General features: G+C 47.2%; 1 protein-coding gene across 2 annotated transcripts; it reads left to right on the top strand.

Moving 5' to 3' along the window:
- The first annotated feature begins 18,707 nt into the window (after positions 1 to 18,707).
- Positions 18,708 to 61,505, top strand: IMPA2 (inositol monophosphatase 2). Of its 2 annotated transcripts, none has more exons than XM_021683037.1 (8): positions 18,708 to 19,027; positions 33,140 to 33,273; positions 41,739 to 41,843; positions 44,124 to 44,169; positions 46,375 to 46,483; positions 58,816 to 58,924; positions 59,664 to 59,815; positions 60,964 to 61,505. In XM_021683037.1, the coding sequence occupies exons 1-8, from the start codon at positions 18,932 to 18,934 to the stop codon at positions 61,002 to 61,004; spliced, it is 792 nt and encodes a 263-aa protein (XP_021538712.1). In that variant the 5' UTR covers positions 18,708 to 18,931; the 3' UTR covers positions 61,005 to 61,505. The 2 variants fall into 2 exon arrangements, with proteins under 2 accessions (XP_021538712.1, XP_021538711.1); XM_021683036.1 differs by having other exon boundaries at positions 60,936 to 61,505.
- The last annotated feature ends 9,648 nt before the right edge of the window (positions 61,506 to 71,153 follow it).

Genomic DNA, 71,153 nt, shown 5'->3' with positions numbered 1-71,153 from the left:
TGCCTGGGATGTGGGATCTGATGCCTTGGCTGATGAGTACATTTTTAACTCTGGGATGAAGAAGGAAATCAAGCCCATATTATATGGGACTTATTTAAATTGTGTTTATATAGTTGTGGTAGTAAGTTTTAGAATCATTACACTATTTTATGTATGCTTTGACTGCTGTTAGGATGTTGGGGAACCTGATTTGTTGGGTTCTGATTATTAGATGGATAAGCACACTTAAGTGTGCAAGGCAATTTTGCCCCTGAGAATTACAAAAACTCCAAGTTGAAGTACTTGAAAGAATTAGATATTATAGGGGCGCCTGGGTGGCTCAGTCGTTAAGCGTTTGCCTTCCGCTCAGGTCATCCTGGGCCCTGCTCGGTGGGAAACCCGCTTCTCCCTCTCCCACTCCCCCTGCTTGTGTTCCTTCTCTCCCTGTCAAATATATGAATAAAACCTTAAAAAAAAAGAATTAGATATTATATTCATAATTATAGCTTGAACTATCTAAGATAATTTAGTCAAGTTTGGAAATGCTGTTGTTTAGGGGAATTTAATCTGTCAAATTTATGCACAAATTGAGCATTGATTAAAGAACAAGGAAAAGTTGTCTTTTGACTTTCTAACATTATTAGGTGGTTGAATAGCTGAGCAAGACTTATCAATAGAGGATAAAGGGTGAAGAACATTTGGTTTTTAATTTTATAATTTTAGTTCATTAAGTATTGATAAAAAAACAAACCACGATCTTTTCTTTTTGAGGAATAATGCTACCTCCCATCAAACAACTCAATTGACAGCTCTCTACCACGGGTTTAGAAAAGTAAAAGAGATGCAGTTGCCCATGCTACAGAAAAGGCCAAGGCTCTTTTCTCTAAAACCCACATGATTTTTTTTTCAGATTAATACCATTTTTGGAATACTTATATAGCAACTGTGTTTTCTAGTGGGCTTTTTCTTCTTCTTTTTTTTTTTCCTCCTGGAAGGGCATTTTGCGAAAGATAGAGAAAGAAAGAGACAGGGAAGGGGGTGCCTGGGTGGCTCAGATGGTTGAGCGTCTGCCTTCAGCTCAGGTCATGATCCCAGGGTCATGGGATCGAGCCCCGCATTGGGCTCTCTGCTTGGCAGGGAGCCTGTTTCTCCCTCTTCCTCTACTATTCCCCCTGTCTGTGCTCTCTTGTTCTCTCTGTCAAATAAATAAATAAAATCTTAAAAAAAAAGAGAGAGAGAGAGAGAGAGAGAGGGAGGGAGGGAGGAAGGAAGGAGAGGTGGGGGAGAGAGAGAGTAAGGAGGAAGAGGGAGATCCCTGTTTAGTACTTCGAGAAGCTCATTGAACCTGGGAAATTCTAGGGATTCTTACCAATGACTTGTTTTTCTGCTCTTTATTAGCAAGGATGAAGAGCCACTCTCTGTTGACACCCCTCCCCCCAATTCTTCCCCTCTTGGTTAAGGAAAGACTCATGGTGGGGGCTGGCGGGGGTGTCCCATGGGACATGCCTTCGATCATGGTTCCCAGACTTCTAGATTCCACACACCAGCAATGTCTCAAAAAGAACCAACCAAACAAACTTTTTTTTTGGTGACCTACATAGATTTGTCCATCATTTATGTGGCCAAATGAGAAGGAAAAGCAAAACAAATCCCTGCCATTTCACATCACAATCATTTTATTACAGATGTGACATTTTAACACCAAAATGCAGAGAGGACATGACTTCGGTCAAGGACCATTTTTTCACATGAAATCCACTTAACTGAATGGAAATCTCACAGGGTTGTCCCTACTACCCTGTGTGGTTGTAAATGTCACTGGGGGCAGACCGGTGCCCACCTGGGAATTACAGCCCCAGAGAATAGGCTGAGTGCGCTGGGTCCCCCCCCCCACCTCCCCTAGGCCTACTCACTCAAGGACCCACTCTGCGTCTCCTCCGAGTCCTGAGCTGCCTGGCGCTCCTTTCCTCTTAGTGGGCACAAATGTCAGCCTCATACTCTTTAAAGTGTCTGTGCCCCTTGATTAATGCGCCTTTCGAGTTATTATTGTCCGCATTATTTTAGCCTCCCAAGTTGTCACTGGGCCAATCATGAGCCTAAAGACATCATTTGAGCCCATCCCTTCTCCAGGGGACAGCTGCGAGAGGGAATGCCCTCTTCAGAACTGAGAAGCGTCCTCTGTGGGGCCAGTGTGCTTTCCTGGGAGGAAATTTAGTACTATTTAGTACTAATATTTAGTATTTAGTAATATTTAGTAATATTTAGTACTATTTTGCTGTTTCTATAACCATCATTCCCAAAGAAAATGGGAAAAGAGAAAAACCCTTCCATATATGAAAACACCTCTGTTCTCAGACCACAAGTATTTCCCATGTGTTATCCATCTCACACAGAGATGTGGGATTTTAAACTTCCTGAAAAGCTCCTAATACATTTGATTACTAAAAGGAAGTTATATTAGAGTTTTAGAGACTCCTGAAAAGCTACCTAGTACATTTAGTTACTAAACAGAAGTTATGTTAGAGTTTTCTACCAGCCAGGAAAAATTCAAAAATAATTTTTAAAGTCCAGTATGCTTCACTTTCCTTTAAAGACTTTCAATTTGTGGGGCACCTGGGAGGCTCAGTTGGTTAGTGTCTGCCTTTGGCTCGGGTCATGATCCCTGGGATAGAGCCCAAGGTTGGGCTCCCTCCTAAGCGGGGAGTCTTCTTCTCCCCCCCCCCCCACCCCCATGCTCTCTCTCGCAATCTCTCTCTGTCTGGAATAAATAAATAAAATCTTTAATAATAATAATAAAAAGACTTTCAATTTATATATCAATGTTTTATATGACCTTTTCCAATTGGAATATCAGTGCCATGACTGGGCAAACATCTAAGACAGATTCATTCACTCGGCAAATGTTTTTAAAGTACCTACCATGTGCCAACCGTAGCTTTGGCTTTGGAGACACAAAAATGAAAACTCATTCTTTTCCACCAAGGGGCTTAGGAATCTTAATAGGGAGAAAGAGACATGTTGACCAATACATGGGAAGTGTTCCCAGTGCTTTCTTAATGACCTGGGCAGGTATAATGGAGCATAAGGGAGGTGGGCATCATCCGTTCTCCCTGAGAAAGGGTGAGGGATAGCAACCCTTCATCAGGGTGGGAAGGAGACACAGAGAAGGCAAGTCTGGTCAGCAGGCCAGATCGTGAGGGGTCTGGGTGTCTCTGGCAGACAGGGGAGGTTGTGCTGGTTATTAAGCTATTGCCTTCCAGCTCAGCAACCCCCCTTCTCTGCTCTGCAGTTAGATGCCAAGGCTAAGCCTCTGCAAGTACATCTCCCTTTGCCAGCTGGCTCCCCATGAGGATCTACCAGTGGGAGTGCTGAGAGGAGACTGGGAGGCTTGAGGAGGGAATGGGCACCTGCTGGCAGGCTGTTCTTGTCACCATCACACCGGCAAACTCCCAGCTCTTTTCCAGACCCCCACGCCAGCCTGCCTGGGTCTTTCAGAGGTGGCAGCTCCACCCAGCAGCAGCCTTGCCTCAAGGCCCCTCTTCCAAGCCTCTGTCCTGCCTGCATAGCAACCTTCTGAGGAGGCCCAGCTCCCAGCCCCAGGGCACCCCTCCCAGCGGACAGGTTCTGGCGATCCCAGCCTCTGCCTTGTTTCCCCAGCCAGCCCTAAGGTTGGGAGCTGCTTCCTGCCCCCACTATCATTGCTGACTAAACAGTTTTCTGTTTTTGCCTTTTTACCTCTTAGCCAATTTCTTACATTCAGTTCTCCCTTGTCCTGAGAACCACAATCAATATCATACTGGGTGTGAGTGGTCCAGGAAAACAGACTTTTAAAGGTCAGGATATGGGATTGATCCAGATGTGTTTGGTCTTGAATGCAGTGCCGATCTTCTTCCTGATGAAAAAGGGACACTAGTAACCCAAAGCATATGATGGTGTCACTATTAGTGAAATTATGACCAGAGATTCATTGTGAGGAAGTGTCTACTGATGTGCCTTGAAGGACTAGTGGCCACTGCACTTGAATGTCCAGCAGCAACAAACATTACGGGGATGGTGGGGTGCTTGCTACTTCTCTCAGCACCGGAGAGCTTTCGGAAAGAATACAACCATGCATATTCAGCATCTGAGACCATGGCTAGAGGAGCAGGAGACTAGGAGTAATAGATTAGGAGTCTACTGCAAACTAAATTCAGTAACTTCCTGCTGGTTTGAATATGTTTGAGAAAGTCTATCCTAAAATACGGAATGCTTTTTAGTATTTTTATTACTTTATTATAATGCAGGGACTTAAAGCTAGCAAACTAATATGTGTCTGGACTTGGGGTACCTGCTATTAATACATAGCCAAAAAATGCTTTCCCAGTGCTCTGTAGCTTATCTCAGAGACTTTGATTCCTAGAGTTGGAAGAGATCATCAGCCCCGCTTACAACAGCCCTGCCTCACACGCCTCTACCCAAAGCATCCAATGACGCACTCTGGTTTTCTGCAGCCCATCCCAATTTTTAATAGCTCTAACTGGGAGAATTTCCAGATCTTGAGCAATGTTTGCCTCACTGTAACTTTCTACTATTAATCCTAGTTTTGTCCCAAAGAATTATGTAGACTAATTCTAGCTCAAGGCTGGATCCAGAATTAGTGGAGCTAATCTTATTCAATTTGGGGATTGGGGAGAGCTCTCTTTCAGAAAAAAAGAATAACAATTATGAACATGATATTAGGTTGAAGGCTTCAAAGAAGCCAGTGCAAGTGGGGGGCCCAGAAGCTTCTCTTCCATAAGAGGCCAGAGCAAATCCATTTCTGTCCCAATCTCTTTTCTTGAGAATTCTTCATGTCACCTTATTCTCCACCATGTTGAGAAGTTTTTCCTTCTCCACGATAAGCATCCTTAATTTACCCAGTTGTTTCCTTGGACATATTTGGGTTTGTTATCAACCCTCCTAAAGAACGGTGTCTAAACAGTAATTGCCTCTGGAGAAGGAAAGTAAGAGAGGTGCCCACGATGAAAAGAGAGCTTTTAGTTTGTGCCCTTGTGACATTTTTGTGTCCTATGCATGCATGGCTGCACATTGAAATGCCCTGAATCACCAATTTAAGCAAATAACTGTTTAGAACATGCCAAAAACTGAACAAGATTCTCCAGGATGACCTACCCAGCCAGAGTATAATGGGATTCTAACCTGCATGGCTCAAAATATCAAGGAATCCTAACACATCCGTGTGCTGATCCCTGCAACTGCTAGGTAACCCTAGGCACTCACTCCGCACTTGCACAGTTACTCTTTGAGACCTAAATAGAGGAGTTTCTATGGACCCCAGTTAAGTTTTCCTTTGCCAAGGTGTCCACAAAATTCCTTGAAGCCTTTTTCTATCATCTGCTGTGAATTACCTCTCTTGGGTTTGTCATCTGGAAAAACGACACATGCTTTTATTTATTCAGTTCGAAAATCATGAAGTGCCTACTAGATTCAAAGACAAAGAAAGCCAAATAATTGCATAACGTGACTAGGTCTACAGCCCGTACTCAGAAAGAGTTAAGCCGCTAGGACCTGGGGGCCTGGGGAGGTACAGCAGGGAAGGCTAAGAGTGGAAAAGTACTGAATGTGAGTCAGAGTGGAGAGAAGTGTCTTCAAGGTCCCCCAGACCAGGTGGTCTTGGCAGAGGTCCTGAGAAAAGCCTCATCTGAGGCGCCTCCCCCACAAAAAGAGGCCTGAGAATGGGGGTGCTTGGGCCAGGCTTGCAGGTATTCCTCAGAGCATGGCTGGGGGTGGGAGAGCACAGTGGGGCTGACCTCGGAATCTTTCGATTCTCTCCAGAAAACTGCAGTGCCCTGGCTAAGTACCAAGTCTAGGATGTGTAAGGCACAGTCCGCCCCTCATGGGACCTGCCAGGTAAAACTTTGTAATTACCTATGGTCTGGTCTGAAAAATCACAATTAGAATTTTGGCCTAGAGCCAGACTCCTCAGACTAGAGTTAAAATAAAACATGATATCTCAACCTCAGCATTATTAACATTTTAGGCTGGAAAATTCTGCATTGTGGGCAGTATCCTTGGCCTCTATCCACTAGATGCTGGTAGTACTCCCCACATTGTGACAACCAAACTTGTTTCTAGACATTTCCAAATGTCCCCTGAAGGGCGAAATCACACTGGTTGAGAACACTGAAAAAGAGGAACATAATACCTCTGAGACTTGAGTTGCTCAGAATTTTACTTGTGTAAATCTACTTCTGCCTACCTTTTTGGCATTGCCCTGGGAATGTTTCCTCTGTCTGAAATAATCTTTCTTTCCTCTCCTATTTGTGGACACCTACTCTTCCTCTCACCTCTCCGTGAAGCCTCCCGTGACCATGCTCTCACCCTCCCAACGGTGGGTCTGGTCTTTGCAACACTTCTGAACTAAACAAACGCTTCTTTTATTATTGTCTTAGTCTCTCTGCAACACATCCATCCACACAGGTCTGGCACTCGGTAGGCACCCAGTAAATATTGGAGAGAGGACTTAGACAAGAGGAACCAAGAGTTTTCAAAGGAGACTGAGAAAGGAGTAGCCAGAGTTATGCAGAAGACATATCAGCAGATACTGAGGTCCAGGAAACAAAGAGAAGAGAGTTCCCGGGAGAAGTAGCCCCCAGAGGGAAATGCTGTTGAGAACTGAAATAGGAAAAAAGATGAAAAAGTGTCTGATATGCAGGCCTCAGGAGGGCACTGGTGACATTTGAGAACACGTGAGGCAGGGTGTTGTAGGAAGCCATGCTGCGGCAGGCTGAGGACCCACCAGCTGGGCACTGAGGAGAGGGAGGACTCTCTCAAGAAGATCCAGACACAATGGGAAAGTGGCAACTAGAAGGGGTGTGGGGCTCAACAGAAGACATTTAAGGAGAGGCAGACATCAGATGTCAAGGGGCTGGGCAAAAAGGAAGAAATAGTCAGTGGAAATGAATGTAGGGAGTAAACATACCAGAGAGAGAAGGTAATTGATGAAGCGAGGTCCAGAGGGAGAATGGAGGAGCCAGTCCAGAGCTCAGTGGGGAGGAAATAGAGAAGCACCTCTTCCTTTGAATCAGGAGAAAATGGGTACAGGGGAAAGGTGTTGTGTGTACCAGGGTGAATTACCTCCTAGTGAAATAGGCAATAGGGCATTTGAACAGTGAGCAGAGAAGGTTTGGAAATGTCAGTGAAGGGGAGAGGAAAAGCATTGCTGAGCAGCACTGAAGTTGAGGAAATGCAAAGAAGAAGCCAATATTTAATGAGCACCTACTATGTGCCAGATCTTTTAGACGTTACTTCATTTACTTCTCTAGACTGCCCTATGAAGTTCATATGATATCTACTTTATAGATGACCAAGTGAAGACTGAAAGAGGTTAAGTCATCAGGTAAAACCTGATGTCCTAGCCAGTAGCATACCTGGAATTTGAACCCAGGTTGGTCTGAAGTCACATCCTTTCCAGTGCTCCACTCCTGGAAATACTAGGACAGTTAAGGTAGTGGGAATAGGTGCAGGAGAGAAAGCAGTATGGACAGGTCATCAGGGAGTGGAATATGGGAATGGACTGCAGAGGTGACTAAGAGCCAGGCAAAGATGGTGTGGGTGGGAGACTGGGGAGCTGGAGGAGGGGGTGAGGAACGCTAACATCCTTCTCCCCATCTCCCTGGGGATGTGGAAGAGCTTCGGAAGGGGCGCTTTATTACTAGGGACAGCCAGGTTTCATTTAGGACCAGAAGAGAGAGGAAGAGCTTTCTGTGAAGATGCTGAGTGTGTGTGTGTGTGTGTGTGTGTGTGTGTGTGTGTTGGGAGCAGGGGTCTAACAGTGAAATGGGTATCGGGGGGCTCAGTGATCAAGCCTGGCACAGTATCAGCAATGGGAGGAGGGTGCATGAGAAGCGAGGATGGGCTCAAAGCCCAGAAAGAGAATAGCCTTCTACCACGTTTGCTGTTGGGGTTGACCTAAGCTTTGGCCAGGACTGACTGCAAAGGGCTCAGACACAGACTGCCCTAGTCCACACCTCTTCTCCTTTCACATGGACACGCACCAGTTATACGACTAATTGCTCTACCTAAGAACAGACGTACTAAAGAGAAGTTACCCAAGCCCCATCCAAATACTTTGAAGTTTCAGGATAATTTATCACATTCACATGCAATTCTCCTTCAACGTCCTGAATCACTCTGAGAGGACAATGCTGTTTGCCCGATAAATCACATCTCTAGAAAGAGTACTCACGCTCTCTTCCCCCTCCCAGGCATCACAGGGTATTTCTTTTCTTTTCTTTCTTTCTTTTTTTTCCCTAACATTTCCTTTATTGAGTAAATAGCAAATTAGCTCAAAATTCTGAAATCCCTTTTTTAAAGATTTTATCTATTTATTTGACACAGAGAGAGAGAGCGCGCACAAGCAGTGGGCATGACAGGCAGAGGGAGAAGCAGGCTTCCCGTGGAGCAGGGAGCCCAATGTGGGGCTCGGTGCCGGGTCCTGAGCGGAAGGCAGATGCTCAACCGACTGAGCCACCCAGGCGTCCCACAGGGTATTTCTTCTGAAGACATTTGATTCTTAGTAATCCTAGTAGGTAGGGAAGCTATGAACCATTTTTGCTGCTGCTGTGTTTTGAGTACTGAGCAAATCTTTCTCTCCCTGCCTCAGCCTTTTCCATAGAGACCCTGGAGCAACTGACAAGGAAGACAAGCTCCCTGCACTGGGGGGAGTTAGGAATCACTCAAAGGGTCTCTTGTGCCATAAAGAGCCTGCAGGTCATGATTTGAGGACCTGGAAGGATAAGCAAGTCTGAGTTGACACTGCTGTCCCCCCCTTCACCTCCCTTTCTTCCCCTCTTCTCCTAGAAGCAAGCAAACCCCCTAGAAGTCCCGTTAGCCTTAGGACAAGGTTGAGATTATACTTTTGGAAAAATCTGATCCTATCCTCTATCTTTTCCTCATATACATCCTTCATCTGCATTTTGTGTGGCAGACCATTTGATCCAAAGTAATTTGGTTAAGAACTAGTTAATCCAAAACAGTAATTTAATTTACACAAAAAATTCACTGCTGGACAATGTGTCATCTACGATTATTCTTTTTCAGCTTTACTGAGGCATAATGGACAAATAAATTCATAGGATATTGAAAGTGTATAGTGATGATTTGATATGTTGAGTTAATTTGTGTGAAACAGTTCCCCCCTTGAGTTAACACATATATCACCTCGTATATTTACCGCACCCCCCCTTTTTTTGGTGAGAACATTTAAGTTCTACTCTCTTAATGAACTTCATTTCAGTGTTTTGTTTTGTTTTGCTTTTTTTTTTTTTTTTAAGTAGAATCCATGCCCAGCATGGAGCCCAACGCAGGGCTTGATCTCACGATCCTGCGATCAAGACCTGAACTGAGATCAAGAGTCAGAGGCTTAATGGACTGAACCACCCAGGTGCCCCCTTAACAAACTTCATTTCTACAACACAGTCACATCAGCTATATTCATCAAGTTATACCTTAGATCCTCTGATGTTATCATCTTATAGCTGAAAGTTTGTAACCTTTTACCAACCTCTCCCTATTTCCCCCAACCCCAGTCCTTGGCAACCACTTTTTCATTCTGTTTCTTTTTTTTTTTTTTAAGATTTTATTTATTTATTTAACAGAGAGAGACACAGCGAGAGAGGGGACACAGCAGGGGGAGCGGGAGAGGGAGAAGCAGGCTTCCCGTGGAGCAGGGAGCCCGATGTGGGGCTCGATCCCAGGACCCTGGGACCATGACCTGAGCCGAAGGCAGATGCTTAACGACTGAGCCACCCAGGCGCCCCTCACTCTCTGTTTCTATGAGTTCAACTTCTTTTTTAGATTCCACATATAAGTGATACCATGCTCTCTCCATCTGGCTTATTCTACTTAGCATAATAACCCTCCAGGTTCATCTGTGTTATTAGAAATGACAGGATTTCCTTCATTTTAAAGGCCGAACAATATTCCATTGTGTGTGTATGTGTGTGTGTATATATATGTATACACACACACACATTTTCTTTATCCATTCATCTGTCAATAGCACTTAGGTTGTTCATGTACTATTGTGAATAATGCTGCATTATTTTTAAAATTTCTTATTTGAAATATTTTTTATTCATTTAAGCAAGTTAGAATCTATGTTTTTGGTAGTGTCTTCACAAATCTTTTAATTTTGTAAATCAGTTGAAAATGAACGTTTCCAATCATCTGTTCGTGTTTGCATAATTTTTTTTTTTTTTGCACAGTGAGGAGAGTGGGTATTATATTTAGAGATGTTCAAGCCGTTGTGACACAGACAAGAGGTGCCAGCTTGAGTTGCTGATCCAGTAAAGCCAAGCATAAGGAGATAGAAACTCCTTGACCCAGCTGGACTTTATGCCTAAGATTTCTGTTCATCATGTGCTGGGCAAATTTCAGAATCCTCTCAGGTTACTTATTTTCTATGTGCTCACATTGCAAAATAAGGAATGTGCTCTGTTTGGCCCTTCTTAAATCTGGAGCCTACCACAAACATGTACATTCTTCCTGAGGGTTCCTCACGAGTGGCCATGTTGGCAGCCTGAGGAATTCCCGGGAGTCTGTGCTCTGCAGTAGGCTTTGAGACAGGAGGCCCCAGGTTTGCTCTAATGATGCCCTTACTGTGGGTGGGATCATGCAATACCTGGGTAGTCAAACTCTGGCTTAACCTTAGCAATATGGCCTCAGAATGTGTCTCCTTGTTTTTGATTCCAAGACTTAGGGAGAAGTGGACGGTAGCCCCTTTCTCTTTCTGCACTGTTCCCGGAAGACTTCACCTTGAATCACAAAAGTATTTGGAATCCTGGGGAAATAGGCTCTCATCTTAAGTAAAACCATCTTTTAAGACACAAATTTAATACAACAGTCTACTGATGTGAAATAAGAAACCTAGAACTCTAGCAACTTGAGGGTTGAAGTGCATCCTTTGTTACAAACGTTAGAAAGCATCGCAAACAGCAAACAAAAGGGAAATTAAGTTCTGGAATGCAGCTGACATGAGAACAATGCTTATGATACAAATATGAACACTTTTCCCCCCTAAGTCATGAAAAGTAGGATTGACTTTGCAGAAGTTAACTTTAACAACTTCAAGAGAGCTCTCTTATATGGGAATAAAAAGAATATCTTTGTTTTACTTCGTTTTCTGTCTCTGGTCTCAGTGATGGTCCCCCCACAACCACCATTACCTCCAAGAGAAATATTCTTGGAAGGGAGAGTCATATGAGTCAGCGAGTTGTTTAGTGTCCTCAAGGATGGTATTTGTGCAAATGAAAGGAGTGGCTTTGGTCCTAAAAATTAATATTTATTACCAAGTTTCTAGTTCAACTTAATTCATTTTCTGTTTAACAAATTTAAACAATCACTTTTTTTTTTTAAAGATTTTATTTATTTATTTGACAGAGAGAGACACAGCAAGAGAGGGAACACAAGCAGGGGGAGTGGGAGAGGGAGAAGCAGGCTTCCCGCTGAGCAGGGAGCCCGATGCGGGGCTCGATCCCAGGACCCTGGGATCCTGACCTGAGCCAAAGGCAGACGCCCAACGACTGAGCCACCCAGGCGCCCCTAAACAATCACTTTTAAAAGTGATTTTTTGGGCGCCTGGGTGGCTCAGTTGGTTAAGCGACTGCCTTCGGCTCAGGTCATGATCCTGGAGTCCCTGGATCGAGTCCCGCATCGGGCTCCCTGCTCGGCAGGGAGTCTGCTTCTCCCTCTCCCACTCCCCCTGCTTGTGTTCCCTCTCTCGCTGTGTCTTTCTCTGTCAAATAAATAAATAAAATCTTAAAAAAAAAAAAAAAGTGATTTTTTATTTTAATATGATTGTTTTATTAAGTGCATTTAGTCATATTAGATTACATTTATACATTTAATACATACGTATTCACAGACAATCCCTTAGTATGGAGATACTGGTATTATGAGTTTGGTTCTCTTTAGTATTTCTTCACTTAATTCCATATCCTGCTACAGCTAAAAGATGCTCATCCACTGAAGGAACAACGTTCAACCCAATTCCAGGAAGACAATGTCTGCTTTTGAACTTGACAGAATTCTGCATCATTGTCACAGTCTTCCTATTGCTGGGACCACAGCCCTCACTGATGTGACAGTGACAGCTGATTGAATTCTGCATCTGCCCCCTGGATTTTGTCTGACTCTGCAAACCAATTTCCAAAGACAATCTAATGACAATCTGTTGCTCCACTCATCCACCAGTTTTGCCATCCTGTTTCTCTTGAAGCCTGCATGATATTTCCCCCTGTGCAGAGACATTTCCAACTCAATTCAGGGCCCTTGGTGGTGGCTGCCTTCCATGTACAAGGCCACCAACTGGAATAACTGATAATATAGAACCCTACATCGCCCTCTCTTCTTGTTTTCCTCACCATCAAGGGCCAATGCACAATGAAGAAATGCCTGTTGAATGAACAAATGCACGAACGAATAAATCCACACAAAAATATGAAACTTACTTTGTTTTGTTTCCCCCTTAAATTGGTTTCCTCTCTTGGCAGAAGAGATTCAAATGTTAATGCTGATCAAAATATTTCCTTTTAGTGACAGACGAATAGCATGTACTTATCTCATTTAGATTCCATATTCATCCTTCAAGGTGAAAAATATGCTAGCTTAATAGCAGTGGCTGCCTTAGAAATGGAAATTCTTAGTGAGATTCTGTATTTGCTAGCTTTATTCTGTCAGCTATATATTCCCCAAAGGTGTATGGTGCTGTGCTCTCTCTCACTCTCTCTCTCTCTCTGTCTCTTCAAGTGTGTATACAAAAACACATGTAAACACACACACATATTTACCTGTCCTAGAAAGTACTTTCTATGTTTAAGTTCAGAACAGATTTTCTAAAGTTTAATAAAAAACATTGCCTTAATGAAAACATGACTGATTTTGATAATTGCCAGAAACTCCATTTTAATAAACTTAATCTGCCTTCCAAAGGCATGTGAACTTTTAAAAGGGCTTTATGCAACAAAGCTGGTTCAGGAAGTTTGTTTGTTTAACTCTAAGAATGGGAGCTGATGCAGACTAGTATTACAAAAAAGGGAGTATTTTAAACGCAGAAGGATATGTGAAAAATGAAGAACTGTCAGGTGAAGAAAGGTCTGGCAGGACTGAGCACATTCATGTACTTCCCCCTTTCCGCAGTCATCAAAACAACCTGAAAAAGAAAGTGCAAGTACCAACACTTCCAAAAGCCGGCATCTGTGTAATGAAGACATAAAGCTTTGAGATGAATTGCCTTGACTCAGGGCTGGTCATTGTTCCATCCACTTCAAAATGTCAAGTGTTTCGGTAATTGGATTAAATGCCGCAGAATCTCACTGTGTGTCTTCCTCTCACATGTTATTAATAACTGTAGCATTTTGTATGTAGCAACAAACAAACTTTCTCCATGATAATGTGACAATGGCGTTTTAGGTTTAAAAAAAAAAAAAAGCTTTGCGAATGGAACATAAGCTTTCAATAAAAAGGCAGAGAAACATTTCCCTGAAAACAATCCAGTTTTAAAATACAGGCAGATGGAGGAGTTTGTTAGTAAGATCCCATTCTCCATTCGTTTGCAACCCCAAGAACCTTCCTCCTTCAAGCAGTGAGATCTGAGGGTGAATTACCCTAAGGGGGCGGGAGGGGCACTATCATGAGAACTCAGAACAAAGCTTGCCCATTTGGTCAGTGCTGACAAAACAATAAAAATTTTGAAAAAGATATGGTGTGGCAGAGGCCGTGTCCCTCCCACCCCCACTAGAACGGGATGGGGGAGGGGCGGAGAAGGAGCACTGGGAGGGAAGAGTTATAGCTTAAGGCCCGCCACTCTGCCCCCTCCTGCAGAAGGGCGGAGCTGGGGGGTAGCAGGAGAGGAGGTCTTTTCCTGGTAAACTTTAGGAAGCCTGAGCCCCTTCCTGGCACGATTTGGGAAGCATGCATGACCTGATTTCCTTCCACACGACACCAGCTTGGGGGAGGGTGAGCCAGCCCAGGAGAAACTGTCCAAGCTGGAAAGACCAAGCTGGGAACCTCCCCTGGGGAGCATCCCATATCCACAGTGCCCCAGAGAGGGGGTGCCCGAGACCCGAAAGGGCCTGGGGGTTGAGGGAAAAACTAGCACCATCTGTCAGTACCCCAGATCACGATGGCCAAGGCTGTCAAAGGAAGGAATGACCAGAGAGGCCTGGATGGGGCAGGTCCCATCTCAGCATCCTGTTAGCGTAAGACAGAGCAAGGTTCAAGGGGCAGGTGTCTTCTTCCAAGGCAGAGACCCCTTTGCCTGGACCCACCTAGGGCAAAGGGGGACAGCCCAAAGCTGAATTAATTGAATTTTGAACTTGAAAAGTCTGAAAACTCACTGACACATGTGAGTTGTCCTAGAAGTAAGTTTTCTGCCATTGGCAGGAGGGGAAGCTAGAAAGAATCCACTTATGGGGAAATAAAGAGAGTTGCATGTAGTACCGCTGAGTCTATGGATTATGAAATACCATCTGCTCTGCTAGCATCATTAATTTCATGAACCTCCTCATGAAGAATATCAGATGCATGGAACTGGAAACATTGGAAATTTATTTTACAGGACTGAGGGCTTGCAGTTTAGGTTAACAGAATGAAGGTGGTATCAGTTATTGAAGTATAATTGCATTGTCTCCAGGGTCTACGATGGTGGGATCCATAGACATAGAATCCAAGTAAGCAGTGAGTTGAGAAAATAGCAAAGAAGAAATAGGAGTCCCAGAAAAGCTTTGCAAAATTCTGAAAGCCAGCACACCTGGTCAATTCTCAGGGATTCGCTGGTACAAGGTCACACTCAGCAGGAGGGGTAATGACCACCACATTCACCCCTTCCTCAATGGGAATAATGACTTGGGAAGCTTTTCCAGAGTAGGAAAAAGCATCTCTTTTTACCATGGAAGTAAATGAGGACAAATAACCTTCGGAGAATTTTTTTTTTTTTTAAGATTTTATTTATTTATTTGAGACAGAGAGAATGAGAGACAGAGAGCATGAGAGGGAGGAGGGTCAGAGGGAGAAGCAGACTCCCCGCCGAGCAGGGAGCCCGATGTGGGACTCAATCCCGGGACTCCAGGATCATGACCTGAGCCGAAGGCAGTCGCCTAACCAACTGAGCCACCCAGGCGCCCCCGGAGAATTTTTTTTATAGACAATTCCTCTGGAACAGAGCTTTGCAAGGACTCCTAGACTTGTTCTTTGTTGCGGAGCCATGCACAGAATGTTGGGTGATATTTAAATATAGAGCATTTGTTGGTAATCACCTGTCTGACTTAATTTAGTGAGAAGTTGTGGTGTTGGCTGCCTCCAATTATTGCATAAGTGACCCCCCACCCACCCACCCACACACAGCTTGGCAGGGAGCTGGGTGGCGGGCAGAAGGGTTGGCTCTGTTGTTCCATCCTGGGGAGCCAGGCTCCCTATGGCCCTCTACAAAGCTTCTTGGCTGAGAAAAGCTCCTTATAACCCTAAGTGTGGTGATGCACAGGCAGCCCTCTTTGGTTCCCAACTGTATCAGTTTGCTAAAGCTGCTATGATAAAGTCTCCCAGACTGGATGGCTTAAAAATAGAAATGTATTTTCTCACAGTTCTGGAGGCAAGAAATCGAAGGTCAAGGTGTCCACAGGTTTGGTTTCCTACGAGGCCTCTCTTCTCAGCTTGTAGCTGACTTTTTTCTCTTTTTGTGTCTGTCCCCAAATTCTCTTTTCTTTCTTTCTTTTTTTTTTTTTTTTAAGATTTATTACTTATTTTAGAGAGAGAGCACAGGAGTGGGGGGGGAGGAGAGAATCTCAAGTAGACTCCCCACTGAGTACTGATCCCTCTGGTCATGATCTGAGCTAAAACCCAGAGTCAGATGCTCAACCAACTGAGCCACCCAGGCATCCCCCAAATTCCCTTTTCTTATAGAGATACGGGTCATATTGGATTAGGGCTCACCCTAACAACCTCATTTTAACATAATTACCTATTTAAATGCCCTGTCTCCAAGTACAGTCACATTCTGAGGTGCTGGGGGTTAGGCCTTCAACATATGAATTTGGGGGGCAACAAACTTCAGCCCGTAACACCAACTTTCCACACCCAAGGCTAAGAATGGTCATATGTTATCCTGGGCCTACTTCTAGGGATTCAGATGAGATGAAACAACAAAGCTCATCAAATGTCCCAATCTGTGAGTCTTGGTTCTAGAGAATAAGATCAGATTTCAAAGTAATCTGGGAAGCTAGAGAAGTGGGTAGAAGAACTTCGTTGACATTTTATTTAGACTTTGCTTTCTTCCAGAAAGGACCTGAGGGGACAGCCAGATTAATAAGGATATAAAAGGCAAGACAAAAAAGACAGTCTGTCCTGTCTGCCCTTCTACCCTCTCACTGCCTCCCCCCCCCATCTCCTCTCTTCTCTGGCCCCTGTGTAGTCACCTTGCATTCCACCCCTTGGTAACTAGAGTGTCCATTGAGGCTGCACCCTCAGGGTGGAGGTAGAAGGGACAGTTAAGAAGTAGTTTTTCAAGGCAGAACCTTGTACTCTAGGGGCTTAATAAGGTAAATGTGATTTCCCCGGGCCTCTGAAAGAGGTAATGAGCAGACTAGCATATAGGTCGTGATGGTCAAAAACTATGTTGTTTCCACAGAGAATGGTCAGTAAAGCATGAGAAACTTGGATACTCTATTAGACAAAGCTGATTTCAGTATTCAATGATTAACAGATAATTACTAAACTCCTATTATGTGCCAAGCAATATGCTGATCACTGGTGAGCCCGTCTTTAATAATAGTAGCAAACACACAAGTGCCAAACACATGGATCCTAACCCATATAATATTTACAAAAAAAAAAAAAATTTGAGGAACAATTAAAACTGAAGCAAAGAGGGTTATTTGTAATTTGCTCAAATCCACACAGCAAGGAAGAAATGAGGCCAATATTTTAACTTAGGAAAATCTGGCTGGCTCCAAACTTCATACTCCAAACCACATAATTCTATCTTAAGCTATTTCAGAGTTCATCAATGAAGTTATGAAGTCTTTTTCTCGAGATGTTTAGATAGGCTAAGCATAAGAGCTTATCTAAAGATATAATTGAGGTCCCAGATTGGTCCAGGACAGGGAGTAGGGGGGAGAGGTGCACAGAAAGGGGAACTAAGAAGGCACCAAAGAGAAATTTTGTAACTTCAAATTTTGCTTGGTGTTGGAAGGGGCCTCTAATGAAAACCTGCCATGAAGATCAACAACTGAATGCATTTAGTTTTAAAGTGAAGCATCCAGAACATAGTCTTAAGTATTTTTCAGAAGTCTAGCTCCATATCTTCAAAACCAAGAAAAATGGGAACAAAAAGGATGGAGCAGAGCACGCTTTTAGCTGCCCCCAAATGGCCTTTGTGGAAGCTGGGGCAATTCTTGGCTTAGTTTCCCAAGCTTTTGGGCAAGGCTAGAGTGCGCTGCCCAGCTCTGGCTTCCTAATTCCTCCTTATTGTTTGTAATTTTCATCTCTTACCCATAAACCTAAAATTTCTTTACAAGATGTTTCGACATAAAGTGCTCACAAAATCTAAAAACATTTATTCCCTTGTTATGTTGTGTAAAATACGTCCCATCAAGATTCTCGTACAAACTCCCATTGTTCTCCCAGACTGAGAAGTGACACTCCAGAATAACTTTATATGGGTCAGCATATTTTATAAAAGGGTAGGCAGAGCGGCTTATGAAATTAAACTCTTGGAAACTAGAGACACCTTCTCAGGAAATGCCTTGTATTTATGTTTAGGTGGTGCCAGTGTTCAGCAGCATTAAAGAATCCAAGGTCGAAAAGGTCACTCCTCATTGCAAATAAAGACTAGTCACAGTTTGGGCTCCACATCGGAGTTCTGAGTTCAGTTTATAAAACCCACTGTCATCGTAGTGTGTGGTTTTCAGCTGGGGTGAAGGCTTCTCCTTTGCATCCAAACATTTGGGAACACAGGCGCTTTGTGAGGGCGGGCGCCCGCGGGTGACCGAGCAGGCTGACAACCCCGGCGTCCTGTGGCTGTCGACTGAGGAAGAGCAACCCGTCAGCAGATGAAAGAAGCTTCTTCGGCCTGGCCGCCCCTCGGGCCACGTGCGCGCGGACCGCCTGGACCCGGCGAGAGGGTCGGAGGCGCCCCCAACTGGCGCAGACGCGTGGGCGCCCACTGCATATCCGATGCCCGGCTGGAGTCGTAGCCACGGGCGCGCACTGCCCCCACTCCGAGACCTTGCTCCAGTCGTGTTCCGGGGCTTCTGTCCCAGGCCCACAGTCCCCAGCACCCACCCTTCTCGGGGGACGGTGAGCGCGGGAGGGTGGTGGGGAAGGTTCAGCATGGAGCGGGCGGGGCGGGGCTCTGGGCGGGGCCGAGGGCTGGCGGGGCGGGGTTTGACGGGGAGGGGCCAGCCTCAGGGCGGGGCCTGGCGGAGCGAGGAGCTAGACGCGCGGCGGGGAGGGGCGCGGCTCGGGGAGGAGGGCAGGACTAGGGGCGGGCCAGAGGTAGAGGGATCCGGGGCGAGGAGGAACTGGGCTCCCCGTGGGGCCCGAATCCTCGCTGGGAGGGGCGGGACTCGGTGCTGGAAGGGCTGGGTTAGGCACCGGGAGGGGCGGGGTACAGACGGGCGGGGAAGGGGGCGGGGCTCGACGCTGGGAGGGGCTTGAGTGGGAGGCGCGGCCAAGAGAGGGGAGAGGGGCGGGCCTCGGGGCAGGGCCCGGGCGGGACGCGAGACGCGCCGCGCGGCTCCCCTGGCGGCGGCCGGGTCTCTGCCCTTCCCGCGGGCTCATCTGTGGGTCGGGCGGAGGCCGAGGCGCGGAGCGGCGGGACGAGAAGGAAGCAGTGCGGAGCCTGGCTTCGGGGCAGCGGGAGCCGGTGGGGGCCCGGCGAGGAGGGCTAGAGGTGGCGGGGCCCGGCGAGGCCACGATGAAGCCGAGCGGCGAGGACGAGGCGGCGCCCGCCGGAGGCCCCTGGGAGGAGTGCTTCGAGGCGGCTGTGCAGCTGGCGCTGAGGGCGGGACAGGTGAGCGCCGCGGCCCTCCTCCCCCGCCCGGCAGGGTCCTGGAGAGCGCAGCCCCAGGGGGCCCGGGCCGGGTGGCGCTCTGGCCGCTGGGTGCCCACTCGAAACTTCTCCAAGTCCGAGCAGAAGTCCTGTGGGACGGAAGGAGACCCTCCGGGGCTCAGGGCAGCCGGGCCGGCACAGCGTGCGGCCCAGGAGCGGCCCCCGGGTGCGGAGTGGGTCCGGCGAGGCCTGACCGCGTGCGGTGGGCGTCTGGTATCCGCGGACCGAGGGTGCTAGGGCGTGATATGGTGAAAGAAGTCTTTGTATTGGTTTATGGCACGGACCATCCCTTTACCTTCTCCATCACAGGAGCCAGGAGAGGTGAGCGCCTCTTTCTCCGGTGGCAGCCACGCATGAAGCATGCTCTCCTTTGGCAGTTGAATGTCTAACTGTAGGTGACTTGACCTTTGCGTCAGAGAGAGTAGGTTAGAATATATTGGCTATGCAAATCAGAGTCCTGGGATTTAAGAAGCCCTCCCAGGCTTAAATGCCGAAGCTGTTTGTTTTTAAGGACCTTTGAATAGATCCTGCCAGGACGTGGGTGTGGTTGCCCCCAGGTTTAAATCCCTGCCGCCGGAGCTGTGGCGGGCTTGCTGTTTGATTGTCTTTCTTCAAGCACCCCGAATCTGTACCTCTTCCGGCCCACAGCTGAAAAGTGGTTCCCTCAGTGTTTGGAGGAACTTGTTACACTGACCAGAAGAAGGATGAAAATCAAGCAGCATAGCTAAAGAGAACCTGCGACTTGAGTTTGAAAAGGGAGTGCAGCTCCTCTTTTCTCACTGTCATTTTTGCGTTTTGCTCCCCACCTTTTCCTCAGTACCCCAAGCAGTGCCTGACACATTGTAAAGTTTGGAAGTCCTTGTGCAGTGAATGAGCGGTGGTGGTTGTCCCAGGATGGTCAGGGTCAGGTTAGAGTGGGGAGATGGCTTACTCCTGCCTTGTTAAGGTACATGATTGTGTTCTGGTGATTTGGACAGAAGTAGCAGTGTGAGCAGATTGACTTTTTATATCCAAACAGCATTTTCTTTTTCAGGTCTAGCAATATGAAGATGCTCTGCTGGTTCTTCCTAAGTGTTAAAGTCAGACTGTTATCAACCCTGAATTTGTCACGTGCTCGGTGGAGAGGGCTTTATGTTGGTGTGAATCCTCTAATCCCCTTTAAACGTTAATTTCAACACTTGAGTAGACACATTTTGTGTTGGAGGGCCCTCCCTCTGTGGTTTGAAGGATTCAAGATTCAGCCTGTAAGGAAGGCAAGATTTAAAAGGTGGGTTGTGAAACTTCATCCCCTGGCTCTGTCGCCTTTCCTTCCTATAGGAAAAGGAGGACCCCCAACCTTAAGTGCTAGAATGCTGAAGTTTGCAGCTGCAGGACATTCTTCCTGGAAAGCAGATCCACTATGTGCAGGGAGCATTTGCTCTCCCCCTCCTTCCCTCTCAGGCCCCTCACTTCCTTTCCAGAATGAGCATCATCAGGATATTTAGTAACTTTTAGGTTCTACCATAAAACTCTTCTTCCTTGAGGCTTTAAGGAGAAGCCAGCTTAGGATTCTGACACTACACTGTAAACCCTGGTGATTTGTTATGGGTTTCTATGGTTTTTCAAATTTAAATCCTTGAAGAAACAGAAGTGTCTTTAAAACATCTATTTTATTGAACAGATGCTTATATAGAACTTGCAATATGGCAGGCACAATTCTAAGGGTCTTATTAAGAGATATCTTAAGTTTTCACAACCTGACAACAACAAACTTTTTTTTTTGAGAGTGGGGGAGGGGCAAAATAAAGATTCTGCCATTAGGAGTCCGGTCAGGGAGCCCAGAGTCCTGGGCTCCCTCTTGGGCATTATGCGATGCTTCCTGCCTGCCGGGCAGTGGAGGGGAGAGTGGCCGGAATGGTCTATGGCTGGAACAAACAGAAGCCACACAAGGTCATTGCAACCTGTGTAAAGTGGGACAGATTGTCTTAATAACGTTCTCACGGGAATGGGGTGCTCATTGGAGAAAATCTGGCCTTTAGCCCAGAGGATAGCCCAAAGAGGGATGAAAAGGTAGGTAGTGGTGATCCTTTTCTGAATCCTCCTTAGCTAAAGGAGTATTTGGTCAGTTACAGTGGCCTTGTGACCCAACATGCCCACCCCCTCATCAGTACCCAAAGTTCTGCTATTTTATTAAGTTTGTTCCTCTCAGCTGCTCCTGAGACAGTTCTGTGTGCTGAATTCCTGAGTCCCGAGGGTTCTATATGCCGAAAGTAGTGTGGGGGCATGGGGGGCGGGGCGGGACCTCCCAAGAGATAAATGTCGATGCCCTTTATCTTTCAGACATAGGTTTGGGTCAGGGCAGTCCTACACACTTTGCTGCCACCGCCCCTTTACCCCATCCTGAGAGGTCTCCACAAAAGCAGCCTGCCCCAAAGTGCTGCCCTCTCCACAGTGGCCTCCCTGGCTCCTCCTCCCTTCTTCCTTGCCTCTCCACCACCCATTCCTGCGTGCCCAACCACCCCTGCTGGGGCCCCTGCAGCAGCCCCTCCCTGGCTATGGGGCTTTGGGGAAGGCAGTGACTTTAGTCCCACTGTTATCACACACCACAAATACAAGTAGTAATATTCATTGAAATGGGTGTTTATCATCTTTGATGTGTGAACAGAAGTATTTTAGAAAACTGCTTTTTTTCATCGTCCCATAAGACTAGATCCAGATTTTGTTGGGCGTGAAGCTTAGACATTTAGGAGCCCTCTTTAAGAAAAAAAAATACAAAATTACAAATTCAAAATTAGGTATAAACATTATTTAGGATAAGAAAAATCACAGCAATATAAATTTTAAGATGCTAACAAATCGGAATGCATAAAAAGTAATCCTTTAGCTGCTTTTCAATCTCTTGTAAGACTTTTTCCACATTTTTTTGCTTCATGCTCCTTGTGCCTTCGAATGACAAGGATTCTGTGCTATTTTCTACGGAGCCAATAGAAAGATAAGTTCAGGCTTTCCTGTAGCATGACTAATTGAAATTGACTACTGATAGTTTAGAAAAGTTTATTTAGGCTTCACATTTATTATTGGGTAGGTTTATATAGATATTTAGGATTGCCATCAAATTTGAGAATCCTGTCAATTTTCTTTTATATGTTAGTTGTAAGAGATGGAAGAATTTTCTGCAGACTGGCTTCTAGTTCCATGTGGTTGCTTATTTCTTTCATGACCCCATGTGCCAGTTGCCACAGCTCATGCACACATGCTCCCCTGGCCCAGCCCTTTATGTCCCCAGGCCAAGTCAGTCGGCGTGGTGGACAGTAGAAGCATTTCTGGAAGCCATTCCTACACAGGATGGCTAATAATAACTTACGGACAGGTGTGACGGCAAACCCCGCAGATCTCCCATCAAGCCCAAAGTAAATTTCATCTCCACTCAACTTGCCTGTAGCCAAAAATGCCAGGACCCACTCCGTTGCCACCTGACACAAAATATAATGGGGGTCATAGTGGGAAGAGACCGTGGTTATATCTGCAGTTAAAACAGCTGATTTTTGCACACTTGAAAGGGCGTTCACGTGTGGCCATGTGAACACTATGCTAAGGACCTCACAGAGCCTCTGGGAGGGCGGGACCCTTGGAGCCCCAGCTGCATTAGCTTCACAGGAAATTCATCTCTGTTTACTGGTGGTAACAAAATCTCAGGACAAGCAGGGAAACAGAAGCCCGGGATCCACCATCAGTCAGTACTCCAGACCTCCAGGCTCTCCAGTTGGCCTTACATACCCTGCGGGTGCTGCTTCCCAAAGCTCAGTCTGGACTGGAGAAGGCAGGCTGCTATCCCCGTAGCCCCCGCATGGACCAGCCCTTTGGCTGGCCACATTGAACTACTTGGCATTTTCCAAACACACATTGTATTTTCCTGCCTTCCTTATGCTCCTGGAAAACTGTACCCTCCCTCCAGGGTTCAGTTCCCCAACCTTTCCTTCACGGACCTTCCCACATGACCTTCCTCATCATTCCTGTGCGTCTTCCCAGGTTTGTCCCTGGTCTAGTTGGTGTGCTTTCCCCGACGTGTTCTGAATGTAGATGCTCTCTGTCCACCTCTGACGCCCCAGGGCAGAGAACACCCAGCAGTGGGCTCTGACCCAGTATAACGCCCTTGTCTGGCTGGCTTTGCCAACACAGTGTTTTGGATTTGGGATTTTAATTTTTATCAGTTATTCACACAGGCAACTTGATCCAAGTAGAATACTCCTGAGAGGACTGTGATGAGAACAGCAGTGCCCGGTCCCTCATCCTCATGCTGCTCCCCAGACGTCACTGTTTTCAATTTTCAGATAGTTACACCTGTCTTCTATTTTTTTTTTTTTTTTAGAGGAGATTTATCTTTTTTTTTTTTTTTTTAAAGATTTTATTTATTTGACAGAGCACAAGCAGAGGGAGAGAGAGGGAGAAGCAGGTTCCCTGCTGAGCAAGGAGCCCGATGTGGGACTCGATCCCAGGACCCTGGGATCATGACCTGGGCCGAAGGCAGCCGCTTAACCGACTGAGCCACCCAGGCGTCCCATAAATTTCTTTCTTTTTTTTTTTTTTTATGATTTAATTTATTTATTTGACAGAGAGAGACACAGCGAGAGCTGAGAGTGGGAATACAAGCAGGGGGAGCAGGGGAGGGAGAAGCAGGCTTCCCACCGAGCAAGGAGCCTGATGTGGGCCTCGATCCCAGGACCCTGGGACCATGACCTGAGCTGAAGGCAGACGCTTAACGACTGAGCCACCCAGGCGCCCAACACCTGTCTTCTAAATCACAGGCTTCCACTGCTCATTCTTGAGTCATCTGTTTTAGACAGTGTTTATTATGTTGTGTGGCTGCATTACCTGATTGCTTCCGTCGTTATCCGTGCTCACATTCTGATGACCACACAATTGTAATGCCTGGTTGAGCTGAGTATATAGTTGTATTACATATTGCTTTCTTAGGCAACTTGTATTTCCCTTAAAAAAAAAAAAAAAAAGTTTTGTGTTTCATTTGCTTAGCTTTCTGTGTACCTACCAACAGTTATTTTCCACCTTCCCAACAGAATTTTTAATGATCTCCTCAGTGTGGTCAAACTCATCGGGTTCATTGCTGTGGAGAAGTGGTGCTCCCATGTTCACGTGCATCAGAGGGCACCTGGAAGGCTTGTTGAGGTAGACTCACTCCCATCCCCAGAGTTTCTGATCCACTAGGTGAGGAGCCGGACCAAGAATTAGCATTTCTACCAAGCTGCTTCTGGTCTGGAGACAGCACGTTGAGAACCACTGCTGTATTTTGTTATGTGAATAAATGACTGTTTATTCAGCTCTTGAGGAAACTTTGGATAATGTCCAACTTGGAGTTGTTACGGATAATGTTGCTATGAACATTCCTGCATGTGTCTTTTGGTTATGTATGTATGCATTTCTGCTGGGGATATTTTAATAATAGGAGTGAAATTACTGCTGTGTCATCAGGTATGAAATTCTGCCAGGTAGTTTTCTAGTGGATGTACCAATTTCCACTCCTCCCAGCACGGGTTAGAGCCCATGTTGCTCCACGTCTTGGATAACACTCGTATTGTCTGTCTTCTCCACTATAGCCATGCGGATGGGTTTGAGGTGGTATTTCATTGTTTTAATTTGCATGTCCCATATGCCTAATGAACCTAAGTGCCTTTTCATGTGTTGCTTGGCTTGACTATCTCCTGTTTTTACAATGGTGGTACTAAAATACTAATTAGAAATGTATTCACCCACTGAACAAATACTTATTGAGGAACTCTGGAAAGGACTGTACCTTTACTCTGAGTGTGATAATGAAGTTCTGGGCAGTCCTGTCTGGGGCCCTACAGGGCAATCGGGAGCCCGCCCTGGTTGCTGTATGGGGCCCTACAACTCCATGGGGGACGAGCATCAGATATCTGATAGGGAGCTGTTCAAATAGAGCACGTGAGAAATGAGGGCGGATTGACTGGGCTGTAGCGAAGAAGGTGGTAGACAGCTGCGTTTCCCAGGCTGAGTTGTCAGGCCTGCTGTTGGAGTGGACGCAGAGTGTATGTGTGGGGTGGTGGGGTGGGCAAGGATGCCTTCAAGGGTTCAGGCCTGCAAAACTGGTTGAATGGTTTTGCCGTCTGCCAAGGTGGGGAAACAGCAGGAGGAACAGGTTTGGAAGTGGAAGTCAAGTGTGTTTTGAGCACGTCAGGCTTGAATTGCCAGGGGATTTCTAAGTGGAGGTGTTGTGTTTGCATCCAGAGTTCAGGGGAGAGGTTGAGGGTGGAGACGCCAGTTTGGGAGCCCTTGGCCTGGGATGGGATTTAAGGCCAGGTCCTTGGACCAGGAGAGAGCAGGTTTGTCCACCCACGGACTCCACCTTACAATGATCCCAAGTCAAGCTCCTGGATTTTCTCTGGGAGATTCCCAGATGTCAGTATGTGGAGGTCTTGGGTCACTCATTTCTTTCAGAAGAGATCCCTACTCCTCTCCCGCTGGGGCTCAGTGTGCCAGCTCCTGGAGGAAGGGAGGTGGTGGGTGGCACTTTCCCCACTGCCCACCTTCCGTCCCTCACCTCCCCTGGCCCCAGGTGGCATTTTGTGCCCCAGGTCCAGGCCTCCGGTTTCTGCCTAGCTCCACAGGGTGGGGGTCAATCTGCACTTACAACTGTAAAACTTCTGCCAACATTTGAAACCTCCGCCAAGACAGAACTCCCAAGAGACAACTGGCAGGCACAGAGTAGCACCTGCCCTTTTTGGGGGCAATGCGGTCCAAGTGTCCAGGGCCCACCCCTCCCTGACCCTGTGTTTGAGGCCAACTGGCCATTTTCCTTGTATGCTGTTGTAGGGGAAGAGACTTGTTCCTTATGCCCATCTGCTAACAGGAGCTGGGCTGGGGGATGAGAAGGAGCACTTTGTTTCAGAGACATTTGCATCTGCACTGACAGGAGGAGCCCGTGAAATCCCCCATCTTACTAAAGGGATGGAAGCAAAGGCTGGTGGCACTCCCACATGGAGGTGAGTCAGCCTCTCTGTGGCCCTGAGATATTTACTTGCTAACCCAAATGGGGCGCTCGTTAGTGGAGAGGACAGTCTTTGGGGCTGAGGGGAGAGTAGCCTGAAATCTCACCTCTTAGCCAGAGCATGGAAATGATGCTGGTGAGTTCCAGCCTAGGCGTGGGAGGCTGGCTGGAGGAGCTCAGCCCTGACACCCTGAGGTGTAGAGAGGAGAAGGGGACTTTCCCCCCCACCCAAGGAATTTTAAAGAAAACTTTTAATAGTAAAATAATTATAAATTCACAGGTAATTGCAGAAATAGTACAGAGAGGTCTAGTTTCTTTCTTTCTTTTTTTTTTTTAAATATTTTAAATGTCTGATTTCATCCAGTTTCTCCAGATGGTTATATTCCCACATCATAGAATATTACATAGGAACAAAAAAGGATGAACTTTTTTTTTTTTTTCAAAGATTTTATTTATTTGACAGAGAGAGACACAGTGAGAGAGGGAACACAAGCAGGGGGAGTGAGAGAGGGAGAAGCAGGCTTCCCGCTGAGCAGGAAGCCCGATGCGGGGCTCGATCCCAGGACCCTGGGATCATGACCTGAGCCGAAGGCAGGCGCTTAACGACTGAGCCACCTAGGCGCCCCAAAAGGATGAACTATTGATACACCCAACAACTTGGATGGATCTCTGAGTGAAAAAACTCAAGTTTCAAAAGGTCGAGTAATGTACGATTCCATTCATATAACATTCCCCAAACAACAAAATTATAAAGATGGAAAAGAAATTTGTGGTTGTCAGTGAGTAGGGATCACATGAGGAAGGGGGCAGGGTGAGGAGTGTGACTATAAAGGGTAGCAGGGGGAGATCTTTGTATTGATGGAATGGTTCTGTGTCTTGATTAGGTGGTGGTTCCATGAATCAACACATGTGGTAAAAGGGTGTCCAGCTACAACACCCATTTTACCAATGTCAGTTTTTAAATTTTGATATTATACCATAGTTATCTAAAATATAACCATCAGAAGGGGACTTTTGCATTCCGGGTCCTCCCTGTCTCTCAGCCTCATCAGGCTGGAAACTGAAGGCTGGCAGGCTCACATTTTTCTCTCATGGGAGATGAGGGAAGAATTCAGCTGAGGGGCGGTATCCCATCCATGTATTAAGCCAGTTTCAGGGTCTCTGTGTCCACTGTCCCAACCCCAGGGGGCCAACTCCCAACCCCAGGGGGGCCAGGGCAGTGCCTGGGCTGCCTGGGTGGTACATTCGGCATGAAGTGGGCATTTCAGCCCCCACCCCCCACCCGCAGGCCTCCTGGGACAGAGGCCTAAGCTGATGATCATAGTAGCACGCAGGATGGCTGTGGTGGCGATCTTCCCAGGCCCTGGAAGATGGAACAACTTCCTGAAAGGAGTCATACCTGCCTTGTGACTTTAAAAGGAAAAACTAGAGAAGTTAGGTAACAGGTTTGGGGAGGGTAAGGGGAGGTAAGGGGGTCAGGGCAGAGAGAGAAGATGGACACCCCGAGGGGAGAAAGCCAAGGGTGGCACCTTGACTAAAGCTTGAGATGGAAGAGGAGAGTGAGGCCAGTGGGTGGGTGAGGTTTGGGGGGCGGGGCACGGGGAGGCCCTCACTGGAGGGTGGGGTTGCAGGGGGGTGTCCTGCTCAGACTGACCAAGGTGAGTCTCCATGATGGTGTGGTGGGCGGCCTTGGTCATGAATTATAAGGTGATGGAGACCTCGTTGTGGAGAGCCTGTGGGTTTCTGGCTCAGGCAGCTGGGTCGATTGCATTGCTTGAGAACTCCACACCGGTCAGGGACTAGGGAATCCCTGAGGGGGTTGGCTCTGGTCAGAGATGGAAAATTGGGAGTACCTGCTGTGGAATCCCTTTTCCTGCACTTAATAGCTATGTCCATGGGCAACTTTCCTCATTTCTTTGTGCCTCAGTTTCCTCATCTTGAACATGGCAAGATAATTATTACTATGTCAGAGTTATTGTGAGGGTTCACTGGTTGGTATGCATGACTGCTTGGAATGGTGCCAGGACAGAGTGAGCCCAAGTGCCACAGGGTGAGGACCCGGCCACAGGGATGCAGTAGGTGGGGTCCCAGGAGCGGCCCCTGCTGGCAGGGCCCAGCCTGAGCTCTTGGACACTTGTAAGGAGTGGCCTGAGGTGGAGAGGGTCAGGTGACACAGAAAAGGCAGCTGAGGTATGGGTGAGGGTATCCCCAGGATGTGACACACGAGGTGGCCGGGTGCCTGGTGAGGCTGGTTCGGAGTCATGCTGGGGTGCAAGGAAGACAGTGGGCGGCGGGTGACGGGAGTTTAGAAAGTGGAGATGGCAAGTTGGAGGAAACGTAGCCATGAAGCTAAAGAGGGAGACAGTTACACTGGAGAGCTTTGAGACTCGCTGGCCTGTGAGCCCAGGAGAACCTGGTGTCCATGGCCCACCTCTGCTTTAATCAGCTCTTCCTTTTTCCCGTGATTAAGGTTCATTTGTGAGGTATTAGCGGATATTGACTGCTGACCCCTATGCTACATGATAGCCATGCGGAATTCACTTTGTAGGTTTTACTGATTGTCCTGCGTATTATGGTTTTCCAGAGAAACAGAACCAACCGGAAGCCAGCAAGTTCTGGTGGCCTGGCAGGCTGGAGACCCAGGGAGAGCCAGTGAACCTGCTCAAAAGCTGTAGGCAGGAAGAGCCGATGTTGCAGATGAAGTCAGCCGTAGTCTGCTGGACAGTTCTCTGTCAGAAGGATCAGGCTTTTCCCTCTGTTCAGGCCTTCAACTAATTGGACGAGGCCCACCTACATTCCAAAGGGCAGTCTGCTTTCCTGGTTAAAGTGTTAATCTCATCCAAAAACACCCTTGCACAAAAACCCAGACTAGCGTGGCCCAGTCAAGTTGACACATAAGATGAACTGTCACATCACACTCACTTGAGCTCGAATCTGTCTAGAACCTGAAACGTACGGTCAGGGTTGTCAGGACTCCACCCCCACGAGCCACGTTTTCTCAGTCCAACAGACCTGCTGCCTCTCGGAAGCCCCACTTCTGGCAAGTTCTCTAGGCGAACTGTTCCCTGGGCTCTGGGGCACACACAGGTTGCTCTGGGGTCTGGGAGACTAACTGTACAGCAGACTTGGGGACAGAAACACAGAATCAAGATGGTGCACAGACAAGAAGGAGGCATTGGGACAGGACCCTGACACTGACATTGAAGCGGATGGCGTCCCTTCTTTTAGACTGGAAACTCAGGTGTCAGTGACTAAGAGCCCGTGTTTTCGATGTTATGCACTAATAGAATGTTATCTGGAAGGAGAGACCCAGTCCAGGAGGTCTGTGGAGTGGATGCTTCGTTAGGGAGTAGCTGAAAAACATTAATTAAAAAACAGCATACACTGATTTAACTGCTGGCAGAATGAGAATGTTTATGATCTCCAGGAGTGAAAATAGCTGTGGTAGAGGGCTGTGGTGGCGACCTGTCCTGGGAGCCTCGGGGGCCATCCCCTTGTGGACGGGCCTGTGGCGAGAATCCGGGCTGTTTGAAAAAATACAGCACTCTCTCACCGCTATTCCTTGCAGGGTAGGAACATTTATGAATTGAACTTTTCTTAACCTAGTACTTTGTCATCCCGTCTGAGATCTGTACATCGGGTACAGGTTTTGGTTTTTTGTCGTAAGTCATTAAGTTCTGTCAGGTATTTGCCACAACAGAGTGGCATGGGTCTGAGTGTGTATGTACACCATTTTGTGTCCCAAGACCTTTACGTAGGATTCCTCCTTTAATTCTTAACAACCACCCAGTGTCTGAGGTGCGACTGTTACTACAGATGAGGGAACTAGGGCTCCAAGAAGCTCAGTGATTCCCCCCACACGCCCCGCGGTCTCCCAGGTGGAATTCAGATCTGTATGATTCCAAACTGGGGGGGTATCATCTGTGCTCCCTAGTGATGCTATGAAATGGGTCCAAGTAAGAATTACATTCCACACAGGAATTTTTCATGTGCATTTACTCCCCGAAGAACTAGCATTTCCGAGTCCTGGGCAACTGAGAGGAGGCTAGTTTACATATAGCTTCCCCACACTTGGAAATCCATTACATACAATGCCTATTGCCTTGCTGGGCCTGGGGCCTGGGGCCTGGGGGCAGGGTGGGGCCTGCTTAGTGAGGGAGGGCTGGGTCCTGGAGCTGCTCTGATGGAAGGCAGAGCTCCTGCCTTCTAGGAGCATCTAGTGGGAGAGACTGGGCAGTGCCTTCCAGTGATGTGAGTGTGCTGTAACTGAGATGTGCCAGGTGCTAGGGAACCACTGAGCCAAGAGGAAGGGCCTCACCCAGGGTGAGTGGGCCGAGGGCTCCACAGGCGGCTTCCTGGAGGAGCCGGGTGGGAGCAGGGTCCTCAAGGACAAATGGGGTCGGCCCCTGCAGGAAGAAAGGAACTCGTGTCCAAAAACAAAGTTGTGGAAGGGAGAACAGCAGAGAGTGACTGAGGGTGGCAAGGGGGACGAGTGCCACCCAGGCTGGCCACAGAGGTCCTCACCCACAGGACATGGGCCTGCCGTCCTCGTGGGGGACCCAGCAAGCCACAGGGGGGTGCCAGGAGATAGATCTGCTTTCCGGAGCAGTTGCTGTGCTCGCTGTGGACCACGCTTCAAAGGAGCAAGGCAGGAGGAGGTTTGGAAGCTGGTGGTGACAGGCCATGGGAGAAGGTTAGCAGAATTTGGTTTTGGAAATCATTCAGAAATGGGATCTACCTATCTGGGTGTGTCAGCGGGTGAGAGGGAGGAGTTAAGGTGTCCCAGTGGATGGGACCCAGGGCCGGAAGCAGCAGCAGCGGGTGAGAAAGAGAGGGCTGGCCACCGCACCCCACCGCAGGTTGCCAGTGAATACAGACAGCGGTGTGGCCTGCCCTGCCGCTGGGACACGGGGTGTGCAAGCTCCATGGCTTTCCTTGTGACACATGCCCACATCGAAATGATCATAGCACAAGAGTAATAAACATTAATAGACACAGACAAGAAATATTTTGAAAAAGCACATGATTCAATACTCTCCTCCTGAATCCATAAATCTCCTCTCTGTGTGATTTGTAGTGAGGGGCCTGGGTCCTCCGGAAAGTGTGCCCAGATGACATCAGACCTTCCCCAAACTGCCACAGAGGTCCTGAGCATGTAGCCCCTCAACACCAGAGTCGGGTATATTTTGGACCACACCCGCATCACATGCACATATACATAAACCACACACATCACATGCACACACATAAACCACACAGGTACACACACAAATACACAAACGACATACCGCACATGCACATGCATAAACCACACAAACACCACGTACGTGCACATATAAACACACACCACCACACACACCCCCACGCACCACGCTGAATTGCCGTATAAGATACAAGCTCATTGCCAAGTGACCTATAGAGAGGAGGTCTGGACTAGCCCAAAATTCAGGGATCCCTAGAGGACAAGGCAGTGCTACATGAGTTAGATTTGAGGAGTTTCAAATCTGTAAACAAGGAACCTGTGGAGATGCATTTGGTGGGAACGTACTGTGTGCAAATCGACGTTTTAAGAAGATTAATTAGCCCGACTGTGCTAAGCAGGATGTTGCACATAGAAGGGCCAGGAAGGTCCCAAGTGGCAGACAGTCTGGGGACTGGCACAGAAATGTTAATGGATTCTGCGTGAGCGCTAGATGCTTTGTCTTTTGCATTATTTACAAAATTACACTTTAGATTTTCTGTAATATGTATCTGTTAGCAACCAAGATGAAAAACAGAAGGAAACCTGTCCAGGCTCAGCACTGTTGGGGCTGGCACTGGCAGGGGCCGGTAATGTGACGAGCATGAAACGTGGGGATCGCTCGATGTCTCGGGGTCTCCTGCTTATTCTTTAAAATTCCACATGCAGCCCTCCTCCTCCCTGCAGACTTGGGGGTCATCTCCTGCTGTCCTCTTCAGCACCGTCAGTACCAGCACAGGCTGGACATGAAGCAGGCCCGCGGGAAACATGATCTAAGGTGGACGGGTAAGGCTCATGGGGGGCAAAGGATGTGGAGTCTGGGTAACTGAGTGACTGATGGTGCTTTGGGAAGAAATGCAGGATTTTGGGGTGGTAGCCAGTTTTGGAGGAAAGGTCTGAAGTCGTTTTTAGGTGTCCTGACTTTGTCGTCACGCTGAGGGAGACACTGAGTTGTTACAACAGACGGAAATGGAAAGAAAGGCCCAGGCTGGAGAAGGAGTGCTTTTTATTTCAGAGTAGACCTGGTCCTTCCCAAAGTGTCCTGTGACTGATTAACCACTCCACATGCCTTCCTGTTTGGGCCTTCCAGGGGTTTCTAGAGCTGGACTGGGCTGGGCAGAGAGGCACCGGGAGGCACCCTCCATGCCTCGCCTCTGTATTTGGCTGCAGCAGGTTTGCACTGGGTAGTCTGCCTGTGAGCCCAGACCAGGGGGTCAGCGAGGTGTTGGGGTCGAAGCCAGCCGGTAGGCGCATCCGCCCTGGCCGGTAGGTGTCGCCCTGACCAGAGCGGCAGGGAGAGCGTGCCTTCCTGGTAAAGTACCTCTTAACCTCTCCCAGGTCTCCCCATTTGAATGTTTATAATCTGGATTCAAGAGCATGTGATCCACTTCATGTGATGCGTAAAGTGAATTAGGGAAAATACGTTTTTACAATGAGAGCAAATTCTTGGGACTCTGGGGCCAAAGGTATGTTAGTTACATCATCTTACATTGGATGAAGGTTCATGCTCTTTAGAACCACTTCATGCTCTTTTTTCTCTTCCTTCAAAGAATAATTGCTCCACAAGTAGGACAAGCTTCAACAAGTTAGCCCGTCTTTCTGGTGAAAGAACAGTGGGTAGTTAGGCTCACTAGACGCCCCAACAGGAGCTCTTGGGTATGATGTTAAGCCCCCACGGCCTGCCCGTGATGGAAGCAGCCAGTGGCCCTCAGACCCATGCCCGCCACCCACTTTGTTCAGAGTTGACGCCCAGGAGGCGAGAGCATATTTGGAGGACCAGGCTGCTCATCCATTTCACTGCCTCCTGTACTTTTTTGTACTTTTATTTCAGATCATCAGAAAAGCCCTTTCTGAGGAAAAACGCGTCTCCACAAAAACATCAGCTGCTGACCTCGTGACAGAAACAGATCACCTTGTGGAAGGTTTAATTATTTCTGAGCTGCAGAAAAGGTTTCCTTCACACAGGTAGGTGTGTTCCTCCAGAAGGGACCCCGTTAACATGCTGCCATTGTCTGACGCGGGGTGCCATGCCGCTGGTCGCTGGGGGCAGATGTGAAACAGGGAGCCTCACAGTCGGCCTCCCGTGTTTTGATCGCATGGTAAACATAATGTTTTCATTCATCTTACTGTCATCTTGACAACGCTCACGTCAGTCTGTTACCTTACAAACACTGAAAAGGCTCCACTTCTCTAACATGCTCCGGCTAAGTGCTCTGCTCCCCTCTGCTAAGCCACTTGACATATTTCTGGGAGGACTTGGAGCAAGTAATGTTCCCTGCCTGTGTCTGCATGGTGGCCCCACGCAGACTTTCCAAGAGGGATGCGTCCCCAGGTCCACGTCTGTTGGTGCGGCCCTGCTGGTTCTCAGGGACGCGTTCTCCCCTGTCAGGCCAGCACATGTGACAGGGAAAGCTGCTCTCCACCCTAGAAGGCCCTTATGAGGACTCCACCTTCTCTAGAGCAGAAGTTCTTTTTTTTTTTTTAAAGGTTTTATTTATTTATTTGACAGAAAGAGACACAGCGAGAGAGGGAACAAAAGCAGGGGGAGTGGGAGAGGGAGAAGCAGGCTTCCTGCTGAGCAGGGAGCCTGATGCGGGACTCGATCCCGGGACCCTGGGACCATGACCCTAGCCGAAGGCAGCCGCTTAATGACTGAGCCACCCAGGCGCGCCCCCCCCTTTTTTTTTAAGATTTTATTTATTCATTTATTATTATTATTTTTTTATTTATTTTATTATTTTTTTTAAAGATTTTATTTATTTATTCATGAGAGACAGAGAGAGAGACAGAGGCAGAGGGAGAAGCAGGCTCCCCGCGGAGCAGGGAGCCCGATGCGGGACTCGATCCCAGGACCCTGGGATCATGACCTGAGCCGAAGGCAGACGCCTAACCGACTGAGCCACCCAGGCGTCCCTTATTTATTCATTTAGAGCAGAAGTTCTTAATGCTTTTGGGGTCACCATGTGGAGAATCCAATGCAAACCATTAATCTTTTCCTCAGGAAAATTCAGATATGTACGCAGCATTTTGCATCTAGTTCCAAGGGAACCCTAGACCTCAGAGGAATACTCCCCTTGAACTCTGGGCAAGGCAGGGCAGTCCTCAGGCCCTCCCTCACCCCTGGAGCTCTGCAGGAGAGAGTTGGAAATCCTCCTCCTGACAAGGGAGGGCTCCCTCTCCTCAGGGCAGGCTGCCTGTGGGATTGGATTTCTGGGTATGGATTGCTGATTACGGTAAGGTTCCATGTTTGATGGGCTTACACAGCAGAGACTTGGAGGGTGGTCTCCCTCAGCATCCGTCTGGCACAGGGTGGGCGCAATAGAGTTTTTCCCTGTGAATGATTAAATGAAAGAAGGGACAAGCCAGCATTCAAACATACCTCCTCTTTCCCCTGTTGTTTCCTCTTAACTGGTTAGGTCATCTCAGGGTCAAAATTCTCTCTGCCAATGGGTCGTGTTTGTTTTGTTTTGTTGACAACCTTTGTTTGTGAGCGCCTATTATTTCCTACTTCCTTATTCAGTGTGAAGTCAGGATTCCTGATACCTGTTAGGATATTTACAAGCTCTAAAACATTTATGATTTTTTAACTTTTTGAAACGCAAGTTAAATGGTAATGTCAAAAGAATTCTATAGATTGCTTTTATTCTTTGAGAGGAAAAAGGACACAGTAACCGACATGTTTCTGGTTGAGGAACTGTTTTGGTACTTGAGGTTTCTGTGGTATTGGCCCAGGTGGCTGTGGCAAAAGTGAGGGCTGGCTCGGCTCTGTGGGGTCCTGGTAAAGGCCTGGAGGTCACTGCAAGACTAGACATATTTATCAGGCTTCCGGAAGGTTTCAGTTAGATTACTCCTGAGAACCCCAATTATGGAATTACATACGTGCTGCATGTCTTGGCAGCAGTTGCTAAGTGGTTTGGGTCCACTCTTGTGTCAGTATGGGGCATGGATTCCACTTGCACAAGGTGTATTTAAATATTCATTGCTGCATATCCCTGGATAAAAGTCAGTGTGTTATATGAGTGATCGTACCTGCCCAGGCCCCCCCACCAGCCACCCCCACCCCCGCTCTGCCCTGCAGCCCGGGGTCGCCAGGGGATCGCCAAACTCGGAAGCCCCCTTAGAAAACCATTGACCCAGAGCAGTGGACCCTACCTAGGGTGTGTGCCAGGCCCACGTGGGCTTCTCCAACCTGCTAAGGCCAGGCCTCCTTCTCTGAAAAAGCCCTGGGAGAAGCAGATACACACACCTGACCAGGAATTCATGATTTAAAGTAGCAGTTCCCAAAGCGCCTCCAGCTCATACTGGCCAGGCTGGGATGGATGAGATGTGGCTGCCCCATGGTCACTTCTGGCTCTTAGCCACTTGCTTCTCAGCTCTGAGGGCAATACCAGGACTCGGGGAAGCCTGGATGTCCTTGTACTCTGCTCGGTTTGCCTAGAAAACTTAGGTAGATGAAATCATTTCTCAACATATCTATGCCAAGTGTGGAGTGGGTTTTTTTTTTTGGTTTTTGCCAATGACTAGGATTCAGAAGAATTTGGGAGCATTTAATTGTATTTTAGATCATAGACAAATTGATAAATTTGCAATGAGAAAACATTGCATACACATAGTAAAGTAGCGTATTGTAATTTTTCTGCATTCAGAACAATAAGTTAGCATAAACTGGCCTATCGTCTTTTTTTAGGAAGGACTCCCTGTTATTTTGAGCTTATGCTGGTCCCCATTTCTAGTCATTTATGAAACTATTAAAGAGTGCAACTGTTTTTTGTTTTTTTGTTTGTTTTTTTTTATTTAACAGAGATAGAGAGCACAAGCAGGCAGAGTGGCAGACAGAGGGAGAGGGAGAAGCAGGCTCCCCGCGGAGCAGGGAGCCCGACGTGGGGCTTGATCCCAGGACCCTGGGACCACGACCCGAGCCGAAGGCAGCCGCCCAACCGACTGAGCCACCCAGGCGCCCCAGAACAATGTTTTACACTATTTCAGGTTATTGAATTATGTTCCATGGCTTGAAAATGAATAAAAATCAACAAGATGAAGCCATTTAATAAATAATGGCATTCTAATAATGTGTTTTCACGGCTTGGTTAACGACAGAGATATTGTATAAAATCTTAGGCAGTGTTAGAGAAGTCTAGAAGTCCTTTGAATGGAATTACTGTTGGTTTTGTAGAACTCGTGAATACCAAGAGCAATACCATTGACGTGAAGAGGAGTCTCCATACAAGTCACCCAATGTCTATCGATGTCACTCCCTGTGTCAGACCATGGCGCAGACAATGGCATCTTTTAGCTAGCAGCCACCAAGTTATACAGGGAGATCACATGAACATTTCCTAAAAGTCAAAAAGTGATTGAAAATTACTAAAATGACTTAACAAATTATGCTACAAATTATATCACATGATTGGGAGTTTTATAATGTATAGGTTTTTTTTTTTTTTTAAGATTTTATTTATTTATTTGACAGAGAGAGACACAGCAAGAGAGGGAACACAAGCAGGGGGAGGGGGAGAGGGAGAAGCAGGCTTCCCACCAAGCAGGGAGCCCGATGCGGGGCTTGATCCCAGGACCCTGGGATCATGACCCGAGCCGAAGGCAGCCGCCCAACCGACTGAGCCACCAGGTGCCCCAAGAGTGCAACTGTTTTTTTAATAAAATAAGCAACAACTTGGCATAGGCTCCCTGTTTTATTATTTTATTGTACTCATTTCTGAAATCCAAAGTCTGTGTCCCCGATCTGGAAGATAGGAGTACCCGAGAACTCTAGATTTAAACTTGCTACTGCCCGCAACTTTGGAAAATCACCCATCACCCGTTCTCAGGGTCTCAGCCTCCTCATCTAGGACCGAGGCACCCAGCCAAGGTCATCATACGGTGGTAATGACAGAAAGCAAACCAGCAGGTCGAGGTGGACAGTTAAAGCACAGTATTGGCATTGACCACATTAGCTCAGTCTCCATTCAGGCCTGCCTTTGCGGGGTGCCTAAACCTGTTTTTAGTTGATGATTTTGAATTAGGTCCAAGTTCTGCAACTTTGGAAATAATTCAGTAGCATCACTGAACCATATTTATATACACCCTGTCCGTGTCCCTTTTGTCTGGGTTAGCGCAGGCAGAGCGGGGAGAGCAGCCCAGCCGCTCAGTACACCCAGCTGCCTCCTCTGTCCTGGTCTGGGCTCCCCGCAGCAGGACGCGGCCTTGTCCGTCGTGGTGACTCCCAGGCCCTGTGGCGTGCCCTGTGTGCCCTGGACTTGGAAAAAATATGTTCCTAGCCACCACCGGCTAACGCTTGCTTTCCACCACTTTCGCACTGTTTTGCGCCGGGCACTCATGTCATCGGGCTGCGGAGCCTGCTGCAATGGTGGCCAGGCCTAAGAGCATTAATTGGCTCCCTAGTGAACTGAAGGGTGACCCTGACCTTGTCACAGAATAAACAAACCAGCCAGGGAAAAAAGGCCTAAACACACTTGGCCGTCAAAATTATAAGGGTTTAGGGGCACCTGAGTGGCTCAGTCGTTAAGCGTCTGCCTTTGGCTCAGGTCACGATCCCAGGGTCCTGGGATCGAGCCCCGCGTCAGGCTCCCTGTTCGGCGGGAAGCCTGTTTCTCCGTCTTCCACTCCCCCTGCTTGTGTTCCCTCTCTTGCTGTGTCTTTCTCTGTCAAATAAATAAATAAAATCTTAAAAAAAAAAGTTATAAGGGTTTAGAGGGGGGAAAAAATTATAAGGGTTTGTTAGGACTCTAAGGAAAAAAAAAGTAGTTAAATTATGCAAAAAGATATCATTCTAACTTGTTACCAAGCTTTGAACCTTACCCCAGTTGCTGCTTTCCTCTTGTATGGTAGCTAGGTTTATGAAAAGGCCCTTGGGCGCCTGGGTGGCTCAGTTGGTTAAGCGACTGCCTTCGGCTCAGGTCATGATCCTGGAGTCCTGGGATCGAGTCCCACATCAGGCTCCCTGCTCAGCGGGGAGTCTGCTTCTCCCTCTGACCCTCCTCCCTCTCATGCTCTTTGTCTCTCATTCTCTCTCTCGCAAATAAATAAAGTCCTAAAAAAAAAAAAAAGAAAAGAAAAGGCCCTTGAGCTCCCTAAATTTAGGCACATGGCTTGTTTTTTTTCTATTTATGTTACGGATTTTATGTAGCTGTCCAAATGCTTTTATTAAGGTCTCTGTTATTTCACACCTCCGTCTGTCCAAGTTGATTTCCCCACTCCCTCTGCAGAGAGCTGAAGAATGTTCTCTCTGCTTCCCACATGAAGACAGTCAGGTTTCAGTGAATAAACTACATCCCTCCTCATATACCAGGGAGGTATTTTTGGTGCCTCAGAGGAGGGGACACGGGCCAAGGCCCTGCCCCAAAGTGTCACCCACGGGTGCGAAGCAAATAGCGAGGTGATGAACGTTCCTTCCCCCTCCGTTGACTTGGGCAGCTGAGTAGAGACAAGAACTCTTGGGCATGAATCCACTGCTGGGAAAGTCCAGGGCTCGGTGTGGTTCCTTTGAGTGCTTCCTACCCTACCAGAAATGCTGTGCAGGACAAAAGCTGTGTCAACAGGAGCATTGTGGGTGCTGCTTTGAACATGCTGCTTAGTGACCCTGTAGACCGCATCCGTCCCACCTGCTCACAGCAGCGCTCCGGGCCCTGCGCGTCCTGAGAAGCCACACTGGTGCGCGCGGGCATGCTCCCTGACGGGCGCGTCCGCTGCCAGCCCTGCAGAGATGCTCTTCCCTCTTCCTTCAGTGAGACCCCACAACTCTAGTAGGTACCAGCTTCCCACTTAAATCAGGTTTAAAAAGGAAGAAATTTCCACATTCCTCCTCAGTTCCTAGGAATTTATTTTTGGATGTGAGTTACTTCCATTTCTATCTTGACCTACTAGTAAGTCGTCTCACTGCTTTATCAACCTTGTGCCCAATTTAAGATTTGGCACTTGATCCCTATATGTGTGTGTTCTTAGGGTGTGGACCCTTTTCTTTGGAAACATAATCACAAGCCATTGCATGGGAGGAAAAGCATGTAGCTATAGAAGAAGACATTGAAAAGAGATGTAGTTCCTTAAGTCTTTGGCTAAGAAAACTTGGCAGAGCTCATGCCACGCATAATCATCAGTGATTCTGCGTGTTCATCACCTGCCTCCCCACCATGGTCAGGAGTCACAGCCTGCCCAGCTTGGCTCCTCCAATTTCATGTCTTTCCTGACGCCGTGTCTGCGGTGTAGACCTGCCTGCCTGGATCACATGATCCAGATGACCCAAAACTCCGCGGAGGGGAATGAGGGGAGGGGCACAGTTCCCAGCAGGAGGAGGGGACCAGGAGCGTGCATCCCTAGATTGTAAGCTTCTGGGCTCGGGCTGCTGGCCCAAGCTTTCTCTGCACTGCAGCTGTTTTTCAGGGGTTGGATTTCTCAGGCGCCTTTGTCAGTGCTGCCCGGCCCCAGTGCTCTGCCTCTCCTGCGGGGGTTTCTCCAGGGGCAGCAGCTGGGGCGGTGGAAACACATAACCGGAGAATGATACATGTTCACTCCTCCCGCACACGGACCGATTTCAGATCCTTTATCAGAGAGAGGGGGTAGACAACTCTGCGTGTGCATGGACGGCGTGACTTTCATAGTCCGTGAAATGGAAAGGGGTGGTCCCAGATGAGTTACGGGTCATGTGACGGTGCTGGGGGGACGAGCAGTGACATCAGAATGCACTGGTTCTTCTTTCTCAGTGTTGCAGTTGAGGACAGCACTTGAGATGCAGCTAGTGAGAGTAAAGAATTTCTTAGTTTTTTGAAATTGCATTTAATTTCAATTATTTAAATAGTTCGTTAATTTAAATTATTTAAATAGTTTGAACCAGTAGCTCATTGGTACCGTGTTGGGGCGGAGCAGTTAGAGGTTTCCAGCTCAGTGTTCTTTTTTTTTTTTTTTTTAAAGATTTTATTTATTTATTCATGAGAGACAGAGAGAGAGAGAGAGAGGCAGAGGGAGAAGCAGGCTCCCAAGGAGCAGGGAGCCCGATGCGGGACTCGATCCCAGGACCCTGGGATCATGACCTGAGCCGAAGGCAGACGCTTAACCATCTGAGCCACCCAGGCGCCCTCCAGCTCAGTGTTCTTATTGACAGTATGATGTCCATCTCATCTGCAAGTTCGTTGTTGCCACATCTTAGGACACCTGGTTCCTCTAGAGAAAGTGGTTTCCGGGAGCGCTTTGAAGCCGAGCAGGAGGGGCCAAGCAGCTGCCTGATGACCACAACTGACGACACACCAGATGCCACAGGAGGACAGATAAATGAGCAGGACTCATGTATCCTTCTCAGGACAAACATACTGTCTTCAGGCCTCCTTTTTCTCCAGTGTAGACTGGACATAGCATGAGAACCTGCTAGAAAGCTCTCCACGAGGCCTTGTATTCATGCATAGAACACGTTGGTTGCTCAGCACCTGCCGTGGACCAGACCCTGGTGACAAGGCAGTACACGGGGCGAAGGCCCCACTCTTGGTGGACCTGGGTTTGTTACGTGACAGAGACGTGGGCCAAGCACTCAGTGTGCCAAGCCCTGTTGAGTAAGCTTTCGATCGGGATGTGTTTTGCTTGTTTGGGTTCCTAACGGGAAATAGCTTGCTCAAGTGAGGATGGTTCCAAGAGTGCCTGTCTGCAGAGGCCTAATTGTAAAGGCAGGGCCCGGGAACAGGGGCCACTGTCGCTGGTGCAGGACAGCATGCAGCCTGAGTCCTGGGCTGGCTGTGTTCCTACAGGCTGGGGGGTACCAGAGCATGAAGGAGAAGGTGTGGCCCACCGAGGGGCTCCTAGGCCAGATACCAGGGTGGAAAGGGCCTCAGGAGATACGGCAGCTGCTGTTGAGCCCGGATGGTGGGCGGATACAGTTGTCACCTCGTCTTCAGTTCAGAGGAGGCCAGGCTGGGGACAGACCTGGGAGGTGTCAGCTGTAGGTGACATTCAGTGCCTCGGGTCCAGCTTCATTCCACGCCAGCCACAGCACCACTGGTGGGAGAGCTAAAGCCCGAGTCCTGGGCTCTGCTCCCTGGCCAGTGTTCCTCGTGCTCTATCATTTGTCTTTGGCCTTTTCTCCTCCAGACTAAAATTAGAGCAGAGTTTAGCTTTGCGTGATAAGGTCTGTTTCCCAGCGTTCTTCATTCTCATATTTGTCCCCCTGGCCCACTCACATGTCCTGATGCTTTCCCAAAACTCCTACATTGAGGTGTCACTTCATGTTTTCTAAGTCCTGCTGAGTAAGTAGGCTAGCAGACAGATCGAAAAGCAGATGATCCTTTACAGACTCTGCCTCTGTTTGACCCAGAGAAGCCAAAATGAAATCTCTGCTGTGTCTGCTTTGTCTTTGATGGGACCAGAAGCAGTTTGAAGCGCTTTGTCTTGAGTTCTTGGCGAGTTTTCTCAGGCTGAGCCCCTGCCCACCACAGGTTCATTGCGGAAGAGTCTGCAGCCGCCGGGGCCAAGTGCGTGCTCACCCCCAGCCCCACCTGGATCGTCGACCCTATTGACGGCACCTGCAACTTTGTGCACAGGTGAGCATCAGCACGGGCCGCCCCTGTTCTGGCCCTTAACCTGTCCTCTTCTCTAAGACTTTGTCTTTTCCAAAGCAGCATTCTTTGAGGCAGGAGCATATAAACAAACCGCTAGTAGGTTGATAGTCTCATTAGAAAGGTGGTCTGTATTGATCTTTTTTAAAAGGAGGTTCTCCTTCTGTGAGATACTCTCAGCATGTAGGAGATACTCATTTGTTTAAAACTGTTGTGTTTGTCATCTTTAAAATGTTGGGTTGAATTAACAAGGACCCCTTAAGGAAGCCCCTGGAGAAACGAGCAGGGCTATGAAACAAGCATGTGCAGCCCAGCAGCCTCAGGAGCCCGGGTGTAGACAGCAGCACCCGAGGGCTGGCGTTCCAGAGCTGCCCGTGGAGGTGAGAGTAAGCCTCATGCAGTCATGAGGCGGGATGAGGAACCCACTGGCAGCGGGCCAGGCCTAGTCTGACTGAACAAATAACAGCCAAAAAGCAGGAGGTTTCAGGGAGGTCAGAGAGGCCCTCGGGGGGAGGGGAGGCGAGCCGCAGCTCAGGGAGGTGATAGGGACGTGGCCTCGACTCCAGAAGCTCTGACCGGTGCGGGGGCTGTTGGGGCTGTCCAAGGACACAAGGGCACCGAAGGTGACCTGGTTTCCACAGATGGTTGGTTCTCCGACACGAACACACGTGGGGCCTCCTGGAGAGCTGGTTGGCACAGGTTCCGGGCCCCTCCCCGGGCCCTTCCAGGCCAGGCACCCCTGCGTGTGCATTTCTCAGCACACAGGCAACACCAGCAGTGCAGAACCCCACTCTGAGAGCCCCCTCCCCAGATGAGCAGGAAACACTCCGTTTCCTTATATAGAGTGAAAAAGTAGGAGCACAGCCAGACTAGGGTGGCCTTCGTTCCCGGTGCTGTGCTCTGTGTTTTGCATCAAATCGTGTGTTTATTTGTAAGTATGTAAAGTCATCCTGATCTATCGTGTTAATCATCACCCTTTTCTTAATGTGGCTTATCTTGAGAATTTAGTCGGTCATGCCCACACATTGCCTTTTGAGGCAATGGAATAGTGCCATCTGGTGACCGCAACAGCGTCAACAGACTAATGTGAACTAAAGTGTCACACACACACACACACACACACACCACACACACACCACACACACACACACACACACACACACCCGGGCAGAAATTCGGTGGAGCCTCAGGTCTCCCCTCATAGGTGTGTTTCGCTGAGTGAAGCTCCCGTTCTTCTGTCTCACTTGTCAGTGCTGGTAACGGGGACGGGGGCGCTGAGCCGTGTCATGCGGCAAAACCTGCACAGCCACCAGAGGGCCTCTTGTGGGCCCCAGTGGCCCTCAGCTTCCAGAACACCTTGAAGGGCCACAGTGCGGCGATCCTTGTGGCCTAAAGACATCAGAAGCCTTTGCCCACTGCAGCTCAGGTAGTCTGTTCATTCTTGGGTCCGGCAGCGTCAGGGCTGAAGCAGGTGGGGGCGAGAGCTTTCCCAGGTACTAAAGTGGAGCCTGGCGTGTGGTGTGTTTGCTCGGGGAGCCAACCACCCGATGACCATGCCGGCCGCCACAGCCTCAGTCCAGGCTTACCTCTGCGGAGGACTGGTTTCATAGTTTTCCTGTAGGTTAGAAGTACCCGGCTTCTCCTTCCTACTTGCTGGTAAGCTCTGCTGATCTTCACATAAAAGACAGATTATCTTGAAGAGGTACAGCAGTAGCAACAAAATCACAAAATAAAACCACGGGCAATCTGCGACGTCACAGCCCACCTCCGATGGCCTAGGCCTGCAGTTGGCCGCTTGGGAGCTCACTCAGGAGACAGGGTGGGGGGTGTTGTCACCCAGATCCGGCCTCTGCGAGGAGGCTATGATACCGCCTCCTGGGGGCCCCTCCTCACCTTACCGGGGACATGGGTCTGGCCTTTTTGGAGGTCTCTACTGTCCCTTTACGTCTCTGAAAACCGGACAGCTGATCATTAAAATCCCTCTCAGTTGGGTACTTGATGGTCATTGTTGAATTACAGCAGTCGTACACGACTTTCAGAATACTTCTTTCGGGTCAGCTGTCTTACACACCGCTAAGCCTCTTTGTCTTGGAAGCAGTTAGTGAAATTGTGGGAAGGAATTTAAAATGAACAAGCCCACCCGCACTGTAGAAAGGTCCTTCTGCACCTCCAATGACAATGTTGCATAGCCACACAGAGACTCCTAAGAGTTTGCATGAGACGGTTTACGTTCTAGAGTGTAAACCATTCTGTTTTTCTTTGCAGATTTCCCACTGTGGCAGTGAGCATTGGATTTGCTGTAGACCAAGAGGTATGTGGTGGATGGGTTCCCCGAGGCCGGTGGTCCTAAACCCCTTGGGCCTGGCTTAGCATCATCCTTTTCGGATTTGGTCCCCATACTCCTGTTTTTCTGTCTTTGTCATGTGCCTTAGTCATGACTAGTAAATCCAAGCATGTGTTTTTCAGATCCAGGAAAATAAACAAAGGAACACTGGTTTTGGGGTGTGTGGGTTTGGGGCTCCATGGCCAGCCCACCCCCGTGGTGGCAGGCCCTTGTTGCCCCCATGGTCTTTCTGTGATGCTACTAAAGAAGCATGGAAAGGAAAGTTCTGAGCAAATACTCCACATTAGTCCCCCTCTGACCCCTGGGGCGTGTGATCTAGTCCCACACAGAAGAAACTCCTATTTTTGGAGGACATTTTTAATCCCTGTCTTTCATTAGTTCTTCTCCATCTTTCCCCAGCTGTTAGCCTGAGAACACGACTGCCTCAGGGTTCCCATCACCCTTGGAGCTAAGCGACAGCATGAGACCCACATCAAGGGCATTAATCAGTTTAAGCAGCAATGCTGAGGAAAGACTTCACTTCTGTGCAGTCACCATAGTTACATTTAAATAGGACTGGGGGTTCAGTGTTTTCCAAAAGCAGCCCTCCACTAGGCACTGTTTTCTCGTCTTCATCCTCAACACTAGCAGCGATTTCCCTGGCATGGAGACCCAGGGATATTTATACCTGCATAAAAGGTGAAGGTGAAGATACATAAGAATTTTAATATCAAAATCTGGTTAAGGAGTTACATGCTCACTTGTTTCTCTGTTCGGTGTCATTGAGACCAAGTAGGAGGTTGAGCTATAAACTCAGAGGGTGAGACTCATGACGGCATGTCCGTAGCTGGGTGGGGAGGACAAAACTGCGGTGGGCGGGCAAGGTCTCTGGAGGCGAGGCCTGCAGCTCCGATGGGCCTGATGGGCCTGGTGTGAGTGCGTGCAGGTGGGCCGGGCGTGTAGTGGAGGGCTCTCGTCAAGGGGCGCATTCCAGCCTTCCTCACCGTTTTCTCCTTCTGGCAAAGGCCTCCGGGCCACCCGACCACCCTGGGGGCACAGGGTCTAGAGGCCCGCATGGTTCTAGGACAACTCTGATTTGGAAACCCCCTTAAAGCCAGGGTGGTGGGAAGGAGGGAAGATAGTTAAGTGTTGCTGGAAAGCTGACTGAATGATCCTCCCCAGAAATAAACCCTTTTCCTGCATTGTCAGGGAGTCCATTCCACTGTGGTCGAGCTCACCCCAGGCTAGCCGAGACTCTTCCCCAGAGACTAGGCCCGGGTCTCTCTCCATTTTCCAGCGAGACGAAAACATGGCCAACCCCCAGACCACACACACTTGCCCCTGTTAACCCCGAATAGTGACGAGTCAGTGGAGGAAAGAAACAAAGCACAGGAGTGTAAGGCAGCGTTTTTTTCCATGCTCGCCTCTTCTTTTTACTGTTTGCGACTGGGAGGCTGCTTTCTGAGGTGTTTGTCACCTGCTGTACGCAGCGTGGCAGTGGTTTGGCGCCCCGCCTGCTCAGCGCCGCGCCCCTCCTTGGTGAATCACCTCTCCTGCTTGGCCGTCCTGGAGTCCGAGTCCATAGGCTTTACAGGTGTATTCTTAATTCTTCACACGTCAGCAACTTTGAGGGTTTCTATGGGGGTGCGTTAGTCACAAGTAGCCTTCCCCAGCCCCCACCCCCCAAAACAGAGGCCTTTCTGAAGAGTTAAGCTTTTTCAGTAACTTCCAGTTACTAATGTTTGATTATGAGGTTAATTTTTTTTTTTTAAGATTTTATTTATTTATTTGACAGAGAGGGAGATAGCGAGAGCAGGAACACAAGCAGGGGGAATGGGAGAGGGAGAAGCAGGCTTCTTGGTGAGCAGGGAGCCCAATGTGGGACTCGATCCCAGGACCCTGGGATTATGACCTGAGCCGAAGGCAGGCGCTTAACGACTGAGCCACCCAGGCACCCTATGAGGTTAATTTTTAGTAAAGCTGTATTCGTTTTAATACATTTTTAAAGGCAGTTTGCTTTCATGTCCGGTTTTGAACCGAGACACTAATTTTTTTTCCAACTCCCTTTTGAAAGGTAGTTTCCATTACATTGGTCATAACACCTAGAATCCTTCCCCTTTGAATTACTGTGTTACTGTCTCTGTCAAATTAGTGAAGCATGTTTGTTTTCCGTCCTGCCCCTGCACCCCGCAGCTTGAATTTGGAGTGATTTACCACTGCACAGAGGAGCGGCTATACACGGGCCGGAGGGGCCGGGGCGCCTTCTGCAATGGCCAGCGACTCCGGGTCTCCGGGGAGACAGGTGGGGCTTCATGCGGCTCGTCTCCACTCCTTTCAGAGTGAGAAGTGTGAATGGAAAATGCCAAAATCACCATCCTGGGAGACGGTGCTGGAACTCCCCTGCTGAGGGTTCAAGTTCTTTAGGGACATTGCATCCCTGAGGACCTGGAAAGCCAGCCAGTTCTGGGTCTTCATGTTTTTGTGGATGTGGCCAGGAGCTTTAAATAGTCTCGTTCTGTTTTACCCTCAAATATTTCAGCTTTCATGCTCAGAGAAACCCAGTCACCAGTATGGTTTGGTCTCTAGCAATCCAAGGACAAGGGCAGAGTCAGAAGCATGCTTGGGCCCTCAGAGCGTCCAGGTAGACATCGGTCATCCCGACGTCCCCGGGGCAACGTCACCCAGATGCAGTCCGTGGCCCCCTGGGTGTGGATGGACTGCCATGGGTTCAGTTTCCGTAAGATGGGTGGCCATGGGAATGAGTTGTGTAAATAAGTGGTGTTTCCACACACCACAGCGTTATTCCTAAACCAGAACCTCAAGGACATCCAGTAGCTTCTATAAAGCGACTGTGGTTATGTCAAACTGCGTATAACTGCGTATCGGTAACAATACGCCAGCTTAGGTTTTTCGGCGTCTTTTGGGCCTTTCTTTCACACCGATGATGTCAGTGATATTTTTTCACATTGTGGGACAAGCACCGTACTATAGCAGGGAGAAGTCAAAGACGAGCCCTAGCCTCGAAGCAGCTAGATGAGGAGAGACTTTGAAAGCTCCCTCGTGTCCATGTTTGGGTCTAAAAGGTATTAAGCACAGTTGCTGCAAACCTCTCACTTGCACATTTCCGCAGCAGGACATCATGAGGCATGCTCCCCCTGTCTTCATTCTTCCTTTTCTTTTCTGCCTTGTCTTCCTCCCTGGATGATACCTGTGTGTCTAGATGGCCTCAGAGGCAGTGAGAGGAGTACGGTGTGTCCCTGCCCTCCAGCTGCCCCTCAGTGAGTGAGGAGAGTGAGTTCTCCAGCTGTGATCTGCGGTCTGGCAAGAACGTCGCCGATCAAGGGGCCCTGGGTGGGTGGGCAGACAGGAGCCCTGTGTGCCTAGAGCCGGCAGTCCGGCCCCGCGGGGAAACCAAGGAGGCTCCCTCAGAGGCCCCTGAGAGTCACGCGCATGCCCAGGGGAAGGGAAAGATCACATGAGCCTTCAGACAGAGGTGGGACCAGCAGGACACGCTAACCAGTTACTGCTTCTGAGTCCCAGAGAGATTCCAGAACAGCCTCCAGCCCTGCCCCATGTCTCCCTCTCCCAGAAATGTTTTGTTTGGCTGTACAAAAAGTAGCATTAATTGTAGGTACACATGCCAAGAGGTAACCACTCAGGCCAAACTGTAAGTCAGTAGTGAGGAAGCATGTCATTAAACACGCTTACGTGAGCTTTGCTTTATATTCCATTCGGTTAGAACACTCAGCTCCATTCACACACACTTGGCTTCCTGGTCGGCTGCCTGTGTGGCTCAGTCATGCCTGACAACTTCACGTCCTCAGCAGGGCTCTCAGCCCCACGTGGGCAGGACCTTGGGATCACCTCTACATCTGGCCCGTCGTAGGCCCTCTGGTCCTGCGCAAACCCTGCCACAAACGCCTTCTGCAGCACAGCCGGGGCTCCCACCTGTCTCAAAACCGCCCATGTTCTGGAGCTCATTTTTTAAAAATTCTAAAAAGAGGCTGATGTGCTGTTTTTGGCGCTGGTCATTTAGTACTTGCGGGGTGACGAGGTTTCTATGGAGAGGACAGAGCGCACCCTGCGGCACAGTCGTTAGGTGTCGTGCAGACCTGGTTGCAGTCCCGGTTCTGCCCCCCCCTGCAGTGCTGTGAGCTGTCAGTTAGCCTCCCGAACCTTCGTCCTCACGTGCTGGATGGGGTGACATGATGGGAACTGAGGACTAAATGCAGTTCTACGAGGGAAAGTGCTCAGTAAAGTCCCCGGTACGTGGTACCCAAAGATGAGAATCGTTATCAAAGAAGAAACTTCAGTCTTTGCACGAGATCCTTAACGCCCATTGTTAAGGTTACGACACGTTTCTGGAGGAAACAGGACGCCCACCACCAATCCTTCTATCTCCTTTCCTTACTCCTTTTACACCTTTCCAGGAGGCTTCCACTTACAAAGTAAAAAGCAAACAGAACTACACTGGGTGGGGTAGAGGATTCAGTTGAGGCCAGAATTTCAGTTAGAACCTTTTTCTTCACATCCCACCATGCAGAATTTCAAACATATATAAGGTAGACAAAGTACAGTCAACCCTCATGACTCACCATGTGTCCAATATTGTCAACTCAAGGCCGACCCTGATAGCGCCACCCAGTTCCCACCACCCCCAGCGAGTCCCTGATACAAATTCCAGACTAAGTATCACTTTCTAGTCAGTATTTCAATATGTATCTCTATAACACACATGATTCTTTGGAATGCATAATCACAATACCAATGACACACCCCTCTAAAAATTATCACTCCTAAAGTCATTAAGTACCCAGTGTTCAAATTTCCAGTTGTCTCATCCTGTGGGAAACAGCCCTTCAAGGCCCCACCCTGAGTTCTCAGGGCTCCTTGTGGCTCTTGGGTCAGTCTTTGTTGCTAGGTCTTCTCAGTGGACAGAGCTAGGAAGTTGTCTTTAAATATAAAAAACATTATGAGTTCATACTGGTGTTTTCAGTTCATATTCATGACGACAAGTCTCTCTACCTAACTCTATGTCTCCTCTCCCTGTGCTGGAAACTGCATGCACAGTGACACCAGGAATGATAAATTCGGTAATGTCACACAGTCACTTTTCCTCTTTGTCCCACAACATACACCAGTTATAGATTCTAAATAAAAATACTGGCCTACTAACGACAAACCACTACCCAAAGCAGTGGGAAGGATGTTTTGTGTTGTCTTGTCTTTTAGAGTTCTTTCCGTCCTTAGCGAATGTCCCACAAGGGTCTGGAGTTGGACTGCTGTGAGAATCTCTGAAGCGGTTCTTTGTCCCCTTTGCCTATCCCACCAACTGAGGATAATCACTTAGATGCAGTTGTTTCACTTTGTTTTTAATTTAGGAGGACTAGTTTTTTAAAAATTGATTTTATTTTGTAATTATATAAGGTATTATATATAATTACGTGACATATTATATAGTTTTATAATATATAATTATAAAAGGTACATTGTTCCAAAGTCAAATCTATAAAACCTAGTATATTTGAAGAGGTTTAGCTTCTGTCCTTGTCCTTTAGTCTCTTCCTCCCCCTGAGGAATACCATCTAAGAGGTGGTTATTGTTCCATTGTTTATTTTAGGTATGTGTATGTTTTGTTTTTTTTTTAAATAAGCAGTTGGTTTTTTCTTTTTTCTTTTTGCTTTTATTCTCTGTTTTGGTATAACTTTCATATTTAGAAAGGTTTATATTTTTGTTCCAGTGATTTCCTTTATATAAAATTTTTCTGTACTGTCCCTAGTCCTCTTTTTTGGGTTACTGTCTCTTGGTTCCCTATTCTCAGTAGTATTTAAGTTAGCTTGTAACCTCTTCTTCTCCCCCCCATATACTCCAGTATATGATTAAAGCACAATAGCCTTTTACTCTCAGTTACGACAAGGCAGTTGGCTAGCTCATTCTACTAGTCACACCCTCTCCTTGTCACCTTTCCACCTTTGGTTGGTTGTGCTGTATGTGTGTTGGTTGGCAGGGCAACCAGCCACTTGTGCGAAGCTCTCACCCTAGAATTATCGGTTAGTGGGTGGTCTTGGTTCCACAAATAAATTAGATTTACTACCCCCCACCAGCCCTTTATGTTGATGTATCTCCAGTCGTTTTGGTTGTGTGAAGCTCAAGCTCATTCACCAGTACAGCATTTCTCAAACATTTTGATCTTAGGACCAATACATTTGTACTAATGAAAAAATTACTGAAGACCCCCAAAGAGCTTTCATTTATGTAAGTTATCTGTTGGTATTTATGCATTTGAAACTTAAACAGAAACTTTTAAAATAAGCAACTCATTACATGTTAACATGAATAATATATATATATTTTTTTAATGAGAAACCATATTTTCCCAAACAGTTTTTCATGAGTAGCCTTGTTTTACATTTTCTCCAAATCCCTTTATAATGTCTGGCTTAAGAGAAGACAACTGGATTCTCATATCTGCTTCTATATTCAGTCTGTTGTAATGTATTATCTTGATGTATGAAGAAGATCGGGTCTTACACAGATTAATAGTTGGAAAAGGGACGAGTGAGGAATATTTTAACAGACTTTTCAGATAATTGAGGATATTCTTTGATGCCTCACCCAAACTCAAGAAGTGGGGTGGTTTCTTAAAGGTTAGTTGCAGTGTGAAATTTAATGACATATCAATGAATTTTTTTGTACCCTGTGACTGTGAAATCCATTGGGCAGTCTCCTACTTTGAATGGATCTTTTGCTCATGGATGACTTTGTAACATCATGCATCGGTCATTTGGAAAATATGGGTTTGCTGAGATTTTCAGGGTCTTTTAAATGTTGACCTATTGCATCTTAAAATGCTAAGAAGTCATATTCATTAGTATCACCACTCTTATGCGAAATCTTTAAGTGTTGGGAAGGTGTCAAGCTTTTGGTGGTAGATACAAGTCTTCCCAAATTCTAATTTCCACTTGAAAGCTTGAATTTTATCATTGGCAACCTTAGCAATTGAAGTGATGGGCTCATTTCTTTCATTTTCAAGAAAGTGTCTTCCAAATACCCAGTTCTGAATCTGCATAGCTTATCTAAGCCCTCCATGTGTACTTCCCACCTCATCACACAGAATATTGAAAAGATGTGTGCTTAGGCTTCAAGACTTAATACAGTTCATAATATTTGCAGCTTCTTCATTCTGGAGTAAAACGGACACATTTTCCCCCAGAATGTGAGTGTAGCAGAGAAGACTGCATTGACCACCAGAACCGGGGTGTCCTGCCTTGCTTTATCTACTCTGCGCAAGTGTTAATACCATGAAAAAGGCAAATAATACCTTAGTTTAACTTCACAGATTCCTGAAAGAGGCTCAGGGACCACACTCCGAGAACTTCCTCCAATTGGTCTCTCAGGAAGACGTCCTGGGAATAATAATAACAATCCTTCCCTGTGTTCTTACGTGTCCATAACAGCTTATCAGTGGCCTTTATACTTGGAAATCCATTCTTCTTGTAATAAAACACATGGCTCACATTTTCTTGTGTTGACAGTCAAGTTGTCTCAGTCATCTTCTGGCATAACCTTGTTGTTGAAAAGTCTGAAGACAGTTTCATTTTCTTTCCCTTATAAGGGACTTCAGTTTTCTGCTTGAATGACCAAAGGATTTTTTTTTCTCTTTCTTTAGAGTACAGTAATTTTAATAGAGTATATCTCAGTGTTCTTTGTTTTCAGTTTCCTAGGCACATCATGGCTCACCATTTCTTTCTTCTTTTTTTTTTTTTAAAGGTGTCATGGTACACCATTTCAGTATTCAATTTCAAGACTTTTTTTTTTAACTTTCAGAAGAATTTTCTTGAATTATAGTTTTTAGTATTTGTTCATTTCCAAATTCTTTTGTTTTTGTCTTCTGGGTCTTCTATTATATGGATGTTGGATCTTCTCTGCTTATCTTTTCTATTTGTCACTTTCGCTTTAATCCTTTTTACCAGTTCCACCAATTTTTTTTTTTTTGCCCTTCATTTCTTATAAAGCACAATCTATTTTGTTTATTTATTCTTTTCCCTTCAGTTTAGTCTTATTTTCTGAAATATTTTCTTTTCCAAGTCTTCCTAAGTTCTGTCCCCTCCACTTTCTAGTTAGGCTATTTTTTAATGTATTTCTTTCTTTCTTTCTTTCTTTTATATAAAAGTACTTCTGTTTTGTGGACAAATCTTTCTTTCGATTCTTGATTGACTGTAGAGATGTTGTTCTTCTCCTTCTTCTTTTTTTTTCCCATGTAAGTGTGTGTGAGACTCACCCATCCTTTTTTTTTTTTTTTAAGATTTTATTTATTTATTTGACAGAGAGAGACACAGCGAGAGCAGGAACACAAGCAGGGGGAGTGGGAAAGGGAGAAGGAGGCTTCCCGCGGAGCAGGGAGCCCAACGCGGGGCTCAATCCCAGGACGCTGGGATCATGACCCAAGTCAAAGGCAGATGCTTAACGAATGAGCCACCCAGGCGCCCCACCCATAATTCTTTTTAATTATTTATTTCTACTTGAAATCTGTATTCCTGAAATTGGGAGGAGCTTGTGGAGAGTGGGGGTGGGGGCGAGTTCGGGACATTTTTGGTATTTTTTTCTAGCTCTGGAATTTGAAGTTTACTCCCATGTGTTTCTGTCCAGTGCTGTATTCTTCCCCTAAGAGGTCCTTAGAAGTCAGTTATGAGAGATCGTAGGGCTGGTGGCTCCCTCCCTTCACCCCTGACCATGCACCCTAGTGCCACGGACTCATGAACTGGGGTGTGCGTGGCCTCTCTCCATGTGAGCTTCTCACATTGGCCCACGCTGGTTTCCAGGGAGTGGCTGTTGGTGATTTTGAGGTTCTCCTGTTCTGGCGTGTGCAGCAGATGCTCAGTGCTTCTCTGTTCCTCCTGATGACACATGGTCTTGTAGCTGTTGGAGGTTTCCCCCACCCACTTGTGTTTTGTGGTTTGGATATACTTTGTAGATGTAGTTTCTTTCGTAGGTGGTGTCTGCAGTTTTGCATTTTTGCTCTCGTAGTTGTTCTGTTTTTATCAGAGGGGATTTGGAGAAGTTAAAAACTATGTGGCCGTTATGGAGGTTTCCAATTCTTCACCAGAATTCTAAACAATACTTTTTTTCCCTCAAATTACTTGTTTATTAAGAACAAGTTTTAAAATATTTTAAAATAACATATTGAACTGAAAGTCAAATACCATAAAATTAACCATTTTATTTTATTTTTAGAGAGAGAGAGTGTGTGGGGGAAGGGGAGGGCAGAGGGAGAGAGAGAATCTTAAAAGCAGGCTCCACGCCCAGCATGGAGCCCGATGCAGGGCCCGATCTCACAACCCGGAGATCACGACCTGAGCCGAAATCAAGCGTCAGACGCTTAACCAGCTGAGCCACCTAGGTGCCTCTAAAATTAACCATTTTAGAGTGAGCCGTTCACTGGTAATTAGTGCATTCACAATGCTGCACATTCACTTGGGGCTTCAAGTTCTAACCCTGTGCCCACTGAGCACCTTTTCCCCACACTCTGTCTCTCCCCTGGCCCCCACCAAACCATCAACCTTCCATCTGTCTAGTACTTATGTTTTTTTTTTTTTTCTAGTACTTATGTTTTTAAGTTAAATCAAATTAAATTTTATTTTCATGTGAGTAGCTGTTGATGGTCTATAAGAAGTCTGAAAGAATTAGGACATGTGTGTAAAAATACCCACTGGTGTAAGGGCTGTCACGGGGGCTGTGTGTTCAGCAAAAGCAGTTTGTGTTCATAGGGGGTGTTTCCCAGACGTTAAAGCATGATCAACTCCTTTTCCATGAGTACATATTTTGGTGTCTACAAATGACTTCTTCTCTTAACCTTTAAGTTGTAAAATTTCTCTTAAGACAACATTATTCTTTGATACTTGGGGTATTTTAACCTTGCTCAGACAGAACAAGGGTTTTCAAACTGTTGGAAGTCCCTATTAATGGACGATTTTTTTCATCCTAAAATCTGTTTGTTGAAAAAGTATACAGAGATGCCCTACTTCAAAATTTTTGGATTTTTTTATTGTGGCAAAATATATATAACATAAAATTTGTCATTTAAAATGTGTAATTTTGGGTGTGCCTGGGTGGCTCAGTCATTAAGCGTCTGCCTTCAGCTCAGGTCATGATCCCAGGGTCCTGGGATCGAGCCCTGCATCGGGCTCCCTGCTTGACAGGAAGCCTGCTTCTCCCTCTCCCACTTCTCCTGCTTGTGTTCCCTCTCTCGCGTTCTCTCTCTCTTTCAAATAAATAAAATAAAATCTTTAAAAAAATAAGTAAAATGTGTAACTTAGTGTGCCTGGGTGGCTCAGTTGGTTAAGCAACTGCCTTCGACTCAGGTCATGATCCCAGAGTCCTGGGATCGAGCCCCGCATCGGGCTCCCAGCTCAGCGGGGAGCCTGCTTCTCTGTCTGACCCTTTCCCCTCTCATGCTGTTTCTCTCTCTCTCTCTTTATCTCTCTCTCAAATAAATAAATAAATAAAATCTTAAAAAAAATAAAATGTGTAATTTAGTGGCATTAATTACATACAGTGTCTTCCAACCGTCACCACCATCTGTTTCCAAAATTTTTATCTCTCCAAATGAAACTCTCTACCCGTTAAGCAATAACTGCCTCCCACAAACACACCCATGAAATTACAGAATTTTTTTTTTTTTTAAAGATTTTATTTATTTATTTGACAGAGAGAGACACAGCGAGAGAGGGAACACAAGCAGGGCGAGTGGGAGAGGGAGAAGCAGGCTTCCCGCCGAGCAGGGAGCCCGATGCAGGGCTCGATCCCAGGACCCTGGGATCATGACCTGAGCTGAAGGCAGACGCTTAATGACTGAGCCACCCAGGCGCCCCCAGAATATTTTAAATTAAAAAATATGTACATGGTGGGGGGCGCCTGGGTGGCTCAGTGGGTTGAGCGTCTGACTCTTGATTTCGGCTCAGGCCATGGTCTCAGGGTCCTGGGATCACCCTGCCTCAGCTCTGCACTCAGCGGGGAGTCTACTTGGGATTCTTTCCCTCTCCCTCTGCGTTCCCTCTGCTTGCTCGCGCTCTTCCTCTCTAAAATGAATAAATCTTTAAAAGATACATATATCTGTTAGCATTTAATTGAGCTAAAATATTATGGTAAATATAGTATAAGGGATAACAAAATGCAAAAATCAGTGATTATGGGTAGCTAGAAATAATCATAAGATGATAAATAAAGATTGTTTTGTCTGCGGCAAAATAAAACCATAGAGACCATTTTGCCTGTAGGTGGCAGTACTCAGGCTTCCTTTTTCCTTGTTCTTGATTTCATTTGGGAAAAAATAATTAGCCAGAGTGAGAAAGAATGGATACATAGCAGCGGGAGAGGGAAGAACTGGATACAGAGATATTTCCTCACAGATTTGAAAACTGTGGGAAGAAATCCTTTCTTTCACATAATCACTGGACAGCTTGAGTTTAAGTCTGGCCTCACCACCTAAGGGCCTTTATCTCTAAGATAAAGAGAGAGAGAGAGAAACAGCATGAGAGGGGAGAGAGTCGTGCAGGTCACCCTTTAAGCTTGGTTTCCCCATCTGTGAAACAAGGGCAGTGCAGTAGTGAAGGCAAAGGAGGAATGGGATCATAAATGTATCATAAATGGAGCAGAGGAATGGAGGCGTAAGTAGAAAGTGCTTAGCACTGGCCTGTCTGGAGAGACCAAGAGCTTGGTAAATGTGAGCTACTGTGTCCGCACTTTGCTTAGTTTCTCTTTGTGAAATGGCCTTGTGGGCACTTAGTCTGAAACCCTCTGCTCTTCCTGCACCAGCCCTGCGTGTAGGGGTATCTACTTGTCTGGGCTGGCCCTCCAGGGACTTTCCTCTTCCCTCACCCTGCAGCCAGCCCAGCCCTCCGATAAGGACAGATTGGGCTAGGCCTTGGCCTGAACGAGTAGTCACAGTTTTGTAATGCGGTGTAGTTGCCATCTAGATTATGTAGTATCAGGTGCACAGCATCATGATTCAACATGTGTATATATTGCAAAATGATCATCACAGTAAGTCTAGGTAACATCCAAGTAGTCACTTCTTAGGAACCTGATTAAAAGTAGGTGCTATCTCCCTATCGAAATTGGCTTTCTAGTTCCTGGAAGGAAATTGTCAATGTCTTCCTTAATGTCCTCCCAGGGTGACTGAGATCCTGGAGCCAGGAAATGCCTTATATGTAGGGATTATTCTCTTGATCTTAGCTTTCTGAGAAAATCACTCTTGAAGCATATACTGCAGAGTGAGGGATACTGTTAGGGTCTTGATAATAGTACAGAATCATACCTTAGTGGGGAGGGGACGATGGTGCTACTGATACAGCTGGGGGGGGGCCAATTTGGAGAAAAATTATCAAAATCTAAAATATGCGTATACTCTCAGAAATCCCACTTCTATCTTTCTATCCTGAAAACACTATCAACATAGGTGGGCAAGCCTACAGAGGAGAAGAGACAGCATTGTTTATAATAACAGGAGTTGAGAATGTTTATCTGTGGGGGTGGTTGAACCAATGGCAGTCCTTCCATTGAGTGGAACAGCATGTGGCCCCTCACGAGTATGGAATGGTGGAGAAAGATGTACTTGATACGTTGTGTTATCAAACCAGCAAGTAACAGAATGAACTGCTTTTTAAAGTACAGTGTTTGTGTGTGGGTGTGTGTGGAAGATTTGAAGTTAGATAAGGAAATTAGAAGCAAGATCAGGCAACATGCCCTGCTGCTTCACTTCTGTTTCCCTCCTCGGCCTCCTCTAGGACACCTCGTCCTTTTTAATTTAACAGTCACTCCCCAAATTTCAATATGTTATCTTTCGAGAATGTTTATAACAGAAGAAAATATTTATCATTCAGAATTCATTCCCCCCCCCACCAAAAGTGTTATCCCTAGTGATTAGATTCTTACACTAGCCAGCCAAATTCTACTTAACTCCAACATTCCTCTCATAAATTTTTAAAATGCTACTAATTTAACAAATCAACCTGAACAAGAAGACTCTTACCAATGTTGCTTTAATGCTAGTGTTTGAAGGAAAGTGCTCATTGCTTCAGTGACTGTTTATTTAAAGCACTTACTGTCCCTAGTTCCGTTGATGTCGTTTTCTTCGACAGAGGTCTTCTTTCCCTCCCCTGAGAAAATATGTTTTCAGTGTGCAGCCCAGAGAGAGAATCAGGAGCTTGGGCGGTGGCCTGTCCCCGGGGATCCCGGCCGCTCGTGGCCAGAGCCCCTCGCATGCACACTGGACACGTGGGAGGTACGTCAGTAGCTCAGCTTTGGTGCTGGTGTGTGTGGCAGGGAGTGATTCAGGCCTTGCCTCCTAGGCAGGTAACTGGTGTGGAGCCAAGCGATTTTCACAAAGTGGTTTAAAGTAGACAATGAGAGCCTCTGATTTAAGAAAAGGGGAAATGGATATAGATTCTGAGAGGAGGACCGTTATCCGGCCCCTCAGTGAGAGACTTTGCAGGTGTGGACGTAGGATTTGACCCATTGAGGGACATAACTTGCGGAGTGTGCTTCCCCTCCAGTTCGTGGAGTGGCCTGGTTCTGTTATCTGAATACGTTGCTGCGGCTGACTGTGCTCAGCCAGAAGGCCTGACCAGACACGACAGACTAAATGTGGTTGTGTTTGGGCCTATAGCAAAGCAAAGACAAACTGCTTGTGACCGCCTACCCGTGAGTCAGGCACGGGAAGGGGGCCGGGGCACGTCCCCTGGCACCCTCGGGCCAGCTTCCTGCTCCCGCCCCGGAACCGGCTGCTTGGCCTGAGCTCCCTGCCACCCTCCCCCCCACTGAGGTGGCCACAGGCCACAGGGTTGGCCTTCTTTACGCCCAGTGGGGTTACTCCTGAGAACTCCCTTTCCAAAGTTGTTATTTAAAAGTTGCTTTCTCCGCAGGGATGGTATTTCTATCTTTGTGATCGTAGCAGTTAGAGAAAGGTTTGTTTGTTTATTTTTTTTTAAGATTTATTTATTTATTTGAGAGAGAGAGAGCGGAGAGGGGCAGAGGGAGAGGGAGAGAGAAACCCAAGCAGACTCCACACTGAGCATGGAGCCCGACATGGGGCTCAATCTCACAACACCAAGATCAGACCTGAGTCAAAACCAAGAGTAAGAAGCTTAACCGGCACCATTCAGACATCCCTAGAGAAAGGTTTTTAAAGGCAGATGTACTTGATGAGGCTTTTTTCTCTTCTTTGTCTTTCAAACATTGGGTGGTCCCAGTTTGGAGTCATTTTGCTTTTATTTATGACTGAATGATGGTGATTTTCATTAGCCACCTGACTCTTCCAGGTTCTTCAATGCTAACTATCCCTGAAAAGAGAGAGAACTGAGAATCTGCTCCCTTTGAAATCTGAAACAGAAAGCAGCCTTAAAGGAGTGAGGATGGAATAGTCAGGTGCGGGTTTTGTTGACCGCTCTTCACCGTGTCCTTCCGTTTCAACACAGCTATCAGAAAAACTTCATGGCGTAAACCTCTCAACAGATGGTACTTTCATGAATGGGAAGGAGAGGCAGATCCTTGAGGTTTGCTTCAGAGGGAACCCTGACTATTCAGTTAGAACCGAGACTTGATTTTCCTGATCACGGGGCATTCTTTCTACTGCAGATATCTCCAAGGCCTTGGTTCTAACGGAAATCGGCCCCAAACGTGACCCTGCCACTCTGAAATTGTTCCTGAGCAACATGGAGAGGTTACTGCACGCCAAAGCTCATGGGTATGACTTTTCAGTTCCCGGAACACCCCGGGGCCAAAGAGGAAAGTGCCAAGCACACGGTCTTGCTCACAGCTCCCCGGGGAGAGAGGAAGAGATCCCCCGTGATGGGAGGTGGCCCACCCGCGCCCCACGTGGATGCCGGGGGAGCCGCATGACGCTTCAGCGGCCAGGGTGTACCTCGTGCAGCCAGCTGTCAGGGAACCGGCAGGAGACCTTTGTTCCTTTCCAAGCAGCTTCCAGAAGCCAAGTGACGGACCTTAAGGCCCCCAACCAGCGAATCGTGTGTGGGCTTAGAGCCCTTCATAAATGACATCACTCCAGCAAACATTCAGGAAAAGTAAATCCAAGTCCAAGTGAATCTGCTCCCACCTCCCACCCTCTCTAGTCTATGCGGTACTAGCCCCACGAGGCAGTTTAAATTTAAGGGAAAGTGCCGTAGAGTTAAGACTTGAGTTCTTCAGTTGCAGTGGTCACATTTCAAGTGCCCAGCAGCCACCGGCAGCCAGTAACTCCCACCGTGCAGAACGTTTCTATCCTCACAGGAAGTTCTCTTGGGTGGCGCTGCTCTGCGCCCCAGATCTTGAATCTAAAGCTTATTAGAGAAGCCCCATGGCTCATGTTTAATGACTGGGAATGCCCGGCAAGGGGGTGACTTTGGATGACATCAGCTATTGAAGAGACATCCGACTCGGGCCCAGCGGCACTCACAGGAGCCTTTGCCCCCTTCCCTCTCCTCCAGGGTCCGAGTGATCGGGAGCTCCACCTTGGCGCTCTGCCACCTGGCCTCGGGGGCCGCGGACGCCTATTACCAGTTTGGCCTGCACTGCTGGGACCTGGCCGCTGCCACAGTCATCATTAGAGAGGCAGGTGGCATTGTGATGGACACTTCAGGTGAGCCCCTCTGACCCTCGGCCCGCTGTCCATCCCCAGGGAAATGACAGCAGAGACCAGATCCAGTGTCCCACCAGACCCAGTGTCCTCCCAGTCTAGACCTGGTAACACCACCAGACCCAGCATCCCCCAGGCTAAACCAGGTGAGGCCACCAGACCCAGTGTCCCCCAGATTAGAGCCAGTAACACTACCAGACCAAATGCCCCCCCCCCCCCCGCCCCGAATCTGTTGGTGAGAGACCATGTGAGGACGTTGGAAAAGCAGTGGGCCAGTGCCTTCTCAGCTTCTGTGCTTCGCTACGCTACCCCTCGGGGCAGGGAGAGAGACCCCAGGGTCGGGATAAGGCCACACGGTGGCAGCACCACCACTATACACTTGCGTACACTTGACCGTTTTCTAGCGTGCACGTTCTGACCCCACCAGATCCCACGCTTGCCAACCCATGAAGAGGAGGCTAGCACCCCCACACCCTGTAGCTCAGCACCCTGTGAGGTTTTAGGGGAATGGACCCCAAAAGGTGACCTGTCCTTCAACTTCAAGGTCCTCATGTCCCAGTGACTGACCCCCTGGGGGCAAATCCCATAGTGTCTCTGCCCCCGGAATGCTGCTTAGCTTCAGGCAGACCCCTCCTAGTCTAACTTTTAGGAACAAGGGGTCTGAGACTGGGTCCATCTTTTTAGATCCCATTCTCTAGCTTTTTAGTCATGACTCGTTAGCCAGCCTGCATTGGGTTACGGCTCAGACAGGTCCCACCCAGACCTGTAGGTTGGCACTTCCATCACATGGGGTCCCCGGTGCCACCCATGCAGCAGACGTTTGAGAACTCTCCCCTGTCCTGGTCTAACTGATCCTGTGAACCTCGGTCCCGATTGCTGGACCTGAGCCTGCATTCCCCCAGCACAGCCTCGACCGCTGTCTTGCTGGGACAGCAGAGCAGGTGCCGAGAGGCTGCACCCTTGCTCGGATCAGGCCCGCGTCCAGACCTTGCTGTTCGGTCCCGCCTCGCGCCTGGCCCTGGACCTTTGTTTTCCTTGGAATGTGCGTGTGCCGAGTCCTCATTTGGGACTGTTCTGCCTTCTCCAGGAACTCAGGCGCCCTCTCTTCTCTCTCTGTCCTCAGGTGGACCTCTCGACCTCATGTCTTGCAGAGTGGTTGCTGCGGGCACCCGAGAAATGGCGACGCTCATAGCTCAGGCCTTACAGACGATTAACTACGGGCGGGATGATGAGAAGTGAAAGGGAGCAGAGAGGCAGAGAAATGCAACCCACGGACTGGGCCTTCCCGGGAATGCTGGGGCTGGCGGCGAGCCCGAGGGATGAAGCTGCCTCGAGCGGTCTGCATGCATCAAGTGTCTCTGACAAGCCCCAAAGGGAGGTGTTATGCTAAAGTATGTGGCTTTCTGGTTAAATCCACGTCTTTCACCGGGATGCAGTGTTTAGCTGGTGTCTCTCTTTAATCTCACACAGCCTTTATCAGGCTCATACAAGTTCTTCTATCAGGGCCAAAACCCCAATTTTGGATGATGTACATATTAAAAATTCAGTCTCTATGTTTTCCCTCCAGAATGTAAATCTCAGGTAATGCGGCTTTAGAACTGCTGATAAAGCGGACTTGTTCTCAGGCCCTCCATCCATGGTACTTCAGAATGCAATAAATCAAAGTAATGGCGCTCTGCTTATCTGTGTCCCTCCGTAAGTGTGTCACCTGTTTCCCCAAACAACCCACAGCACCCATGGCTGGAGATCCAGGCTCTTTGGGAAAGCTTGCATATTAAAGCCCAAAGTTGGCAGTGTTTGCTCTCTGCTGCCTTTGATAAGCACTGCGAACACGACTTCAGTAATTATCATGTGTGTGTTAATAGAGAAAAGTGAGGCATAGGAAAGCTTTAGGAATTTATGTGAGCAAAAACCAACTCCAGTCGGGCAGCACCAAAGCAGAAGTGGCTGGAAGCACTCTGGCCACGGGAGCTGGGGAAAAACTTTCATAGAGAAAAGGCAAAAGCAAAGTAAGGAACTCAGCCATTGACTCTAGTTTGAAACCTCTTAGGACCCGAGCGCAGTGCGACTGTCTAACGTGCTGATGGCTGCAAGCGTGCGAGACCACTGAGAGAACACGCACACCGGACTGACCGTGATCCTATTAGGAGGAAAATACCAGGACACTGAGTAAATAAACTCCTAGCCCTGGCCCCCGGCTGTGAACCAAACCAGTTGGTTTCAAATAAATCAGAGGCTGTATCAGATGAGGTATCAACCTGTATAGGAGGAGCTTAAACAGTTCATTTCTTGCGTTGGAGTTTCTACAAAACCAGGGGTGTTGATCTAGGAACAGCACGGGCTATTTGCCATGGCACAGACTCCCCCTTGTTCAGCCAACAAGTAACCTAAAGCAGTCCCATTATGTAAAACCACCGCAGCGAGAGAGATGGCTGTTAGACTCAGTGGGGGTTGCCAGAGGTAAGGGTAAGTTTCTAATGGAATGTTCGTTTGTAATAACTCCAAGCCAAGGAGGAAGGGACCTTCCAAATGACGCGCCTCTAGAGGGGTTAACATCTGCCAGTAAACTTCTTTTAGGTAAATTCACGGGAATGGAACACTGTTGCGTTTCCAAGGTATTATGAAGGGACAATGGAACAGTAAACACAGCCAGGGCACTTTGTCCTTTCACCCTCCAGGTGTCAGGACACTGCCCAAAACTCTGCATGTAAAGGTGTAGCCAGGAGGTACATATAGGGCTCCCTCAAGTATTAGCATTCATAGACCCATTCCCGGGTATAGAGGTTGGCATTCTTCATCCAAGACTCACATAGTGTATTATCACATGTTGAAAGACTGCCCAAATGACGGGCCTAACAGCAAGCCTACAAATGGTCTGACCGACACTGGCTGTCCTGCAGCATCTTTTGTCTATGCATTCAGTGAATCCTGTTTTCCCATCCCAGGATTGGGTTAAATTGAGGCAAGAAACAAGAGTATGTAGATTTAGTATGTTAACTTTATAAAACTGACCTGCAGGACAATTTAGGCACACAGTGGCCTTCAGGATGCCCTTCAAGTCCTGATTTTGGTTTAGCATGACGAATCCAGCAGTTAGTTTCCTACAGTAGCTATTGTTTTCGTGAAATCCTAATTATAGTATTGTCTTCCCACACATTAATAGAAAAGGCAGATAGCCAATAGGCAAAAGGGATATAGGTTTCATGCTGGAGATGAAGATTTGGATCCATGATCTTGGGAGAGTTGTCCACCCCAAGCGTCGTATGATTCTGAGGAAGAACCTCTGTGGTCAATTTTAACTTCACATCTCTGGCTGATACATAGTTCCGAGAGTCTGGAGGAGCCCTTTCAACTATGAGCTGTGGACCAGGGTTCAAGTTCCTGAAGTTAGGCTGCCATCTGGGTAGTGAGGAGAACCTGGTATGGTCCCTTCTACTGAGGTTCAAGGGCAGTCTTTCTTAGGTGTCGTTTCCAAAACGACCCACTCTCCAGGTTCTGAGTTGTGGAAGGTTAAACCATCTGCAGGAGGGTCATGAAAAGCTTCCTTTACCTGGTAGAAATACACTTTGGCATAATACATTAAAGCTTTACAATACTGAGTCATACCAGAATTTATGAGTGTGGGAGACACATGTGGTTCTATCATCAAAGGCATAGGTCTTCCTATTACTATTTCATGAGATGTTAATTTGTGCTTTCCCGTAAGTGTCGATCTCATTGCCATCAAAACCGATGGTAGAACTTCTGGCCAGGGCAGTCCAGTCGATTCTGTTAATTTAGCTAGCTTTAGTTTTAAGTTACCATGTGTCCATTCGACTTTACTGGATGACTGAGAATGGTAAGGACAGTAGTAAGGCCATTGCGTTAGCAGCACCCTATTTGTTTACTTATTTGCCCAATGAAATGAGTTCCCCATCACTGGAGGTCTCTCTGGGGATACCCCATAAAGAAAATTGTCTTTTCTAAGCGTTTCTTAGCCGTGGTTGTGGCATCAGCCTTTCTGCAAGGTTTCAGTCTGTCCTGAGAAAATGCAAACAATGACAAGGACATATTGATAACCCCTTGTGGGAGCAATTGAATGAAATCCATTTGTAAGTGTTCAAATGGCCCCAAAGATGGTAGAATGCTCCATCTAATGGGCCATCTTAATGGTCTTCCCAGGGTTAGGGGTTTGATCAATCAGACATTGCAACCTTGGAGCAGTCTCCCACCAATACTTTTCATAATTTAGGTCATTTTCTTCTGTGCCATGTTGAGTTGCAGAAGGTAGCACTTCTAGTAATGGCATTTTTAAGGACTCGGGAGGAACCAGGAGTCCATCCAGGCCCTCAGCATATCCTCATCTAATATTAAATTTGCACACTTGGTCTCAACATTTGTCGTTCCAGCTCAAGTGCCTGATTTTGTCTTTTATATAGATTATCATAAATAATTTGGTTAGACTCAGTCTTAGGAGTTCATTCAAGTTGTATATTGGAACAGTTTTAGTGCTGGCTGATTTCACATCAAAGTCTGCTAGAGCATTTCCCTGATACTCAGGTTCTGTCTTCTAGTATGAACTTCGTTTTTAATCATTCCAATTCAGTCAGGCGATAGAATGGCAGAGAGCTGTTCATTTACTCCAAGTCCAGTTTTCCAGAAGTGAGGAACTTTCTCTGTTTCCATCATGGAGCAAAGTCAAAGACCACCCAAAGGCATATGTGCTCGAGGTATCCTTGGGTGGCTAACAAGTGAGGGCATGTAACTCTGCTGTTCCTGCTTGATACTGCCCTCCTGCATTCTTAGCATAGGACCCATTGACCAAGAGTATCAACTCTGGGTTTTCTAATGGTTTGTCCTGTAAGTCATGCGAAGGGTCAAGAACCGTGATACCACATCTACACGTTTACGCAGATCCATACCATCATTGGGCCAGGGCAGCAGGCTTGAGTGAGTTGCAGCACGATAGAAGGAGGTTCGAAGGTGAAAGGAGAAGACTCTCACAAGACGTTCATCTACTTGCTGAAAATGTTGAATCTGATCGCAGTGTAATAGACTCTGACCAGCCTGAGGTACTTGTAATATTAGGTCATGTTCTAATACCGGTTCAGCTGAGGATCCCCCCCCCAGTTGAGACGCTGTGGCTACTGCTTTCTAACAGTTTGGATGTCCTCTGGTTCCTGGGTCTACCTGTAAGCTGTGGTCAGCAGTAGATCTGTGTTTTCCTCCATGCTCTTGGGTTAGAATTCCTAGAGCCTGGTTATTGCTCTCATGGACAAATAAGGTGAAAGGTTTAGTATAATTTGGGAGCCCTAGGGCCGGAGTTTGTTGCAGGGCTAATTTTAGTTGGCTAAAGGCTTGTTCATGATTAGCTTCCGAGGATAAGGGCTCTGGAATTGAGTTCCTTGTAAGCTCATACAGAGGCGATGCAATCAGAGAAAAATGTGGAACCCGAGACCTACAATACCCTGCAAGTTCAGGAAATTGTTATTAGTTGTAGTTCTGTGGAAGTTTGGGGTGGTCTTTATTCTTTTAGGTGAGAGGAAAATGCCTTCTGCATTCAAATCATATCTTAGATAGCGGAACTTCTCTTTTGAGAATTGGACTTTTTCCTTGGAAGCTTTACAGCCTTTACAAGCTCATTGCTGTAATAGTTAAACTGAATCTATTTCTGAATCTTCCCTTAGAGGGAAGCATAGCAATAAGGCATCTACATACTGATGAATATAGCATTCTTGAGGAACTGTAAGATCTTGATATAAAACCCAGGACAAACAGGATGGGGCTTCAGTGACCCCTTGTGGCGTTATCATCCAGGTTTATTGTTGATTTTTCCAAGTAAAGATGAATAAATATTGATTCTTGCTGTCAACTGGGATGCTGAAGAAAGCAGAGCAAAGACCCACCACTGTGATCCACTTTACATTAGATAACAAGGTGTTGAGATTTGGAATGACAGGGAACCTTCGGATCACAATTTTATTGATTGCATGCAGATCCTGGACACACCTTGTCCGTTTGGTCTTTTAATGGGTAAGATTGGAGCATTATAGGGACTAGTGCATGGGATTCGGAGTCCTTAGTTAAGTCTTCTGTAGTCGGTGAGAGCTCTTCAGGAGATTCTGGTCTTGGTGAATATTGAGACAATTTAGGCAGAGGTTTGGAATGATCTATTTGGATTTCTATGGGTTCAGCGCTCTTAATTTTGCCTTTGTTGGTTGAGGAAGAAGCCCATAGGCATTCAGGCACTTCTGAGAGATCAGGACTTTCACACTTTCCGGTCTCCATTTCATCAAGTCCTGCTTGGAGAGAGGAGAGCAGCTCAGGTCATTTTTCCTCCTAGTTAAATTATATATGACTCCTCAGTTCAGAAGGCCAATCTTCTCCTAACAGGTTTACGGGGGCAGTGCCACACAAAAGGAAAGTATGGTTTCCTGGAAATGGCCCTAATATCATCTGGACTGGGTTAGATACAGGTACCCTTTGAATTTGGTGAGAAACCCTTACTGCAGAAGTATTTTCTTTACTCTGAGGGATTGGCTATTTTATGAAAGTGGGATTTATTGTTGATAAAGCTTATGCAGACCCACCAATACTGTGTAGGATTCTCCATTGATTTTTTCTTCATTTCCCCTTGCTCATTTAGAGGTATCATGGGGAGCAGTTTCCTGGAGAATCCCTTGGAACTCCATCAATGCTTATTATTTTGATAATTAAATTTTTTAAGCCCTCCCCTGATGTAAAAATAGTGTGAATTAATAGGTAGAGGTCTATAAAACGATAGGTTTGGCAGCAGGCCTTCCTTTTTCCAATGCCCTTATTGTTTATAATGAAGGCAGACATTTAGGGGCTGGTTCAGTTGGTAGAGCATACAACTCTTATTCTTGGGGTGGTGAGTTCCATCCCCGTGTTGGGTGTAGAGATTACATAAAATCTTTTTTAAAAAATTATAAATTACTCATAAAATTTTCAAGGACTCCCTTTAGTGTTTGGAGAATCTTTGAAGCTTCAGCCTTTGACCATGGAGAAAGGTGGTTACATCTGGTATTCCAGGCTCTGCAGATGACCTCACTTTAAAAGGCATTGGTTTAACCTCTAGCTCATCTTCAGAGTGCAAAGGCAATGGAGTGAAGGGACCCACAGATTCAGAATATTTGGGGAGAGGAGGGTACAGGGAAGGAGCACTCAGACAAGTTAGTGTATACTTCTTTTTAGATTCACCACCATTGTTGTATAAGCTTTTCATTTGCCTTTTGTACAGAATCTTTTAAAGAAACATTTTTTGATTCATTCAGTTTCTTAGAAGCTTCTGCATATCAATAAAAAATGCATTCCTTTGTTTTGGGGAAATTCGGAACTTTCTTTTCTCTAGAGCATTTCATAAATGGATAAGCTCATCTAGGTTATAAGTTCCCAATTTGACCACCATAATGCAAGAGGATCCTGGGTATGTATAGTTAGCCAGGGTCCCAGATGGAGGAGTCCCAGATTGTTTGGACTCAAAGGAACCCATTTTCTACCCCGATTCCCTGCCCAACGCCCCCCCCCCCCCCGTTTATTCCCTGAGGCCTCACTTGGTCCAGTCCAGCTTAAGTTGGACCTAGTCTGGCCCTGGACCTGGTATGGTTTCTTCTGACTGATCCCAGACCCAGTCTGGAAAAAGAAATCCTCAAGTAAACTCAGAGAGCTCTTTTATTTTTTTTATTTATTTTATTTAATTAATTAATTTATTTTTTTTTAAGATTTTATTTATTTATTTGAGACAGAGAGAATGAGAGAGAGAGAGCACATGAGAGGGGGGAGGGTCAGAGGCAGAAGCAGGCTCCCTGCCGAGCAGGGAGCCCGATGCGGGACTCGATCCAGGGACTCCAGGATCATGACCTGAGCCGAAGGCAGTCGCTTAACCAACTGAGCCACCCAGGCGCCCCAGAGAGAGCTCTTTTAAATGTGGAAACTGCAGAGCTCAGTTCTTACCCGCAGCCTCCAGATGCAGTGAGAAAAGCAGTGAGCCCACTGGGCTCAGCAGGTATCTGCCCCTCGTTGCTCCTTGCTCCTGGGGGCCATGGGGGTGGGGGGAGGTGGTTCACCTTCATATACACCAAAACTGTTGAAAGATCAACTGAGGCATGTTAACCTTTTAGTTTGAGCAAAAATGGATTCCAACCAGGCAGTGCCAAACTGGAGGTAGTTAAGAGAGATCCATTGACAGGAGTTGGGGGGAAACTTTTATAGAGAAAAGGCAGAAGCAAAGTGAGGAAATAGAGCATAAGTCCTAGCTGGCTGCTTGGGATTGGTGGTCCTTAGGTTTCACTTTTGTAACCTTGAGGCATTTACAGGCTTAGATGGTTTGGTTTGGTTTAGAGCCCCGTCGGTCTGATGGCCTCCTTGTTTCATTAACCTAACACATGTTAGTATATGAAATCCAAGACATGGGACAAACTGAAGAAACATGAATAACTCAAAAACAAATCTCTGAGAAATTAGATTGCTTCTGTGATCCATTTATTTAATGAGAAATTATACTTTCTGGGCTTTATTTTTTCCCTCTGTAGGAGATGGAATTACATAAAGGATGTTCGCTGACTAGCCAGGCATCCTTTCTGAAGTTTAAGAATTGGGAAAGTCAGGGGCCCCTGGGTGGCTCAGTTGGTTAAGCGTCTGGCTCTTGATCTCAGGCTCCTGAGTTCAAGCCCCAGGTTGGGCTCCATGCTGGGCCTGGAGCCTACTTTAAAAACAAACAAACAAACAAAAAAGATAGAAAGTCAGGCTAAGATGGAGAAAACTGCAACCTGCCCTTTTTCCCTCATGTTCCTAATTTACCATCCATGCCAACAAATATGGAGTGTTTGGGAGCCTCCGTGGCATCTGCTGTCTCTGGCTCCTCAAATTCAGAGGTTGCCTGTACAATAACCCCGGCCACTTTCATCTGACCATACCCGTGAGGAGTCCTCTGCACGCCCCAGGCTGACCCCCAAGGTGTCTCCTCTCTGGACACTGGTGGACCCTTCACTGCTAACTCCCCCACACCACCTGCCTCTCCTCTCACACGCAAGCTGCATGCAGGCCCCCTGCTCAATGCAAAGAGTAGAGCCCCCAGTGAACTTCCCCAGAGGATTAGTCCCTTTGGGAGTCAGTTACCCAGATGCCTACCACCACATCCCCTTGGGTTATTAATTGGTAAATTTGCTATCAAAAAGGAGTCTCCTTTTCTGATCTGAATGGGGTGATCAGATGAACCCCCAAAAGGTGCACAGTTCAAGGGCTCAGATGTGAGGACTGGGATCTCCTTTGGGACTAAGGAGTCTAATGTGCAGGGGAGGCCCCCCACTTTTGATACCTGCAGGAAGTTGGCACATGGCATACAGGGCCATAGAACTTCAGGGCCAAGGGCCTTAACTACTTGAAGCTTCTGCCACCCCTGGGAGTCTCGAGTGTCCTGCATGCCCTGTTGACCAGCATCCAGCCTCTTGCTGAACCCCAGGAGAGGCACACCATTCCTCCAGCAAGCACCCCCACACCCAGATCTTTCATATCATTAAAATGTTCTTTGTTCAAGTTAATTTGGAGCAACTGAAATATGTAAGCACTCAACGAAGGTTTTCTGAATGACTTTAGTTTTAATACATTTTAAAGATTAGTGACATAGGGGTGCCTGGGTGGCTCGGTTGGCTAAGGATCCAACTCTTGATTTTCACTCAGGTCATGATCTCAGGGTCATGGGATGGAGCCCTGCATCAGGCTCCACGCTCAGCGGGGAATCTGCTTCTCTCCCTCTCCCTCTGCACGCTGTCTCACTCTCTCTCTCTCAAATAAATCTTAAAAACAAAAACGATTAGTGACATAAATGGAAACAAGCTACTCCAGCTAAAGGGAAGAGGCCATGCAGATCTGGCGGGGGCACGAGCAGGACCGGGCTCCAGGGAACTTCAGAGCCCGGAGGGGAGCCTTCACATTCTTACTAAAAATAGTTATGTAAGCAAATGAGACCCTTTGTAAACTTAATTTTCGAAGTTGTGTAGCTAACTTACTAAGTTTTCCATTAGAGAAGATTAGGGTCACTTTTTTAAATTGCTTTAATGAGTCCCCTCCCTAAAATGTGTGTCTCACCATGAATCGCCCCTGCTGTCATCACGACAGGCTTCTGTCCTCCGTGTTGAGCAGACACTTAATGACTTGCACGTGAAATACCAAAGGCGCTAGCTTTGGGGCTGCCAGAGTTGGGGTGTGTTTCCATTGCCTAACGAAGAACCTGGAGAAAGGCGAAGAGTTCAGTAGGCTTCAGATACGGATGTGAGATCATTGCTTCATACAAAAACGCCAGAGGTAAAAATAAATGGTATTATTACATTAGGGGCGTGCTCCAAGTACAGCTGTCCCAGCATCCTTGCAGTGACCGTGTCCATACTAAATACACGTGAAGGCAGTGGTTAATAAGAGCACACACAACACACCTGCCCTCTTGGTTCTCCAAGCTTCCTGGAAACCGCTGGGCTCTGAGAGCAGCTGTTGGTGTTCAGACCACTGTTTTGTCACCTGGGCTCAGCACATGCGCTGTTGGAGAGACGTCTTGTACCCTGACAGTGATCATTTCAAAAAAATTTTCCCTAAGTATCAGTCTCCTAATCTGTAGATTATTTACATGTATACACAGACAACCTTTAACCGTTTTTATACTGCCTCGAGGGAACCTACTTATGATATAAAGATAGTAGTAGAAGAGAGCCTTCCTCAAAACCCACATGTATTGGAAGGAAGAAAGAGAAACTTAAAAGCAATACCGAACTATTAAGGTAATTTAATATTATGGTAAGGTCATTCCGAACATAAATTAGTATCTTTTAGGCATACATCTATGACTCTGAAAACACTGATGTGGGTTACTGAGCATAAATTTTTAATGCTTAAGATTCAAGGGGAAGCGTACAGAAGTGTGAGTAGCACACTGGACAAGGATCAGAACTGGTTCTGTATTCAACTCCTGGCTCTATACCAACTAGCCATGTGACCTTGGGCAAACCACGGAAAGAAACCGAGGCTCCACTTGATACCTAACATTTGTGCATTACAGTTCTCCAAGGCTTTTTCTAGATTCTGTTCCCTCAGCCTATGAACTAGTAAAAACCACACCTCGCCAAAGTTCCCAGCAGGAATGGAGAAGAGGTGTGTATTATCCAGCTGGAATAGCAAATACATTTTGTTTTTAAGTAACTCTGGGTTCTTTGTATATTTCCATAGGTTCACATTCTTGTGAGCACCGTATCTTTTTTTTTTTTTTTTAAAGATTTTATTTATTTATTCATGAGAGACAGAGAGAGAGACAGAGGCAGAGGGAGAAGCAGGCTCCCCGCGGAGCAGGGAGCCC

This window comes from Neomonachus schauinslandi, chromosome 14, assembly GCF_002201575.2.
Source record: "Neomonachus schauinslandi chromosome 14, ASM220157v2, whole genome shotgun sequence".
Taxonomy (NCBI): domain Eukaryota; kingdom Metazoa; phylum Chordata; class Mammalia; order Carnivora; family Phocidae; genus Neomonachus; species Neomonachus schauinslandi.
This window is presented reverse-complemented; position numbering and strand designations above follow the sequence as displayed.

Excerpts from the sequence above, each read along its gene's own strand:
- IMPA2 (XM_021683036.1), top strand. The coding sequence starts at position 18,932 with ATGAAGCCGAGCGGCGAGGACGAGGCGGCGCCCGCCGGAGGCCCCTGG. Across the intron at positions 41,844-44,123 it reads ACCTGCAACTTTGTGCACAG|ATTTCCCACTGTGGCAGTGA; the intron begins GTGAGCATCAGC and ends TTTTCTTTGCAG. Across the intron at positions 46,484-58,815 it reads CCGGGTCTCCGGGGAGACAG|ATATCTCCAAGGCCTTGGTT; the intron begins GTGGGGCTTCAT and ends TTTCTACTGCAG.